This window comes from Macaca mulatta, chromosome 4, assembly GCF_049350105.2.
Source record: "Macaca mulatta isolate MMU2019108-1 chromosome 4, T2T-MMU8v2.0, whole genome shotgun sequence".
Classification (NCBI taxonomy): domain Eukaryota; kingdom Metazoa; phylum Chordata; class Mammalia; order Primates; family Cercopithecidae; genus Macaca; species Macaca mulatta.
Genome location: NC_133409.1, coordinates 96,770,367 through 96,842,455, shown reverse-complemented (window position 1 = coordinate 96,842,455; position 72,089 = coordinate 96,770,367). Strand labels below are relative to the sequence as shown.

Sequence of the window (72,089 nt, the reverse complement as noted above, 5' to 3'; positions counted from 1 at the left end):
AGTACATATGGGTAATTATTTTTTTCTTATCAGTCAAAAAATATCACCCTATGTACAGAAATTTCAGTTGTACAATGTATCAAAATCTTTGATTGGTATATTTGTGGAGCTAGTAAGTTTAAATTATTTTTCTTTATGAACATATTGGCTGAAAAACTTAATGGGTGTATTTAAGCTTAAATAAATGGTCACCAAGCTTAATTCTAGTAATTTGGTTCTTTTTATAGGTATAATAAAAAATGGTGGTGTAAAACCCAATATCATTCCCTCTTATTCTGAATTAATCTATTACTTCCGTGCACCTTCAATGAAAGAACTTCAAGTTTTGACCAAAAAGGCAGAAGATTGCTTCAGAGCTGCAGCTTTGGCTTCAGGGTGCACAGTAAGAACTTTTAAAACTTAATCTAAGTTACAATCAGAGGTATACATGTGGGCTAGTGCTGTTAGATTGAAACCTAACTTGACTCTTATTTGGTGACATGTTGAATATGCAGAATTTGTTGGCTGAATAGTTAATGTGAAAGTCTTTAATTTTTACATGTTTCACTCCTCAGTGCCTGCAACAGGGAAGATGACAGGTCATCTTACTTATATAGTAATTAGAATAATTCTGATACTTCTGTGCTAGAATCCCTGACTTTTTACAAGTTAATATTCTTCCTTGTTGGCAGTTATACTTTTAGAATTGCTCTATGTAGTTTCTATAAAGGAAACTTTGTGGCAAAATCAGCAAAAACTTTTTTTTTTTTTGGAGGGGGAGCAGGGTCTTGCTCTGTTGCCCAGGCTGGAGTGTGGTGGCACGATCTTGGCTCACTACAACCTCTGCCTTCCAGGCTCAAGCGATCCTCTCACCTCTGCCTCCCACCTCAGCCCGCTGAGTAGCTGGGACTACAAGCATGCACCACCACACCTGGCTCATTTTTGGTATCTTTTTGTGGAGACAGGGTCTCACCATGTTGCCCAGGCTGGTCTCAAACTCCTGAGCTCAAGCGATCCACCCACCTCAGCCTTCTAAAGTACTGGGATTATAGGCATGAAACACCTCGCCCAGCCAGTGAAAGCTATTTTTGAAGTTAGGATGTATGTAGTAGTGATATAAATACTATGGCTTGCTGGAATGGAAGATAAAATAGACACGTAAGTTAGTTAAGAGGTTTTATTGATTTGTTTTGTTTGTTTGTTTGTTTTTGAGACAGAGTCTTGCTCTGTTGCCCAGGCTGGAGTGCAATGGTGCAATTTTGGCTCAACGCAACCTCTGCCTCCTGGGTTCAAGCGATTCTCATGCCACAGCCTCCCAAGTAGCTGGGACTATAGGCGCGTGCCACCATACCCAGCTAATTTTTTTTTTTTTTTTTTTTGAGATGGAGTCTCACCCCAGCCCAGGCTAGAGTGCAGTGGCGTGATCTCGGCTCACTGCAACCTCTACCTTGCAGGTTCAAGCAATTCTCCTGCCTCAGCCTCTTGACTAGCTGGGATTACAGGCACGTGCCTCCACACCCAGCTATTTTTTTGTATCTTTAGTAGAGATGAGGTTTCACCATGTTGACCAGGCTGGTCTCGAACTCCTGACCTCATGATCCACCCGCCTCAACCTCCCAAAGTGCTGGGATTACAGGTGTGAGCTACCACGCCAACTGGTTTTGAACCATAAAGTTAGCAGTATTTAAATACCATTCATGTACTGCGTAAAGTGGAGTGAGTTTTAGAATTATACAAGATAAGAATCTTGCCCTGGAGGGAGCCTGTTTAGGTCTAGTTGGAGAAATAGGATCTTGACCCATAACTCTCAGCCTAGCTGATTCTATAACCTTTAGAAATGTTTAGTGTCTTTGGCCCTCCATTTTCTTGCTTGAAAAATGGAGATAATAACAGTCTATCTTAGGGTTCTTGTGAGAATTAAATGAGATAATGTTTCTGAAGGGTTTAGAGCCCAGCCTTCATTTATATTACCTTATTTTTTTCTGTTCTTATTAGTCTAGAGATGTATGATTAATTCATGTAGTAGCAGTATCTCACAGTAGCAGTAATTCTCAGAAAGCATATGTTACGTGTCCTGAAAGTAGTATGGAATGCGTCATGAGGATCAGAGGTGGGAAAGAGTGGTCTGGGGCAGTTAACCTTGGAGCAAGGTTTTGTGGAAGACTGCAGACCTGAATTGAGTTTTGAAGGGTGAATGTACTTTCAGATATGCATGGGAAGGACAGAGACTGACAGTTCTTAGGGAATATAGTCAGCAAAGATAAGAATATAAAAGCTTACGTCGTGTTGTAGTGAATAGATAAACATGTGGACAGATGTAGGAACAAAGATGTATTCTCATTTGCGACTAGAGCAGATGGGTATAGATTTAGTGAATGAAAACTATGAAGTGTCCATAGCCTAGACAGTAAAAACTAAATATTTATTCCCTTATTTATTTATAATTATAAATATTTATTTGTGAAATACGTATGCATGTGAACTATTATCATTAGGCAATATCTCAAGGCATACAGTATTCCCTTATGGTAAGGTTTGTTGTTACTGGATTTGAATCTATATTTAATTTAATTTAATTTTAAAGTTTTTTGTAGAGATAGGATCTCCCTATGTTGCCCAGACTGGTCTCAAAACTCCTGGGTTCAAGTGATCCCCCTGCTTTGGCCTCCCAAAGTTCTGGGATTGCAGGTGTGAGCCACCTTGCCTGGCCTGAATCTATATTTTAAATAATCTTTTAGTAGTTTCTTACATTTGGCTGACTTGTAAGGTCTGATTCAGTTGTCATAGTTTCTACCATAGATGTTGCTAAAAGAAATGTCATCTCTGCCATTTTATGATTGGCTTTTGCTAATATTGGTGTTATCTTTAGTTTGAGGGAATATTGCCAGTTTTCATTTAATCAAAACTGAATCTGTAAATCCACTTAACTGGGCACATAAAAGCTGCTTCCGTATCTTTATATACTGAAATTAATAAATGAGGACTGTTGTCAACCCTTCCTCATTGCAAATCTTCTACGTTTCCCTCAGAGTGCTTTTCTACCTCTCACACCAGGCAGTGATGTCAGTGTCAGTTTGCATATTGAATATTAGGAAAGCTTAATTTCTTTTTTTTGGAGACTGAATCCTAGAGCAGTGTTCCTCCGAGTGTGGTTTTTGGGTCACCTATGTCAGAATGTCTTGGAGGGTGCTGGTTAAAATAAAAATTAGGTTGGTCGCAGTGGCTCACGCCTGTAATCCCAGGACTTTGGGAGGCCGAGGCAGGCAGATCACCTGAAGTCAGGAGTTCGAGACCAGCCTGGCCAACATGGCGAAACCCCATCTCTACTAAAATACATAAACAATTAACTGGGCTTGGCGGCTAGTGCCTGTAATCCCAGCTACTTGGGAGGCTAAGGCAGAAGAATCACTTGAACCTGGGAGGCGGAGATTGCGGTGAACTGAGATCGTACCACTGCACTCCAGCCTGGGCAACAGAGTGAGACTCCATCTCAAAAATAAAATAAATAAAAATTAATAAAAATTTCTGGGCCCTCCTCACACCCTATCTAGGTGACTAAAGTTGACACTCGCTAGCTAGTACAGAGCTTGGTGACATTGTGGGGTTTAGTGTATGTGTAATATAAAAGAGATAGAGGCCTAGGAGCTCTCGTTATAGAAAATACATCTTCTTTTTTTTCTTTTCTTTTTTTCTTTTTTAAGGCAAGAGATTTGAGAGTGTTTATATCTGGAAGGGAAAGTATCTTCTCTTAAAACCTCTTCTTATTAGAGAACAATCACTGGTTTGAAAATTAGATAGTGAATTTGAGTTTTTTATTTCAAAGTTTGTTTTGCAATTTTTTATTAGGTGGAAATTAAAAGTGGAGCACATGATTATTACAATGTCCTTCCCAATAAGAGCCTGTGGAAAGCCTATATGGAAAATGGAAGAAAACTAGGAATAGAATTCATTTCAGAAGATAAAATGTTGAATGGCCCTTCAGGTAATTAAGTTCTTTTTTTAATATATTGAGCTATTTGAGGAAGAGAAATACCGTCTTTGGTTAAATTGGTTTTATTTAATGGTTTGGGAGGTAGGGAGGTACTGCTGACATTTTTAATATTTTCACAAACTTTATGATTAGGAGAAAGAAACTAATGGACTCTTAAGTGAGTGTAGAATGTCAAACGAGCCAATTTGATTTTAGAAATAGTCAACCTACATTTTAGTCTATATTCTAAATATCTTCTAATGTTTAAGTTTCTTTAGTTTTAATTGTTAAGTAAGTGGCTAAGGTGGGATATAGAATTTTAATTCATTCTCAGTCATCACTATAAGCAGGTTACTAAGTACTTAGTTATCTGGGGCATTTTCAGTTTCTGGGGAGCAACAGACAACTAGAATTGAAATAAGCATATTTGGGGTTATGTTAGTTTTTTTTCCTTTTAAAAGCATATTATTACTAACACATTTGCAAGTTAGAGATGTATCTTCTGTTTTAAAAATAGATGTTGATGAAGTAGGCCCGAAAGGACTTGGTGGTGAAATGGGGTGTCATTGTCTTTCATTAAGATAAGGAGTTCAAGAGAAAGAGCAGGTTAGGGTAAGAGGGGGTTGTTATAAACTAGTATGTTAAACTTGAGGTGCTTATAGTATTTCTAAGTAGAGCTGTTCAGTACCTGTTAAATTTAGAACCCAAAAAGATGTCTAGTTTGGAGATTTAGGAGTTGTCCATATACGAAAGGTAATAGAAGATGTCGACGAGGTTGCCCAAATACATAAAGGAAGAAGATTCCCAGAGATCAGACATTGGTAGTCAACAGTCAACAGAGTGAAAGCCAGACAATCAGGAGAGAGGAGAAGGAGAGTCATGGAAGCCAAGGGAGAACAGAACTTACCGAAGAGAAGGAGGTGTAAACATATTAGGTGCTGTAGAGACTAAATAGGATGAGTATGGTCTAGTGTCTGCTGGATTCTAGTAATTAGAAATTCACAAATTGTCTGGAAGAAAATAGTACAAGACCAGTGGTACCAGATGCTGGGTCTCACTTCTCTACCCAGTGCATTGACTGGTGAGATAGTGGAAGTAGCAAAGGAAGACTATTCTTTTTCAAGAGAGTTAGCTTTCAAGAAAAATAGAGTGGATACAAGCCTGAGGGAAATATGGAAAAGAAAATAGTTTTTGTTTTTTGTTTTTTTTTTTTGAGACGGAGTCTCACTTTGTCGCCCAGGCTGGAGTGCAGTGGCGTGATCTCAGCTCACTACAAGCTTTGCCTCCCAGGTTCACGCCATTCTCCTGCCTCAGCCTCCCGAGTAGCTGGGACTACAGGCACCCGAAACCACGCCCGGCTAGTTTTATTTTTTTTATTTTTAGTAGAGACGTGGTTTAACTGTGTTAGCCAGGATGGTCTCGGTCTCCTGACCTCATGATCTGCCCTCCTCGGCCTCCCAAAGTGCTGGGATTATAGGCATGAGCCACCGTGCCTGGCCACGAAAATAGTTTTTAAGGGAAGATACTTGAGAAGTAGATGTACTGTTTAGGAAGACGTTCAGGGAGTTCAGAGACTTTCCCTTTAGGAAGTAGCACACAGTAAGCATTGAGCTGGCAGGGCTGAGGGATTGAGAGAGAATTGCCACTGAGAGGAGTTGGCCAGGGACATCGGAGTTTCATGTTTTCTTTTGTTTCTGGACAGCATGAGCGCTCAGCTCAGCATTGAAGATCATGAATTTGTTGTTAAGGCAGTCTTCATGGTTCTCTTCTTTTACCCTAGCAGGTTTCTGCAGTCTAGCTAAAGAAGGGAAGACACACGGACAGCCCTACCCTGGGTTTGGGTTTTATATAATGGACAAATCAGTAGGATAAAGTGGCTGTGATTTTGGTATGATTTATAGGCTCTAGGGTCTAGCTCCACTAGTAAGATCTTAAAATAGGCAACAGGCTTTTTTTTTGTCCATCCTATTTTGTTTTGTTTCGTTTTCACACTCAGACTGTTTAGACTCTTTAAACACCAGAGAGGCTTTTTCCGTCCTGTTCACTGATGTCCCATCACTGTGCATCCTCAGTGTCTGGAGCCGTTTCTGGCACAGTTAAGTGCTTAGTGAATATTTTCTGAAGCAGTACTTTTATAGAGGCTACTATGCCTCAAAGTCTGGCCTCAGTCTGCATTTGCCACATAACTAGCAGCTGTGAGACTATCAGCATGTTATTTAATACCCATAAGCCTTGGTTTCTTCATATTTAAAATGGAAACTGTTCTAAATGTTAATGAGAATACATACAAAGCACTGAGGATTGTGTTTGGAATGTAGTATTCCAGATAAATGTTAGCTACTCTTTGTTACATATTCCTTTATTCTCTTACCACTCACTGTGTAGTCTAACTTTGCCTGCATGGTGTTTGACATGTAATAAACATTCAGTAAATATCCATTGAGTGAACCTAAGGCTTTGTTTTTACTGTGATTTCTTCAGCAAGAGTCTGTGTGTCAATCCTGTGAGAAGCTAGATGCACAGTCATTTCAAATACTATTTCTTGCTGTATACAGCCTCATAATCTAGTTTCTGAGATAAGCATGAACCAAATCATCCAATACATGGAAAATTAAAAAGTACTGTAAAGGACAGCAATACATCTCTGTGAGAGCCTGTCCTAGAGGAATTTCACTTTATGGGGAGGTGAAGTAAGTAAAGCTTTGCTGAGAAAATGATGCTTAAGTTGGAATTTGAAGGTTAAGTAAGAGTTACAGGGATGATGCAGGGATAGCATGTGATGGTCCTGTGACAGGGAGAGCATAGTGAGTGTCTAGAGTGGCTGGGGCATCGAGGGTAGTGGGAACGTGGTATGAGATCAGGTTGGAAAGGTAAATGAAGATTGAAAAAAAAAATCAGCAAATAGAGTAGATGCTGCTAGACCAATTAGGAAACTTTTAGTTCAGGCAAGAGATAATGATCGCATAGACTGGAGACAGGTGTTGGTGATGCAAAGAGCGTTAGGATTCTGAGATATTTGGCAGATACTGTTGATAGGTGGGGTGGAGGTGGAAGAGGAGAAAGATCATGAGTTTAACTTTAGATATGTTAAGTTTGATCTACCTTGAAGACATCCAAGAGAAGATACCAGGCTGGCAACTGGATGTATGAGCATGGAATTTAGAAGAGACTGGGAAGAGATTTGAGTTGGTGATTATTTGAAGCAATACATACGGACAAAATCTTGAGAAAGAATATACAGTGAGAAGAGAAAGGGGCTGGAATGGAGTCTCCCATAACTAATATTTCATCGTCAGGTAGAGGGGGATGTATCCCCAAGAGAGACAGAAGAAGGGGCCATCAGAGAGGCAGAAGGGAAACCATGCAAGTGCTGTGTCACAGAAGAGAAGAAAGGGAGTAAGTGACAGTGTGGAGTGCTGCCTAAGAGGGCCGGTAAAAGCCTTGAGACCAGGCAAGGACAGGTTTGCAGTGACCTTCATGAGAGATGTGACTGATGCAGGGGAGTGTGTGGCGGACTCAGTGGAAGGTGAGCCCATGAGAACACGAGCATATGGACAACTCTCCAAGAAGCTCACTTCTCTGGGTCTCTTCTAACAGGGACTGTGACTTCATAACTCAAGAATACTTAACCACATATACTTAAATAGACTTTTTTTCCTTTGTGTGTTCCAAGGATCTACAGATTTTGGAAATGTTACTTTTGTGGTTCCTGGAATTCATCCATATTTTCACATTGGATCTAATGCCTTGAATCACACTGAACAGTACACTGAAGCTGCTGGTAAGTGTTGTTGTATGTGACCGTTTTGGCACGCACACTCTTCTGTAGTAGCTGCCTTTCTGTTTAACCTACTGTTTCACTACATAACATCACCTCAGTGAATACTGCACTGTGGGGGGCAGTTGGAGAGCCAGTTGAGATACGGATAGCTAACCTGTGAAATTAAATACAGTTTAAATAAGTAAGAAGGTATTTTATTTTCTTTACCTTTTAGGGTCACAGGAAGCTCAGTTCTACACTTTGCGGACGGCCAAAGCCCTGGCAATGACAGCACTGGATGTTATTTTTAAACCAGAGTTACTGGAAAGAATCAGAGAGGACTTTAAACTGAAACTTCAAGAAGAACAGTTTGTAAATGCAGTAGAATAGAAGGAAGACTTAGGGACCGCTTATAAATCAAGAAGATGTGATGATTTTTTTCTTTTAATCTCTTTTAATGAAGGCATGCTTGTTTTTTAATCTTAAAGGAGGTCAAATTCTTTTTACCTGATAAGTGAAGACAGGGTGTGGAGAAAACATATTACCTCATATCTGAAGTGAAAATTTTTGCAAATCTACTCGATGGGATTATGATATTACAGGAGCTGATATGTGATGCCATTTCTTTTCTTTCCCCCCACAACCACTCACCTTCACAGTAGTGATACCATTTCTTAAACTACCTGGAGGATACATGGCATCATTTTAATAAAATATTTTAATAAATCTTTTTATAAGCCTTACATGTTGTCTGTATTTTTAAAAGCTTAAGAGATTTCAAACCTTGTATTCAGAATTGACACCTATGAGAGTGTTTTGTGGTATAGGGTGGTAAACTTGTTCTCTAATCGTGTATTATTCCTCTACCAGATTGTATATTTGAAGCCAGTATCTTTCTTTTTTTTTTTTAAGACAGAGTCTCGCTCTGTTGCCTAGGCTGAAGTATAGTAACATGATCTCGGCTCACTGCAACCTCTGCCTCCCAGATTCAAGTGATTGTCTTGCCTCAGCCTCCCGAGTAGCTGGGATTACAGGTGTGTGGCGCCATGCCCAGCTAATTTTTGTATTTTCAGTAGAGACAGCATTTCACCATGTTGGCCAGGCTGGTCTCGAACTCCTGACCTCAGGTGATGCACCCGCCTTGGCCTCCTGAAGTGCTGGGATTACAGGCATGAGCCACCACACCCGGCCTGCCAATGTCTTTTTAATACACACGTGTGTTGGTATTTTTAAATTGTTACAGTGTCTAGCATATTGCTTACTCTGAATATTCAGTACTTTTTGATTAAGCAAATATTGCTTCCTTGCTTGGAATCATCAAAGTTTAAAGTAGCTTCGTGGATGGACCATGATCCTAAGATGAGTTTTAATTGTGATTATAGTCATCTCTTGTACAGCCTGGAGAAGAAAAGATATACTTACTACTTTGCTTTGGGTACACATAAGAAAACCTCTTTTTAAAAAAAACTTTTTATTTTTTTACATAATAGAGACAGGGGCTCACTATATCTTCCAGGCTGGTCTCAAACTCCTGGGCTCAAGCAATCCTCCTGTCTTGGCCTCCCAAAGTGTTGGGATTTCAGGTATGAGACACCACACCTGCCCATTTTTGTTTTGTTTTTTAATGGGCAGGTTCTTGCTCTGTTTCCCAGGCTGGAGTGCAGTGGTGTAATCACAGCGCACTGCAGCCTCGAACTCCTGGAGTCAAGCAGTCCTCCTACCTCAGCCTCTTAAAGCACTGGGATTACAGGCTTGAGGCACTGCACCTGGCCCTGACTCATTTTTTAAAAAGGTTAGGCTGACTTAGTGCAAAGTTTAAAATTATACGATTCTTTTTTTTTTTTTTTTTTTTTTTTTTGAGACGGAGTCTCACTCTGTCGCCCAGGCTGGAGTGCAGTGGCCGGATCTCAGCTCACTGCAAGCTCCGCCTCCCAGGTTTACGCCATTCTCCTGCCTCAGCCTCCCGAGTAGCTGGGACTACAGGCGCCCGCCACCTCGCCCAGCTAGTTTTTTTGTATTTTTTTTAGCAGAGGCGGGGTTTCACCGGGAAAATTATACGATTCTTAAAATGCGGAATTAGTTTCTAACCTAAACTAGAGGTATAGGTGGACCTGCTTGAGATATCTTTTGTTTTTATGGAACATTTTTATTACACGCCTTTATAGTTTTTCATTGTTCATGCCCTGTACTGAAACCTTTTTCTCAAATACCAACTCTTGGCTGTGTTGAATTTATAGACTTTAAAAGATATTATCTAAATTAATGGTTTAAATATACAAATTGAGAATATTTTCTTTTTAGTGGTAATTTTAAAAGCGGGCCTTAATATGGGACCTGCTTTTAAAGTAAAATAATTATGTGGTACTATGAATTACTAAATTGCTATATACCATGTAATAGTGAGTATAGCTAATATTTAGTATGCCTTTTAAAAATTTTGGACTGCCTTTCAGTTTTAACAAATTCTCCACATTATGTGAACTACTCAAGAAATTTTCCCTTTTTAATTGTCTCTATAACACTCATAAGAGCTAGGGCATTAGGATAAACTAGAATATTTTATGTTTATGAATACTTGTATATACTTAAAAGTGTTTTGATCTCCCACAATTTCCCAAAGGAATGTTTATTTATTAAGAGTTGTGTTGATATTTTAACTGTTACAATTTCAGCAGTTGAGTTCAGTGAACATTGGTTGAGGAGTGCATATTTCTAAGCACTGGGTGTAAGAAGGAAAGACACTGCAAGAGGAAGAACTAAGATTAACATAATTTCTTTGGTTTTTCTATTGCTTGTTATGTAAAAACTGGGTGGCAGTTCAGAAGGAAGATTGTTGTAACAGAAGAGTGACAACCAAGAATTTTTTGATCATTAAATCAGATTTTGTAAACAGTGGCAGGAACATGGACTTAAAACAAGGCTTGCTTATTTGGTTTTGTCAAAATTTTATGAAAATATGTGATATATATTTATACTAAAACTATATAATCCTTAGATTTAGAAAAGCAATCAGTTAATGTCTTTAGCACACTAAAGCAGTGTTAAACACAGGTACAAATTGGAAATTGTAGAAAACTGAAAGAAAACAAAAGACAAAATGTGTGTGGTAGGGAATTAAAGAGTTTAAGATATTATGTAAAATTACGTGTATTTTCTTCTCTTTTACATAAATCATTTGTGAAAAGTGTGCTCAACTTTTTTACAAGAGTGATATTAATTAGGATTTGTTTTTCAATATAATTTGGAGACCCTTGGTTATCCAAATAAAAATGATGAGTCTCTGTGCCTGTTAAAAAAAAAAAAAAAGAAAAGACACTGTGTGTGCCCCAGAAAGCTTGTGGTGGGTAGTAAGTTCTCACGAGATTTATTCATCTGAGCAACGCTGGGACTGAGGGAACATCTGAAAGCTACCATCTTGAAAATTTTTGAGGAAGTGTTTCTGAAATATTTAAAAATACTTCAGTCACTTTAGTCATTTTGAAAAGCAGAAATTGATGCAAAAAGTTTTTTTTTTTAAGGATGATTGTCTAATTTTGTAATATGTTCTTTTTTAAAAACCTGTCTGATGGTGTTTTATACATTTCTAACTTTTTACCTGAATTACCTCTTTAGTCTTTTGGAAAATATCCTACATAAGACTAACCTTTAAAACTATCAGATTTTTGTTGTAAGATAAATGTTATCTTTGTACTAGATAGCAACCCTTTATAAGGTTGTAAGGTATGATAAACTGCTTCTTTATTACATACTTCATAGCAAGCATTTTGCAGTCCAATTATATAGTTGAGGATGGTGTATTTTGGTATATATGAAAATATTTTCAAGTAAGCAGTCTACTACCATCAGATTATAAGCTTTTTTGTAATATTTTAATAGGTACATAAAATATGTATGAAAAATCTATAATAAACATGTTTATCTGATAGCAATTGTCTTGCTTTTTTAATGACATGAAGATATATATGAAGATAAAGCACAATTACCCAAATCCATTGTGATACACTATACTTTTTCTTATGCATCAGTATCATAGATGTTGACTTGCTTTTCTATTATGTGTCATATATTTTAAAAGAACAATTAAGTTCTTTTGTTGAAAAATGAATGTTTCACTAGTCTCAGAAGCTAAAAAATTGCAGTGCAAATTGTACATGACAGGAGGTAAATACAGAGTTATAGTATTGAGTCCTTTTTTAAAAAAAGTTTCCACCTTCAATACAGAGTAATTCCATGTAATAACACAAATGCAATGGAACAGGTTTTTAGATCCTGGTTAAAGTATAAGTGCCTCATATGAGAAAAGTCACAAATGTCCATGTTTCTTTGTTTAAACTGGTTTTTTATTTTTATTCTTACTTTTGGAGACAGTGTCTCGCTGTCAACCAGGCTGGAGTACAGTCAGTGTTGTGATCACGACCCACTGCAGCCTCACCTTCTAGGCTCAAGCAATCCTCCTGCCTCAGCCTCCTGAGTAGCTGGAACTATAGGCATGTGCCCAGCTAATTTTTAAACTTTTTATACAGATGGGATCTCAAACTCCTGAGCTCAAGCGATCCTCCTGCTTTGGCCTCCCAAAAGACTAGGATTAGGGCATGAGCCACTGAACCCAGCCTTAGACTGGCTTTCAAAATAGAGCCCAAATCTGTTCTTTTTTTAAAGAGATTAATATGTAAGATTAGCTTTTGTTAGTTCAATAGATCAAAGCACCTAACCACCTTATAAAAGAAACCTCAGAAATATAAAATAGAGATTATCAGGTCAGGGTCTTAAGTGGACAATAATCTTGTTGAGGTCAGAGACAGTAGACATTGCCTCCCTTGATGAACAGTCGCATTTGGGAGTTTGAATTTTTTTTCTGTTTGTTGTGTTGTTGGCCACTGACAACATATTTAGCTCAAGAGAATGGAAAAGAGTTAAAAACCTGCATCTTTTCCATTTGCATTTATTTAAGATAAACCAAAGCTTCTAAATTGACTCACTGGTTATTGCCTGAAATGATAAGGATTCAGGATTAACAGTAGCCTCATGGCATGTCATCTGGTCTGACACTTTCCTTGAAGAAAGATCATGTGTTAGAGTACGGAACCTTAAAGAGTTTGATTAGAAGCTGAGTAAAAATCCTTGCGTATAAATAGTTAAGAGTTTGCTCATTGGGCCGGGCACGGTGGCTCACACCTGTAATCAGCACTTTGGGAGGCCAAGGTGGGTGGATCACCTGAGGTCAGGAGTTTGAGACCACCTGGCCAACATGGTGAAACCCCGTTTCTAGTAAAAAAAAATACACAAATTAGCTGGGTGTGGTGGTGGGCACCTGTAATCTCAGCTACTCGGGAGGCTGAGGCAGGAGAATTGCTGGAATCCAGGTGGCAGAGGTTGCAGTGAGCCGAGATCGCGCCATTGCACCCCTGCCCGGGCTGACAACAGCGAGACTCCGTCTCAATGAATGAATGAATGAATGAATGAATGAATGAAAGTTTGCTCATTGCCTGAGAGCACGATAGGATGCCAGGAAGAAGTGAACTCAGATGCAGTTGAAACCTAATGCTTTAAACTAATATCCGAGTCCCGTTATCTCTGAACGTTGTGTGGTGGTAAATGATTGTGGAGCCATGGCGTTCTTCAGATATGGAGCAGTTACTCACAGCAGCTATTTGCTGTGTTTGCCATAGTTTTTGAAGGCTTATAGGTGGGTTGTGTGTTCTTTAAGAAAAGGTCCCTTGTAAAAATATATAAGAATAGTTTATAGTAGAAAATCCGGGCTGGGCGCGGTGGCTCACGCCTGTAATCCCAGAACTTTGGGAGGCCAAGGTGGGCGGATCACCTTTGGTCAGGAGTTTGAGACCAGCTTGGCCAACAGGCTGAAGCCCTGTCTCTACTAAAAATACAAAAATTAGCCAGGCGTAGTGGTGCAGTAGTCCCAGCTACTTAGGAGGCTGAGGCAGGAGAATCTCTTAAACCTGGGAGACAGAGGTTGCAGTGAGCCGAGATTGTGCCACTGCACTCCAGCCTGGGTGACAGAGCAAGACTCCATCTCAAAAAGAAGAAATCCCAGGCAGAAAGAGATTACAACCATGATTAAGCATTTTCTCCAAGCAGATTTGAGTCTGTTTCCCAGCTTCTGATGTTGCCACTACCCCCCCACCTATCCTCTGGTACTTTCCTTTTTTATTATGTTTCTTATTTTTTGTTTGTTTATTTTGAGAAAGGGTCTCACTAGGTCATCTGGGCTGGAGTGCTGTGGCATAAGCAGGGCTCAGTGCAGCTTCAACCTCTTGGGCTCGAGTGATCCTCCCACCTCAGCCTCTGGAGTAGCTGGGGCTCCAGGTGTGCACTACCACACCTGGCTAATTTTTAAACAAATTTTGTAGAGATAGGGATCTTACGATATTGCCCAGGCTGGTCTCGAACTCCTGGGCTCAAGCAGTCCTCCTGCCTCAGCCTCCCAAAGTGCTGGGATTTCAGATGTGAGCCACTGTGCCTGGCCCACTCTGCATTTTCTAAATTCTCCTGGCCTGAAGTTCCACTGATGATGATGAGCCCTGGAATTTGAGGTCAATAATCCTGCAGCTGAATGTCAGAGGAGTCTAATGTTTTAACAGAATAATTTTAATAATATAATTACATCATTTAAATCAAGTAGCTGATAATGTAATCGCCCAATGGGTTCTCCTTGCCCATTGCCCAGATAGAGCTGATTTATCAAGATGGGAGTTGCAATAGAGAAATAGTTTAATTTACACAGAGCTAGGCTAAACAGGTGAACAGAGATTTAATACTCACATTAGCCTCTCTACAAATCTGGAGACTGGGGTTTTTTTAGGCTGATTTGGCAGGCTGGGGGGGTCAGGGAAGTGAGTGCTGATTGGTCAGGTCGGAGATGCTATCACAGTGGGGCCCGAGTGGGTTCTTGCTGAATCCTGTTCCTGGGTGGGATCACAGAGCTGGTTGAGCCAGATTATGGGTCTGGGTGGCTCCGGCTGGTGCATCAGAGTGAGGCTCTGGAGAATACCTCAAGCACTGATCTTAGGTTTTGCTATAGTGATGTTATCCCTAGGAACAATTAGGGAGGTTCAGGATCTTGTGGCCTCTGGTTACAATGACTCCTAAACCATAATTTCTAAACTTGTGGCTAGTTGGTTAGTCTTAACAAAGGCAGCCTGGTCCTCAGGCAAGAAGGGGGTTTGTTTGGGAAAGGGTTGTTATCTTTGTTTCAAAGTTAAACTTTTTTTTTTTTTTTTTTTTTTTTTTGAGACGGAGTCTCGCTCTGTGGCCCAGGCTGGAGTGCAGTGGCCGGATCTCAGCTCACTGCAAGCTCCGCCTCCCGGGTTCCCGCCATTCTCCTGCCTCAGCATCCCAAGTAGATGGGACTACAGGCGCCCGCTACCTCGCCCAGCTAGTTTTTTGTATTTTTTTAGTAGAGACGGGGTTTCACCGTGTTAGCCAGGCTGGTCTCGATCTGCTGACCTCGTGATCCGCCCTCCTTGGCCTCCCAAAGTGCTGGGATTACAGGCTTGAGCCACCGCGCCCGGCCCAAAGTTAAACTTTTAAGTTCCTCCCAAAGTTAGTCCGGCCTACACCCAGGAATGAACAAGGGCAGTTTGGAGGGTAGAAGCAAGATGAAGTCAGTTTGGTCAGATCTCTTTCACTGTCGTAATTTTCTCACTTATAATTCTTGCAAAGATGATTTCAATAACACAATCCAGGGAAGTGGGACTTTGTTTTTTTTTTAGATTCAGGGGGTACATATGCTTGTTACACAGGTATTACAGGTAACATACATACATGTATACATGCGATACATACTACCTACAATGTCCAATGGACATTGTATCCAATAGGTAACTTTTCAACTGTCACCCTCCTCCCTCCCCACCCCACTTTTGGAGTTCCCAGAGTCTATTGTCTCATCTTTATGTCCATGTGTACCTTTTGTTTAGCTCCTACTTGTAAGTGAGAACACAAGATACTTATTTTCTGTTTATGTGTTCTGTTTCTGTGAGGATAATGGCCTCCAGCTCCATCCATGTTGCTGCAGAGGACATGATTTCATTCTTTTTTATGGCTGTGAGAAGTCCAATCTTACGAATAAAGCAATAGTCCAGCAAGAAGTAAAGTAGTGTATTGCTTAGAAAGAGCAGCTGTCTGAAATCTTTCCAGTGAGCCCCAGCTGCACTTCATTTTATTTCCTGCCTGTGAGATTCCCCTGTATTCTATTTCTTTCTTAGGCTAGTTTGGGTGGGTTACTGTTCATAAAATCAAATGTCACTAAGGTATAGTTTGATACCCTTTCCTGATTTTTTTAAGTCTTAAAAAGCTAGGGACCTAGAGTTGTACTACCGTGATATAATAAAGAAAATTGATCTCAAATCAACCTCATTCTATATGCTCATTGTTAATGTGAGGAAATAGTCTGTGATAGGAATATAAGGAGTATTCATCACAAGTTTATTTTTTCTTTCAATACTAGGGAAAAGATTCAATATCCATAGTGTGGAATTATTATAATGGCTGCAAAATGTGGAGAGTTTTTAGTAGAAAAATGATAATGCTATATTTTGGAAAAGAAAAAAATCAATCTTTTCTGCCTTCTAAAACTTGATGAACTTTACAGGTTACCCCACTGCCAAAAAAAAAAGGAAAAAAAAAATAATCAACACTTAAATCCCAGGTAACTCAGATTCATACTCCATCAGAATTTAAAAAAAAAAAAACTAACTGAGCTTTGTGGTACAGGAATATTTTAAAGAAATATTCCTGAACAAACATTCTTCCTATTTTGAAGAGGCAACTGTGTTCTTTAAAGCTGGGCTTCTGCCCGGCACAGTGGCTCACGCCTATAATCCCAGCACTTTGGGAGGCCAAGACAGGGGGGATCATCTGAGGTCAGGAGTTTGAGACCAGCCTGGCCAACATAGTGAAACCCCATCTATACTAAAAAATACAAAAATTAGCTGGGCGTGGTAGCACGCACCTGTAATCTCAGCTACTCAGGGGCCTGAGACAGAAGAATCGCTTGAACCCAGAAGGTGGAGGTTGCAATGAGCCAAGATGGTACCACTGCACTACAACCTGGGTGACAGAACAAGACTCTGTCTCAAGAAAAATTAAAATTAAAAATTAAGAAGAAAAAAACCAGCACTTTGGGAGGCCGAGGCGGGCGGATCATGAGGTCAGGAGATCGAGACCACAGTGAAACCCCGTCTCTACTAAAAATACAAAAAATTAGCCGGGCGTGGTGGCGGGCGCCTGTAGTCCCAGCTACTCGGGAGGCTGAGGCAGGAGAATGGCGTGAACCCGGGAGGCGGAGCTTGCAGTGAGCCAAGATCAAGCCACTATACTCCAGCCTGGGCGACAGAGCGAGACTCCGTCTCAAAAAAAAAAAAAAAAGAAGACAAAAAAAAAAAAGCTTGGCGTTTGAAGGTGCAGACCCTAGGGGGATAGTTTACCAATTTCTTTGAGATCAACAGATAAGCTATAGCTCTTAACACAGTGCTTAGCACATACAATAAATGCTCAGTGGCTGGGCGCGGTGGCTCACGCCTATAATCCTAGCACTTTGGGAGGCCGAGGCAGGTGGATCACGAGGTCAAGAGATTGAGACCATCCTGGCTAACAGGGTGAAACCCCATCTCTACTAAATACAAAAAATCAGCCAGGCGTGGTGGTGGGCACCTGTAGTCCCCGCTACTCGGGAGGCTGAGGCAGGAGAATGTCGTGAACCTGGGAGGCGGAGCTTGCAGTGAGCTGAGATCACACCACTGCACTCCAGCCTGGGCTACAAAGTGAGACTCCGACTCAAAAAACAAAAACAAACAAAAAAATCACTCAGTATGGAATAATTTGTTGAATATACAGATGCAACACTCATCACTTTCTGTGAATGACAAAGGTGTATGGTTATGAGAACCTAGTTTACAGCTTTGCTAACTTGAATGTGTATATGAATTAACTGGGGATCTTGTTAAACTACAGGTTCTAACAGAGTGGGTCTGGGATGGGGCCTGAGAGTCTGATTCCCTGACATGTTCCAAGGTGATGCCAGTGCTGCTCTGGGGATACTATGAGTTACAAGAACCTAATTGTATTTATCTCAATTAAAAATAGATGCATTGAGGCCGGGCGTGGTGGCTCGTGCCTGTAATCCCAGCACTTTGGGAGGCCGAGGCAGGTGGATCACTTGAGGTCAGGAGTTCAAGACCAGCCTGGCCAACATGGTGAAACCCCCATCTCTACTAAAAATAAAAAAATTAGCCAGGCATAATGGCAGGTGCCTATAATCCCAGCTACTTGGGAGGCTGAGGCAGGAGAATCACTTGAACCCAGGAGGCAGAGGATGCAGTAAGCCAAGATAATGCCATTGCACTCCAGCCTGGGTGACAGAGCAAGACTCCATCTCAAAAAAAAAAAAAAAAAATAGGTGCAGTAATTACCCAAAAGTGGAAATCCAACTTGAGGAATGCCATGGTAATTAAATTGTGTTACGGAAAAATATTACAAAATGGGAAAATAGTTCTAATGCTGTACCTTAAGTTTTTAGTTTTTAGGTAAATCTACCCAATATATATGAGTATAATCATACCGTATATCATAACTAAAGACCATTTTGCAAAGACTGTTAACTATTTGGGATGGCAAAGCCAGCAACTTTATAGCTAGGTTCATATTAAGTTGTAATTACAGTGTTTTGGAGACAAGCCAGAACATTAAAATTGATTTTAAAATAAGGATAGTTATGTGCAGAGGCATAACATGAGAAACGGTACCAATTTCGGGTGAAGACTGAGAAATTTTCAAAGATTTTTTCTTCTCTCATCATGCTTGATCTGTTTCTCTGCACATGTCGTTAACTGGGCAATATAAAGTTGATTGCTTTCCAATAGAAAGTCTAAGAGGGCCGGGCACAGTGGCTCACGCCTGTAATCCCAGCACTTTGGGAGGCCAAGGCAGGCAGACCACCTGAGGTCAGGAGTTCGAGACCAGCCTGGCCAACATGGTGAAACCCTGTCTCTACTTTAAAAAACCCAAAAATTGACCGAGTATGATGGCAGGAACCTGTCATCCCAGCTACTCAAGAGGCTGAGGCAGAAGACTCGCTTGAACTCGGGAGTAGGAGGTTTCAGTGAGCCGAGATCGCACCATTGTACTCCAGTCTGAGGGACAAGAGCGAGACTTTGTCTAAAGAGATTTAAAAGGCCTTTGAACAACAGAAATCTTGGCACTGCAGCCAGTAAAAATTCCTAAAGCAACTTCTACCTCTTTAATTCTCAAATAATTCCACTCACCTCTCACCCTGCAACTAATGTCTTTTTCTTTAGAATCTATCATTTTTAGGAACAGTGTTTTGGAATGACATTCATCTAGGTACATTGCAACAAAAAATTAAATTTGAGGTTATGTTTTTTATTTGTTGCTGGACTTTTTTTCTTGCTCCAGTGGATTTTCATCAGTGTTAGTGACCACTTTTAGAAATGCCAATTAAAATTTTAAGCCATGAAAATGGTGGGAATTTGAGAGGATTTACTTTTTGCACCTCTTTATGGCATGTGGTTCCCTGTCTTATGTTTGCTTATTTTTACTAATTGATTGATTGATTGATTTTGAGACAAGGACTTGCTTGTTGCCCAGGCTGGAGTGCAGTGGCGTAATCTCAGGTCACTGCAACCTCCACCTCCTGGGCTCAAGTGATTCTCCCACCAGTGCACCCCACCACACTCAGCTAATTTTTTTTTTAAGTTTTTTTTTTTTTTTTTTTTTTGGTGGAGATGAGGCTCACTATATTGCCCAGGCTGGTCTCAGACTCCCAGGCTCAAGCCATCCTTGCACCTCAGCCTCCCGACATGCTGGGATCACAGATATGAGCCACTGTGCCCGGCTGTCCTGTTTTATTTTTAGTTTTCAAAACAAATTAGATTTTTAAAATGTTTAAAGGACTTTTGTTTATTGGAGAATCACAAAGTTTAGATAGGTACATGAGGGTTCAGTCTACAAAATGCCAAAGCAATTATTCAACTCAGCATACCAGTCAAACTGTCTAACATTGTATAGACTCAAAACATATTGCCTAAATTTTTATCTGTCAGTCAGTGGGATTGTGTTTAACTCCATTTGGACTGAAATGGAAGTTTTTCACTTTTTGTTTTGTCCTGCTAACTAGATTTTAAATTTCCTATTTTAAAAAATTTCCTTAATTACTTTCACAATATTTTATTTATTTTTTTAGAGACAGGGTTTTGCTCTGTCGCCCTGCCTGGAGTGCAGTGATGTGATCACGGCTCAATGCAGCCTTGACCTCCTGGGCTCAAGTAGTCCTCCTGCCTCAGTGTCCAAAGTAGCTGGGACTACAGGCATGTGCCCCCATGCCCGGCTGAAGCTAATTTTTTTATTCTTTGTAGAGACAGGGTCTCACAGTATTGTCCAATCTGGTCTTGAACTCCTGGGCTCAAGTGATCCTCCCACCTCCGCCTCCCAAAGTGCTGGGATTGCAGGTGGGAGCCACTGTGCCCGGCTAAAATTATGCTGTTTTAAACAGAGTATTGAAGCTTGCAAATCAAGAAAAATGAAAAAGCTGAACACTTCCCTATTTTCCACTCCCCATTATAGATATAAGGTATAGTTGTATGGTTGAACACTTCATATAAGTTAACCTCACTTAGCCATGGCTTTGATTCTCAAAAAGATTCCATTATCTTCGTTCAGTTCTCATGGCCAAGGCCTCCCTGCCAGCCAAGTAGCCTACAAATGCCTGCATTTCATCACAATAGGCACCGAGTGTGTACAGAGCTATAAATGCTACTTGAAGAAACCCACTAAACTCACCAATAAGGATCTGTTCATTGTTTTTGAAGTAAACTAGAGGGCTTTCGTAAAATACTCTGGTCTCAAGAAAAGTAAGGATATTTCCTTCTACACAAATACTAATACTTGAAATAATTGAAAGGAAATAGATTGAAATTAAATTTAGAATATGGAATTGAAAACACATCCACTTATTTTAAGAGTTGTGATAATACTGAAGTGAGCTAAATGGTTTTACTTTTAACATTGTTGACGTGTGCATTGGAGAATGTACTTTCTTATTACTGCAGGTACTGAAATTTCCCATACATAGCAAGCCCTGAAATTCAGTTGTAGCAATTTTCTTGATAACGTCAAAATGAAATTGTTCTTTCTCTACATGGATTATTGTGATTGTTATTTTAGCCACACACGGTACTGGGCTCCATGGTTCTGAAGGAGGAAATGCAGGCACAGGACTGGGTTATGTCAGGGACTCTCCATGTTCAAAAAACTCATCATACAAATAGCTGATGGACTGACATTTTAAAAAATAAAACAAGCTGAACCTTCACCACAGATAGTTTGAGAAGCTCTGGTCTAAAATGTTTCCTACAATGTAATAGGTGCTCTGTATTACTTGACGAATATATGAATAAATGAATGAATGAATTAAAATATACCAATGATTAGTTAAAATATTTCCTTATAGCAATGTTTATGTATTGTGTATGACAGTTTGGTTGTCCAGTATTTATTATCTGTAATAAGGTGAATGAACATTGAGTCAAGAGTCTTTCACTTAAGGCTGGGCACGATGACTCACGCCTGTGATCCCAGCACTTTGGGAGGCTGAGGCGGGCATATCACGTGAGGTCAGGAGTTCGAGACCAGTGTGGCCAACATGATGAAACCCCATGTCTACTAAAAATACAAAAAAAAAAAAAAATTAGCCAAGCATGGTGGCAGGCGCCTATAATCGCAGCTACTCGGGAGGCTGAGGCAGGAGAATCGCTTGAACCTGGGAGGCAGAGGTTGCAGTGAGCTGAGATTGCACCACTGCACTCCAGCCTGGGTGACAGAGCAACACTCTGTCTCAAAAAAAAAAAGTGTCTTTCACTTATTAACCATGTTATCTGCATGTTGTTCCATCAGCCTCTATTGGCTTTTAGAATTTCCTCATTCAGGTTCAAATGAAACAGAATGTGAAGTATTTTTTGTAAAACTGGATTTACAAATGTGAGGTTTCATTGTCACTAAAATATAAGCCATTTTTTATTCTAAGATCTAGCATCACCACCCTTCCCTATAAAGTATGAATTATGAAGGCAACTAGAGAAGAGTGAAACTCCAGTTCTCTACTGCCTAACCCCTCTGCACATCTGGATGATGCCCACACTGCATCACAGCGATAAAAATCCTTCAGAATCCTACAGCGCCTTCTGAATACCAGGCAGAGAATACATTAGGTTTGATATGGTTTTAGTCAAATATATTTTAACTCTTCAAAAATTAATTATTCAAGCCAGGCACAGTGGCTCATGCCTGTAATTCCAGCACTTTGGGAGGCCGAGGCAGAGAAAGATTGCTTGAGGTCAGGAATTTTACTTGAGACCAGACTGGGCAATATAGTGAGATTTTGTCTCTTCAAAAAATTTTAAAAATTAAAAAAATATATTCAGTATGGCCACATGGTATCTGCCCATTAACCAGACAATATTATTAACCAAATCTTCCTGTTCATGCCAGTAAAATGTATTAAGTACTATAGATGCTCAGATATATTATATGGTTTTCTCCAAACTTATCCTTCAAAAAAGAGGGAGTTGCTTTATATTTGGGTCCTTACTAAGTCATACTACAGAGCTCTCTGTCATTACATAACTTTGACAGAAAAAGTAATGCCTTAAAAAAACACATTAGCATGGAAATTATTAAATTAATGCTAGTTTTAGATACTCAAAGTGGTCACCGGGAATTGCCAGAAAAGATAGCAAAGACATTTAACATGAATTTAATCACTGATTCCTCACAATCACTGGTGTGACTATCAGTGTAAATAAGTCTTTTAAATCTCACTTTAAAAAACAATGCTGCATGTGATTATGTCGTAAAAATCATCAAGAATAAACATCTAAAAGATGCATTATACTATTAAGCAAATTGACAGTTTCCACTGGCATCTGTTATTGAATGAACTGGGTCTCCCTGTGGCCCCCAAATTCATATATTGAAGCCCTAACTCCCAACATAGCTGTATTTGAAGATAGGCCTTTACAAAGGTTTAATTACAAAGGTTTAACCTTTACAAAGGTTAAATCAGGTCATTAGCATGGGCTCTATTCCAATATGACCACTGTCTTTATAAGAAGAAGAAATTAGGACACACACATATACAGAGGAAAGACCATGTGAAGACACAGTGAGAGAACAGTCATCTACAAGCCAGGGAGAGAGGCTTCCAGGGAAACCAAGCCTGCCGACACCTTGGTCTTGGACTTCAGCCTCCAAAACTATGAGAAAATAAATTTCTGTTGTTTAAGCCACCCAGTCTGTGGTACTTCGCTATGGCAACTTTAGCACACTGATAGAGTATCCCATAGGCTGCTTCAAATGGTGGAGTATCCCGTACAAACAGACGGAAGTTCAGATGGTGTGCCCTCGATACATTCCAGCTGACTCACAGTGGCCCTAGTGATCATGAGGAAGAAGACAGCAGCAAAGATGTCTGTAAAGAGTTTGATTGCAATTGTTCTATAAAATAATCATGGGAAAAAGCAGTGTTTTTAAAATAATATTTTTAAATATCAAAAGTTAACATTTAGGGGTAGGTGCGATGGCTCACGCCTATAATCCCAGCACTTTGGGAAGCTGAGGTGGGAGGACTGATTGAGCTCAGGAGTTTGAGACCAGCCTGAGCGATATAATGAGACCTTGTCTCTACAAAAACTTTAAAAAATTAGCTGAGTGTGGTGGAACACGCCTGTAGCCCAGCTATGCAGGAGGCTGAGGTGGGAGAACCACTTGAGGCTGGGAGGTAGAGGTTGCAGTGAGCTGAGATGGCACCACTGCACTCCAGCCTGGGTGACAGAGTGAGACCCTGTCTCAAAAAAGTAAAATGAGAATACAATATTTAAACAGTTAAAATTTAACTATTTCATCGAAATCCCTTTAAGTTTATTCAAGTTTGCCAAAAAACTTTCTTTTGGCGAGTTTTCATTGGAGATAATGGGAGATTACATTATAATTAGGGTTTAGGCAAATAGGCTTTTTCAAATTAGTATACAGTCCTGCATATGTAGAAATATAATATTTAGTACTGGTGATGAGTCAAATTAACTTTGAAATGAAAATGACATTATTGTGTATATAATTCACTTTATTAAAGTGAGTTTCAAATAAAACAAATGCTGTTTGGGTAAGTTTGGTGGGGGTTGATCTATATAGTAGATATATAATATAAATAACTGTTTTTCAATGATACATCAAATTAGAACCCTCTCCTTTACCCCATGCCCTAACATCAGTTGCCATTGGGCCATCCTTTTGCCTGGTATCTGGGCTGTGTGGTCTAGGTGATGGCAGTTTTCTGGTTCATAGAAAATGCTGGCATTTCGAGTATAAATGCAGATGTCCAGTGACGTCTTCCCATTTATTTTGCTTTCTGATTTTCTTTTTCTCTTAAGAAACCGTGTGAGTATTTCTCATTCTAATGAGTTACAAGTAGTCCCAAATAATGTATTTCCTTGAAATGTTTATGCAGAAGAAATCATTCTCTACCCAAGTTCCTCAGTGAAGACATCATATCACTGAGAAAGGACTTCTCTTTGAACAAGGACATGCTCCAAGAAGAAGATACACGAAGTGGTGATTATATAAAAAGGGACCATTTAAACACAAATTTTCTAGCCTAGTTACCTCTATGACACAACAGACAAAATGCATGTGTGTACTCTTATCTTCAAAGTTTCCCTACCAGGGAAACTTTTACCAAAATCAGAAGCAATTGCACCAATCTAAAGAGTTTTTCTTGTGAAGGAGTAAAACTTGTGAACCACAGCATATAAAGAAAAATAATGTGAATATTATCATTGCCTTTTATTAAAATAAACATGCAGAGGCAGAGTCGCATACAAAATAGGTAATAGGTTATAAACTGAAGCATGAGTTTCTGTCAAAGTGAGGATTTAGGTGCATGTGAATTTCATGCAAATGGCCTTTAGGTGCTTCCAAGTCCACCTAGCCTGAAGAATGTAATGACACTCGAGGAAAATAAATTATTCATGTGAATAGCATCAAGGGTCTAATGGGTGGAACTAAATGTGCCCACAACACTGGTAGTGTGCTTTTCCAGGGGATCTGGGTGACAACTAACATCAATCGCTACAGAGTCATAATCCTGCAGCACCTAATATAATGCTGTATATTCAATAGATGGTTAATAAGTACAAATTAAACCAGTAAGTGTCTTGTCAATGTAGCTTTGCAAAACTGCAGAAGGGATAGTGAAAACATGGGTGGGTCCTGGGACTTTTTTTTAACCATACCCTTAAATTCTTTTTCATTATACAGTTATTTCTGTAGTGCATGCCATGGAAATGTGAAATTTATAGAATTACAAACATCTAGGAGAAAATAGACCAGTATATTAAATTGAATAAAATGTATGCCGCTGGAAAGATGATCCTGGAGTATTTATCAATGGCGTGGGTGTCGATTCTCATGCTCACGTAGCTACTTCTCTGACTTTTCCTCTGTGGGGAGCTCCTCTCTGAGGCCAGGGTCAGCTGCACCATCATCCTGTCAGGCTTCTCTCCATTCTCTGGCATGTAGTTGTCCAGGTCGTTCACCTCCCCGTCACTGTAGTTGCCATCCAGCATCACAGTGCGGGGCGGAGGTAATCCACTGGTGCAGGGAAGCTGCAAACACAGCAAACACACTGGGGTGTGAGCTCAGCATCACCTCTCAGAAGCCCTTCAAAAGGAACTGCATAGTGGAGGGTGTTACCTTTTTCTGGTTTCTGGTATTCCCAGTTTGGGAAGAGGGTAAGTATCTTTTTTTTTTTTTTTTTTTTTTTGAGACTTGAGTTTCGCTCTCATTGCCCAGGCTGGAGTGCAATGGCACAATCAGTCTCAGCTCACTGCAACCTCTGCCTCCGGGGTTCAAGCGATTCTCCTGCCTCCGCCTCCCAAGTAGCTAGGATTACAGACACACACCACCACGCCAGGCGGATTTTTTGTACTTTTAGTAGAGACGGGGTTTCATCATGTTGGCCAGGCTGGTCTCAAACTCCTGCTCTCAGGTGATCCACCCACCTCAGCCTCCCAAAGTGCTGGGATTACAGGCGTGAGTCACTGAGCCCAGCCTGGTATCCATTTTTGCTGATCTAAAATCTGCATACTGACTCTTAGGAAATATCACAATGCCATACCAAAGACCAAGAAGAATGCTCATGATTCATAGATCACCCTGTTCTCCATGAGATCATAAGCTGTTATGAGCCCTTGATGAAAATGTTTACAGATCACATTATTACAAGTGTGTGCATGAACATGTGCATTTGCCATGGGGATGGGGATTGGCATTGTGGGGATAGATTACTGCAATATGGTTAGAGTTTGCTGGGGGAGATAACCCCTGAGCTGCACACTGCAGGAGGAAAGGAGAGTCAGGTGGGAGGGAAGATAACCTGGGGAAAGGTGGAGGATGCATGAGGTTACATATGAAAAAAGATTTCCTAGAATGAGAAAGTTCTTCCCTGGACAATTCTTTTATTACACCTTTATGTTCATAAATAATTTGTTCCACCATGTTAAATTGTCATTTATTTTTCTCCTGGGATTCCCTCACTAAACTATGAACAACACCAAGAAGTTCCCTAACACTTAACTAAGACGTGGTCCAAGTATGTGGTAAGTGGAAAAGAAATGTTTCAATGAATGAAAGATGTCACCCAAAGTACATTTCACAATGACTTGAAATACACCAATTTGTTTGCTCTTCACAACAACCCTGTGAAGTAGGCACAGGAGAGGGTTTCATGACCCTGCTTTACAGGGGAGGTCTGCCCTGCCTGAGGTTCCAGAACTAGATCAGGCTCCATCCTGACCAGACACTATAAGCGCATGGCAAAGTCACCTTCTCCCGCAGCTTCTGTTCCTTCCTCTCCTGCACGGTGGTCAGGTAGTTGACGGCCGCGTACTCCAGCACCGAGAGGAACACGAACACAAAGCTGACCCAGAGGTAGATGTCCACGGCCTTGATGTAGGAGACACGTGGCATGGAGGCGTTCACGCCCGTGATGATGGTGGACATTGTCAGCACCGTCGTGATACCTGCAAGCACAAGAATGAGAAACAAGTGTTTGCTTGCCTTTCAACAAACACGGGATGGTTTCATGCCTCTGCTCATTTGTCCCTGCTGCTCCCTCAACCTAGAATGTCGCCATCCCTGCTCCACTGTCTAGCAAACACCTACACATCTTTCAAGATTTAGCTTTTCATGAAGCTTTTCCTGTTCCTCTCCCCCTGCATCCCTACCCTTTCACCCCTCTGCATACCCTGTGTATTCATCATAGCATCTGTGTCACTACTCTTCTGCAAAGAACCCTAGACATTTTGACATTAAAACATTTGTTTCAATTCAAGTTTTACAAAATAAGAGGTTGCATGTATGAACAGGTATATATGTTTCTTATAACTACTGCTCCATCAAGGGGAAAAAGCCCATAAGGTTTATTTTAATATCATGTCCTGGCTCTTGGTGTGCAGTCCTGTTGTCCCGGGCCTGTGTTGACAGCTGCCAGGGCACCCCCAGCAGCCACTACCATGCTGGCCCTAGCTGCCCATTCAGCATTGTTCACTTGAGGATTCATGGGTCAATTTCACTAAGGATGACAACATTAACTTCATTTATAGGAAACAGATTTTAAAACTAGAGTGTTTATCTATTTAGCACAGTAACTGTTCAAGCTATGGAACAACTGTTAGAGGACAAGGCATCTGTCCATGGAAATTTGCCCAGGATTTCAAATTAAGCTCAGAACATTTGTTTGGCAAACATCAAATCACAGGGGATTGGGGTCATCTTAAGGGCCAGCTCCAATCCAGTTTCACTAAAACCTGGTGGGTCGCATTCTCCCCTGCAGCCCCTGAACTGTCTGAGCAACGGTGGTGTGTATAAATGGGTACAATACTTAAGGTGAGAAAAAGAGCTGATGGCAAATAGCCATAAGTGGAATGCTTATAGAGAAGGGATTCTCAGACTTGAGTGCATAGAATAATTACTGGGAGAGCCTGTAAAAAATGCAGGTTCCTGATCCTCCCTCAGAGATTCTCATTCTATAGATGCAGATGAGACCCAGGACCCTTCGTTTTTAACAATTTCCCACAAAGATTCTATCACAAAGAGCCCTTGAGCTACCATTTGAGAAACACTGTTGTAGGACATGATTCATTTTGCAGGTGAGCAAAGAAGGCACCTAAAGACCAGGCTCACGCACCCTGGAACATGGCTTCGACAAGACTAAAGGGGGTCTGTTTGGATGGGCACCTGCAGAGTCCTGGAAAGCATTTTGCTACATAGATTCCTAATTATGGGATTTTACCTATAAATAAATAACTCTTGAGTTTTTCCAAGTCATAACGCCAAAAGGGGTACAGAATCAATTTGAAAAGAATGGTTTTATCTGGAAGGAATTGTTAATACCTATATTTGCAGATGCTTGGAATATGCACTTGAGATATTCCTTACCTAAGGGGACTCTGGCAGGCACAGCTCTGCGGTCGATCCAGAAGGACACCCAGGACAGCATGACCATTAGGGTGGCGGGGAAATAAGTTTGGAGCAAGAAGAAGAAGATGTGGCGACGCAACGTGAAGTTAATGTACAGACGGTTGTACCAGCCTGGGGGACACAGGAATAAAAGACAGTACACATCATGGCTCCTTCATAAAACACATTTTATTCAGGAAATCGTAAGTGCCTTAGACACTCCAATGGACTCTTGGACCATGTCTTTATAAGGTGAAAGTGAGAGAAATCATGGAACAAAGTGATTATACAGCAGCACATACCACCTAGGTGCATCTGTTTCGAGAAACCTTTGGCCCTTGTCCTATTTACAAAGGGAACCCCTTGAAAAGATCATTTAAATTTTTTTTCTTTTTTTAAGACAGGGTCTTGCTCTGTCACCAGGCTGGAGTGCAGTGGTGCAATCTTGGCTCACAGCAGCCTCGAACTCCTGGGTGCAAGCAATCCTCCCACCTCAGCCTCCCAAGTAGCTGGTACCACTACACCGAATGAATTTTTAAATTTTTCTGGTAGAGACTGGGTCTTGCTATGTTCACCAGGCTGGTCTCGAACTCCCAGCTTCGAGTGATCCACCCACTTCAGCCTCCCAAAATGCTGACATTACAGGTATGAACCACCATCATGCCTGGGTCATTTAAACTCCCGTTACTCCCATTACCTGGTCTAGGGTTCAGCAACCTCACTATCACCTGGGAGCTTGTTATAAATGCAGATACCTGGGCCCCAACCCAAACCTACTTAATTGGACGTCCATTGAACAGTATTCTCAGCTAGGCGCGGTGGCTCATGCCTATAATCCCAGCACTTTGGGAGGCCGAGGTGGGAGGATCACTTGAGCTCAGGAGTTTGAGTTTACAGTGAGCTATGATCGCCCCACTGCACTCCAGCTTGAGCCACAGAGTGAGACCCTGTCTCTATTAGGAAAAAAACAAATATGTATATGTGTATATATATATATATATGTATATGTATATTTATTATTTGTTCATAATTCATATGCACGTCAAAGTTTGAGAAGCACTGATTTAAACAATCTCTTTAGATTCCTTAAGGGGAGAAATGTGCTTTAAGTTAAAAAAGAAAGTTACATACAACGTTGTATTTAGGAACACAGTGAACAATCACAGGTCCAGCTACATTTTAGCTCTTCTTTTGTATCCTTAACAAGGAAAACATATGCATGGAGGAGTTGAAGACAAAGGGAGGATGATGGAAAAAAAAAGGAAAAGGCCTTATATGAGTGAGATGCCTAGGACTGAAAATAAAATGGATGCGGACTTGGTAATATGAACTTGGAAACTTGGCATCCCAGGTCATTATAATGCATGGGACACGCCTCTGGTTACCAGCAAGCTACTGCAGAGGGATTGTCAGAATGCTGAGGGTCAAAAGAACAGGGTTCCCCCAAGGAACCAATACTTTTGGGGTGATGGATACAGGAGATAGTATGTGCTAGGTTGCAGTGCTATGTTGGTTCTCCCTCTTACAGATTAGAAAGACCATGGAGTATTTAATAAGAATGTGCTTCCCTGTGCAGTCAGTTGCGCAAATTTTAGCCATAGAAACTGCATGAAGATTTGAGCAAAATCATCCTGAAAGGTGACTGGTCAAAAAAGAGGCAAGAAGCACAATTCACAGTTACAAAGATATGGAATCAACCTGAGTGTCCATCAACAGATGAATGGATAAAGAGAATACGGTATATACACACCATGGAATACCACTTTCCCATAAAAAAAAAGATGAAATAATGTCTTTTGCAGTAACTTGGATGGAACTGGAGGCCATTATTCTAGGTGAAATAACTCAAGAATTGAAAAGCAGATACCATATGTTTTCACTTATAAGTGGGAGCTAAGCTATGGGAACACAAAGGCATACAGAGTGGTATAGTGGACACTGGAGACTCAGAAGCAGGGAGGGTGGGAGGAGAGTGAGGGATGAAAAACTACCTATTGGGTACAATGTACACCACTCAGGTGACAGATGTACTAAAATCCTAGACTTTGGCCGGGCACAGTGGTTCACACCTGTAATCCCAGTACTTTGGGAGGCCGAGGCGGGCGAATCATTTGAGGTCAAAAGTTCGAGACCAGCCTGGCCAACATGGTGAAACCCCATCCCTATTAAAAATACAAAGATTAGCCAGCCTTGACAGTGGGCGCCTGTAATCCCAGCTACTCGGGAGGCTGAGGCAGGAGAATTGCTTGAATCCGGGAGGCAGAGTTTGCAGTGAGTCCAGACCTGGCCATTGCACTCCAGCCTGGGCAACAGAGTGAGACTCCATCTCAAAACAAAACAAAACAAATCCTAGACTTCACCACTATACAATTCATTGATGTAATCAAAACCCACTAGTATTCCCATTAGTATCCCTAAAACTATTGAATTTTTTTTTTTTTTAAAGGCAAGAAATGGAGCGAGTTAACCTCAGCTATTTAGTGCAGGCAAACTCCCAGGAGAGAGGTCACAGAGCATGCCCTCAGGCAACAGGAGAGGGTGAGCCTGTCCCGACCCTTGGTTCAAAAAGGAACAACTGGGTCCACAGGGGACTGCACTGAGACTTAGAAGGGAGTCACCAGGAGGGGCCGTGCAAGCAGCATAGCAAGAGCAGACTGGTCAAGAGTCGAGTGACCCCATGGGGCTGGCTGGAGCAGGGAGAACGTAAATTGAAAACAACAGACCTGAATTATACTTGTTTCTTGCTGTCAAGGAGGAGGCTCAGATCGGCATATCATGGCTGAGATGCCTACTAAGCTGGCAATGCGATTGTCTCAAATAAACCCGCTCACGCGGCTTATGTTTTCAGTCCTTACTAATTTTTTAGGTTATTACTCTGATGCATTGGTGGTATCAGAAAAATCACTTCCACCCACTGCTTGCTACCCACTAGATTTCACTTAGGATTTCTGTCTTTAGTTTCTTTTCTTTTCTTTTCTTTTGAGACAGGGTCTCACTCTGTCGCCCAGGCTGGAGTGCAGTGGCGTGATCTCGGCTCACTGTAACCTCGAACTCCAGGGCTCAAGGGATCTCCCACCTTAGTCTTCCGGGTAGCTGGGACTACAGGTATGTGCCACCATGCTTGGCTAATTTTTGTATTTTTAGTAGAGACTGAGTTTCGCCATGTTGGCCAGGCTGGTCTTGAACTCCTAAGCTCAAGCGATGCATCCACCTTGGCCTCCCAAAGTGCTGGGACATGAGCCACTGCACCCTGCCTCTGTCTTTAGTTTCAAATATAAGTGACACTGCTCAACTGATGACCAATTCAAACCTTTCCTGTAATAGAGGGCGAACCTCTGAGACCAAGCTGAAGCCGCCCTGACTCTCAGCCCTCACCCCACACTTACCTGTGCTGCTGTAGAAAGCCAGTTTGGTGGTAGTGTGGAATTCTTGAATGAGGAACTGGGAGAGTGAGATCCGTTCATCTGTCTTTAAGGAGTCGTTGCCTTTTTTCCAGTACAGCATGAGGTCATCTTCTGTATAGGCATCTGAAAAGACAGGGGCCAGCGTCAGACACAAGGTGGTGGCAAGACAGGATGGTCTGTGGGGCTACGTGGAAGCTGTGCCCTGACCTCCCACACTGATACTGGGATTGTGATATGATAGTTTGAAAAACAAACCACAGTCTAAATAAAGCAAAACAATATCCAAAAAGACAAATTTAATTATCTCCACTCTTTCAAAAGTCATCAGAGCAAAGTTCTCAAGCCCAAATGCTCATACTTCTGCAAAAGTTTCACCCTAAAATTCTGCCATTTATTAGGTTCAATCAAGTGAAATTGCTATTTTTGTAAGTTAGAAATGGTTAAATATTGGCAAAATTTCACATGGCTCAGCCTTACAAACAGGGAGTAATTTAGCCTTTTCCTTTCTTCTTTCAAAGTGTGGCGACTCATCAATTGATGGCAAGTATCTGTAAACACTATCAGGTAATAAAGGCTGCATTTTAGCAAGAAAAGACCCACAAAGACATGGGAGTGGAACAAGTCCCTCCTCTGTAGGACTCCAGTTACTCCTACTCAGGGTAAAGTCGAAGTGTCTCCATGATCATCACCCTTTCTGGTGCTACCATTTCCCCTTCCCTCACCTGCTTCCGGTGAACTCCGAGTGAACAAACCTACCTCCAGCCTGAGCATAACTGAGGAAAAGCCGCATGGCACTGCCAGTCCAGTCTGCTCATGTGTAAACAATTCCTTCCAGGATTCCCTGGCACTATTTTATTCCTGTTTTCTAACACTTGACCTGTGTGATGGTCAGTTTCATGAGTCAACTCGGCTTGGCTATGGTACCCAATTATGCAATCAAACAGTAATCTGTAACAGTGTTTTGCAGGTGTGACTAACATCTACAACCAGTGGACTTTAAAGGGGATTTTCCTGGATAATCTGGGTGGGCCTGATTCCATCAGGTGAAAGGCCTTAGGGGCAGAGCTGAGGCTTCCTGGAAGAAGAAATCCCACCTGTGGACTGTGGCATCCGCTCCTGCCCCAGAGCGCCCCTCCTGCACTCCCGATGGCCTGCCCCGCAGATGTGGGACTCTTAGCCAGCCCCCACAATCCCGCTAGCCACTTCCGTGCAATAAATCTCTACTCTGTATATCCTACTGGTTCTGTTTATTTGGTGGAGCCATGACCGATACAACCTGAAAAAAGGCTACATTCCAGATGGAGGCAGAAGCTGCCCAGGCATAGTAGGGAAAACTAAGTTCTGGAGACAATGAACTCAGTATTTCAGTCTGGCTCTGCCACCGAGCTCTGTCCCTCCTTTGTAAAATGATGATAACCTGCTCATCAGGCTCTTGTGAGGGTTGCATGACAAGGCAGAGGTAAAGCCATTGTGCAATAAGCAGCCGCTCCCTTGGTCCTGGGTTTTATTACACCCTTTCCCCACATCCAATGCCCTAGGCAGCTGTCCCTTTGGCCCCAGTGGTGTGTGATGTCAACATCCCTGCACTCCTTGGTCCCAGGTGATTGGAGCCAGGGGACAAACACCTGATCCACTGCCACAAGCCCAGGCTGGCTTACAAAGTGCCCTGGACCAGTGAGAACCCTCACTCGGGCTTTGACACTGCCAGGGAGTGCCAGCGTTCAGGGGGAGTGTAGGAGTCACAAGGGTGTCCCCTGTGCTGTCAGAGAAAGTGTTTTGGCAGGGAGGAAAAAGGAGCGGACATGTAGAGGGACAGAGATGCATGTGGATGTGGATCATTTTACACAGCTTCAGCCTGGCTCTTTCTGTGGCCTGGTTTCTGGGAGGGGTGTGTGTGTGTGTGTGTGTTGTGTTAAAATACACAAAACATAAAATTTACCATCTTAACCATTCTTTAGTGTAACTTCAGTGGTATTGCACTACATTCTTAGTGTTGTATTTATGATGCATGATAAATATAATGAAAATTATACTACATGAAAATTACTACATAAATACAACCATTCTTATGGTTGGACATACCATTTGCCAATGTATATTCTCCCATTCGTGGGTTGCATTTACTCTGTTGATAATGTTTTGATGCACAGCATTTTTTTTTTTTTTACATTGAATAGCATATTTACTAGATTATTCCAGGCCTTTAAGGAGGATTCAGTTTTTTTAAATTTATTTATTATTATTATACTTTAAGTTGTAGGGTACATGTGCATAATGTGCAGGTTTGTTACATATGTATACTTGTGCCATGTTGGTGTGCTGCACCCATCAACTTGTCATTTACATCAGGTATAACTCCCAATGCAATCCCTCCCCCCTCCCCCCTCCCCATGATAGGCCCCGGTGTATGATGTTCCCCTTCCTGAGTCCAAGTGATCTCATTGTTCAGTTCCCACCTATGAGTGAGAACATGCGGTGTTTGGTTTTCTGTTCTTGTGATAGTTTACTAAGAATGATGGTTTCCAGCTGCATCCATGTCCCTACAAAGGACACAAACTCATCCTTTTTTATGGCTGCATAGTATTCCATGGTGTACATGTGATGCACAGCATTTTTAAATTTTCATGTAGTATTTATGTTGTACTACATTACCACATAAATACAACCATTATGATGGTCATACCACCATCCATCTCCGGAACTCTTTTCATCTTCCCAAACTGAAGCTCCATACCCATTTAACAATAACCCCTCATCCCTGTTTCCCCTCCCCCCAGCCTCTGGCAACCACCATTCTACTTTCTGTCTCTATAATTTTGACTCTGCAAAGTACCTCTTAAAAGTGAAATCATACAGTATTTGTCTTTTGCGATTGGCGGATTTCACTTAGCACACTGCCCTCAAGTTTCATTCGTGCTGTAGCATGTATCAGAAACGCTTGTGTTTTAAGGCTGAACATTCTTCCACTGTATGCAGATACTACATTCTGTGTATCCATTCATCCAGTGATGGACACTTGGGTTGTTTTCATGTTTTAGCAATTGTGAATAAAACTGCTATAAATACGAGTATACAAGTTCCTTTTCAAGACCCTGCTTTCAATTATTTTGGTTATATACCCAGAAATGGATTTGTTGGATCATATGTTCTTAATTTTTTTTTTTTTTTTTTTTTTGAGACAGGGCTCTTGCTTTCTCACCCAGGCTGGAGTGCAGTGGTACAATCATAGCTCACTGCAGGCTCAGGCTCTTGGGCTCCAGTGATTCTCCTGCTTCAGCCTCCCGAGTAGCTGGGACCACAGGTACCAGCCACCATGCCCGGCACATTTTTGTATTTTTTGTAGAGACAGGGTCTTACTATGTTCCCCGGGCTGGTCTTCAACTTCTGGACTCAAGTGATCCTCTAAACCCGGCCACCCACAGTGCTGGGATTACAGGTGTGAGCAACCGTGCCCAGCCATTGTTTTAATTTTTTGAGGAGCTGTTTTCCCCAGTGGCTGCACCATTATACATTACTACCCACAAAGCATAAGGGTTCTAATTTATTCACATCCTCCCCAGGATTGTTTTCTGTTTTGTTGACAGTATTCATCCCAGTAAATGTAACTCATTGTAGTTTTGGTTTGCATTTTCCTAATGATTAGCGATGTTGAACATCTTTTCATGTGCTTCTTGGCCATTTGTATACCTTCTTTGGAGAAATGTCTATTCAAGTCTTTTGTCCATTTTTTTTAAGCAGATTGTTTTGTTGTTGTTGTTGAGTTTTAGTTGTTCTCTTTATATTCCGGATATCAATCTTAATCAGATAGATGATTTATCAATATATTCTCCCATTTGTGGGTTGTCTTTTTACTCTGTTGATAATGTCGATGCTCAAAATTAACAATTTTCATATAGTCCAATTTGCGTATTTTTTCTTTTGTCACCTGCGCCTATGGTGTCACGGGGCCTGGTTTTTAGCTTTTCCAGGATGTCTGTGTGTGTGCAAGCTTCCTGAAGTCGCTTGTTGTGCTTGAGAATCTCATCCACCACACGAACTCGCAGTGGCAGTTCCCTAGGGCAACTGTTGTCAAACTTGTTTTGGCCAGGAAATCCTTTCTTCAGCAGAAATTACATTCAGAAGAGCAATAAAACATATCAAAAATGAGCTCTCTGGATGAACTCGTGTGTGTGTGTGTGTGTGTGTGTGTGTGTGTGTGTGTGTGTGTGTTGGGCAAAGGGCCTGGAAGGAGACCCACATTCGCGTATCCCTCTCCTTCCCCTCCCCAAGCAGTTACCCTGACTCAATAGAACAAAGTTTGAAACCATTGCCACAGGGCATTAAAAAGGCCAGTTATGGCAATGAAGATTTTAGTTTCAAATTTGTTCCTGATATTTAAAATTACCCTAGACCTAGCTTCAATCTAACACATTACTTTAAAAGTATAGTCATGAAGGCTGGGCGCGGTGGCTCACGCCTGTAATCCCAGCACTTTGGGAGGCCAAGGCAGGTGGATCACAAGGTCAGCCATTCGAGACCAGCCTGGCCAATATAGTGAAACTCCGTCTCTACCAAAAATACAAAAAATTAGCCAGGTGTGGTGGCAGACACCTGTAATCCCAGCTACTTGGGGGGCTGAGGCAGGAGAATCACTTGAACCTGGGAGGCAGAGGTTGCAGTGAGCAGAGAGACCGCACCACTGCATTCCTGCCCAGGGGACAGTGTGAGACTCAGACTGAAAAAAAAAAAAAAAAAAAAAAAAAGTCTACTCATGAATAAGGAACACACACTGTTCCTGCAGCTGAGAGTTAGAGGTGTTGAGAATTATCGGGAGCTGTGTGCTGATGCCTGGGCACAAGTCTACTCACAGCTTTCAATTTCAAGAGAGCACGTTTGTGTGTCCAAGGGAAATCGGCTGAAGTCCATGTTGCACATTGCAGTTACTGTAACCCTAGGGCGAAAAAGACAAAATTGATTTATTCAGAGCCTGCAAAAGACAAGTGCAAAATGATAAAACAAACAGAAAAGCCTCTGCTTCCTTCCAGTATCATAAATGCCTCTTCTCATACTTCATAAGCAACGTGTCAGGGTTTAGATAAGTAGCTTAAGAGAGATACCCTCACTGGAGTACTCTTTGGCATTTATGTTTAACCCAAGGGTCAGTGTGAGGCAAATAGAATGTCTCTGCTAACTCTTACCACATTCAAGCATTTTAAAGAAGCAATGGTCTCAATCAATATAATAATGTGAAATAAAAACTTACATGGTGTGGTTTCTTAAAAGAAGCCCTAGGACCATATATTGTCTCCTGTTTCAGATAAATTCCAGTTCTTTTGTTCTTTTATTGATTTTATTGATATTCAATATCGTATACAATACGGTGTACACTTACCCCAGTTGCCAAGCCTGGCACTTTTTCTTTAACAATGTTGATATTTTTATATTGATAATAGTATAGTGGACATATGTGTTGTTAGTGGATAATTCCTTGGAGATCAAAGTAATGGAAAAACACTGAAAGGTCTTATCGTGTTAACAGGCAAGCACTTGCTGACATTGAGTGATTTTATTTCAGAGTTTACACTGGGAAAGAGGCTTCTGCATCAAAAGCCAAACACATACAGATCATTCTTCACAGGTGAAAAGGCTCCTATCCATTGGGAAATTTCGCAGCAGGACACTATTAACTCTTCTTCGCTGGTGCCGAGTGGACTACTTTTCCTTCGACCACGCAATATTTGCTATGTAAAAGTTGTGGAAATTGGCCGGGCGCGGTGGCTCAAGCCTGTAATCCCAGCACTTTGGGAGGCCGAGACGGGCGGATCACGAGGTCAGGAGATCGAGACCATCCTGGCTAACACGGTGAAACCCCGTCTCTACTAAAAAAAAAAAAATACAAAAAACTAGCCGGGCGAGGTGGCGGGCGCCTGTAGTCCCAGCTACTCGGGAGGCTGAGGCAGGAGAATGGCGTGAACCCAGGAGGCGGAGCTTGCAGTGAGCTGAGATCCGGCCACTGCACTCCAGCCTGGGCGACAGAGCGAGACTCCGTCTCAAAAAAAAAAAAAAAAAAAAAAAAGTTGTGGAAATTATATGAATAATTTCATGGTCAAAAAGAAAAATCACTTTTAATTTAAATGGAAATTTCAAGGAAAAGAGCATTCTTGAAATGGAATTTTTCAAACATTTGCCTCATTTTTTCCCACTGCTTTGAGGATGTATTCTATCTATGAGGCATTTTTGATTGCCAGCAGCTGGGTGGTCTTATATCTCCTGGAAATCCTGATAAACAGGGAATGTTAGAGTGCAGGGGTCGAGGTGGGGGTCAGGCTGGCAGCTGACTCGGATGTGTAATGGATGGGTTTCCATTTCTGTGGGTACATCATCACATAACGATGCCCAATGGCATCATCAACGTGAAATAAGCTAAGAACTAACTTCAGGGACACTTGGAGCTAACTTTAGGGACGTAGAATGCCCAATGAAGGAAATGTTTTGCTACGAACAAGGGGACTGAATACTCCTTCTCTTTCTGTTAGTTGGTACAGGAATAGCTGTTTTCAGATTTACAGACATAATCAGAATGGGTCTTCCCACCCTGAGTTGATGCTTCTCTCCGTATAACCTATACATAAAACAACTATTTGTGATGTAATCAAAGCCCATGTTTATTGTCATTTCCACAAGTCCCTTTAAAGCATTCATTGGAGGGGCTCTTCCCTGCCCTGGATGGAAACTTGGCAGGTCCCGTGGCTCTTCTGTTCACTCTCATGTAATAGTCAAAACCCTCTTAAGTTACAAACAACACCTTAATTCAGAAATTAAGAGTTTTGGTCTGAGGTATTCATTAGCTTCAAAGTTCATTCAAATGAAGACTTCTGCTGTCCCTCCTCAGCTAAGATAAAAAGTTGGCATTTGACGGGTGTAGTGGCGGGTGCCTGTAGTCCCAGCTACTCAGGAGGCTGAGGCAGGAAAATTACTTGAACCTGGGAGGCAGTGGTTGCAGCGAGCCAAGATCGCACCACTGCACTCCAGCCTGGGCGACAGAGCGAGACTCCAGCGAAAAAATTAAAAAAATAAAAAAACAAGTTGGCATTTGAGTGATCAGTTTCTGCCCATCTCTGATCTCCTCCCGCACAGGTGGAAGTGCAAGGAGACAGGGAGGTGGGCGCAGGGTAGTTCTGTGGCTGGGCAGTTTCCTGCTCTCTGGGCCTGCTACCTGGTGGAAGCTGATACTTTTTTCCTGGCTTCCTCACTCCCACGACTGGGTGCCTCCACACTGCAGGCTTCTGTTCTCCAGCTCTTTGTTCACCCACCGTCCTCTCCACGTACACTCACAGATAAGTACAGGCTGATCCCACTGCAGCAAAAACTTCTGGTTCTGCCCCCCAGGGTGGTCAGACAGCTCTTCTCTCCCACCTAACTGCACCGTGTCCCAAACTGCAGGCACACACACACCAACCTTTCTGAGAGGTCCCAGTGAAGGCCCACTCACGGCATGCCCACAGTGCTCTCCCGGGAAAATGTCATAAATCTTTCCTTTCTCCCGCTGTCATTGACTCCTCTTCTTCTTCTTCTTTTTTTTTTTTTTTTTTTTACATCGTCGCTCTGTCTCCCAGGCTGGAGTGCAGTGGTGCGATCTCAGCTCACTGCAACCTCCACCTCCCTGGTTCAAACAATTCTCCAGCCTCAGCCTCTGGAGTAGCTGGGACTACAGACATGTGCCACCATGCCCGGCTAATTTTTGTATTTTTAGTAGAGATGGGATCTTGCCATATTGGCCAGGCTGGTATCAAACTCCTGACTTCAGATGATCCAGCTGTCTCAGCCTTCCAAAGGGCTGGGATTACAGGCCTGAGCCACCACGCCCGGCCTCACTGACTCTTTTATATCTTGAAGTTGACTAGGGATTCAAAAGTCATGGAACTGGTTTTTCAATATTACCTTAGTAATATTTACCAAGCATAACAGAGCATCTTACTTGTGGATTTCGGTTTTTATTGTATGCTGATGCCTAGGAAACTGTTCTCATCATCCTGTTATCTGTGGCTCCCTGCTCCTCCTCCCACTGCACTGCTGCATTCCTCATTTGCGTACTAAGCATTGGGTTCTGTGCCTGTCTCCTCCACTAGCCTACAGTCCCGGGAAGGACAGTGACCTCTATTCCTGTCTTTATGTCCCCAGAGCTTGATCTAGAACCTGGCATGACTTTCATTTGTACAACTCCACAGGCCACCGTGGCACCCAGGAGGCTGTTAATAAGAATCTGGTGGAGTAATCAATGAGTGAATGAGGTGAGGAGATGGTTAATTAGATGTATTTTAGGAGCTGGCCAGTGGCTGACAGAGCTGACATGTTTTCCTTAAAATAAATTTCAAAGTGGTGGTCTTCAGTAACTCAGATCTCTTTTTTTCTTTTCATTTAAATTGAACAAACTCATAACTCTATTTGCAATGAGAAATTAACTCATCTGTTTTCACGCACAGAGAGGGAAAGGAGGTGTTTTCCTGGTGGGTGAGGCTCACTGAGGATTTTTTATTCTGAACATACCAAAGATTTTCTACTCCCTTCTTGCACTCACATCCAGTGGTGCACTGGACTAGACTTCTATAGGCTTTCGGGAGCTGATTGCTAGATTTTTAGGAAGCTTGTGAGCCAGTTGTTAAACACAGTCACTATTAAACATTAAAATTGAATGTCACATTAAAAAACATAAATAATAGCTTCCAGTTCCAAAATCGTGGCATAGAGGCAAGCTGCTTCACTCCCCACCACTGAAAACCAAAAACAAATATATCACGCTAAGATTTTCACCAGCAACAACCCAGAGCTCAAGGATGAGGATGAGACAGTTCCCTGGGCCACAGAGAAGTAGAAAAACTGAGATGACAGTAGGAGAACTGGACTTACACATCCCTGATGCTCCTCTCTCCCATTCTACCTGCCACCAAATGCATGGAAAATCTCCCCCCAACTCATGACTTCTACACTGGAAAAAGTGAAATTGAGGTGATCAGTCAGATTCCCTACCTTCTTGGGTTCCCTGGCAGGAGATTTCTCCTTACCTCAACCAACGAGAAGCATCATCATTGCCTGAAGGGTGAAATAGCCCTGAGAACAGGCAGAGACAAAGGGGAGGCAGGACTACCACCCTCATCCTGGAAATTATGCTGTGTAACCTGACCAAAGGAGATGCCAAATCAGAGTGGCTGTTCAGTAGTACTGTAGGAAGAACATTCTGTAGGTCCCCTAGGCACGAACTCCTAGCCAGCCTTCCCACACTGCTAGGATAATCCCCTCGGGACCTCCCCGATTTGGGACTGGCAGTGCACAGACAGACAGGTTACTGGAGTGAGGCGAACCTGGGCTTAAGGTGCCACCTAGAGCTGAAAAGGAGGCAGCAACCTAGTAACAGATTCACTAAACAGATACAGTCAATAAAAAACAAAACTAACTGGACAGAGAAAACTGGAATAAATAACTAATCCTTCAATGCAAAGACGTAGATGTATACCAACAAGAAACAACAGCAAACAGGGAATTAGGACCTCCCCAAAAGGGGATCCTAACAAGACCATAATTTGTAGTCTCTCTGACCAAGAATCCAAAATAGCAATTTTAAGGAAATGCAGTGATATCTAAAATAACATAAAAAAGCAATTCAGAAATTTATCAGAGAAATTTAGCAAAGAGATTGAAATAACAACAACAAAAATCGAACAGAAATGTGGGAACTGTGAAATACATTTGCTGAACTGATGAACTCTTTAGAGGCTCTCAACAGCAGAATGAACCAAGCAGAGGAAAGAATCTGTGAGCTAGAAGACTGGCTATTTGAAAATATAGTCAGAGGAGAAAAAAAGAAGAAAGAATGAAAAGGAACAAAGGCTGCCTATAAGATATGGAAAATTACCTCAAAGGACCAAATCTAAGAATTATTGGTGTTCAAGACAGAGCTGAGCAAGAGCAAGGGGTGGAAAGTGCATTCAAAGGAATAATAACAGGAAACTTTCCAAAACTCAAGAAAGAGATAAATATACAGGTATAGGAAGGTCTGAGGACACCAAACAGAATCAATGCAAATAAGACTACCTCCAGGCATATAGCAATCCATCTGAAAGGTCAAGAACAAAGAGAAGATCCTAAAAGCAGCAAGATAAATAAGGCAAATAACACATTAAAAAGCTCCAATTTGGGCTAGGCACAGTGGCTTATGCCTGTAATCCTAGCACTTTGGGAGGCTGAGGTGGGCAGGTTGCCTGAGCTCAGGAGTTTAAGACCAGCCTGGGCAACACAGTGAAACCTCGTCTCTACTAAAATACAAAAAAATCAGCCGGGGGTGGTGGTATGCACCTGTAGTCCCAGCTACTTGACAGGCTGAGGCAGGAGAATAACTTAAACCTGAGAGGTGGAGGTTGCAGTGAGCCGAGATTGCACCACTGCACTCTAGCCCAGGTGACAGAGTGAGACTCCATCTCCAAAAAAAAAAAAAAAAAAGCTCCAATTTGTCTGACAACAGACTTCCCAGTGGAAATTATGCCGACCACAAGGAAGTAGAAGAACATTTTCAAAGTGCTCAAAGAAAAAAAACTGTCATCCAAGAATATTATATCCAGCAAAATTATCCTTTGAATGTAAAGGAGAGATAGTCTTTTTCCAGACAAACAAAAGCTGAGAGAATTCACTATTACCAGACTTATCTTGTAAAAACAAAAGTAAAAAATACTCATCACTTCCTAATTATTTAACTACATTTTATTATTATCTATATTCTTGAAACCATTTACACTTATTGCATCTGTATAGTGGAAATACTGCATAATGGTGTGCTGCCATGAATTTCTTCCTAATTCTGCATTTAGTGACATCAGGTTGGGAGCCTGAAATCAGCCAGGATGGGAGTATTTACACTACATAAATCAGCAAACACGACAAATCAGGGCTTGATTTATTGTTTTGTTGATTGTCTAGACTTAAGGCAGATTAAGCCTAAAAGGGTGTTATGCCTATTACCATTACATTGTGAGTAGTACAAAATATTGAGGATATATTTCAATATTTGAAAGCTATCATCCAATTCAGCAAAGAACTTGCTTTTTCTTTGATGAATGAGTAAAGTTCCTACACAGTTCTTCATTGTTTCACTTTTGTCTCACTAATGGAAAAGAAAATATCAACCAACATTCATCAGCTCTACATTCATTTGTTGATGACAGAATTATAAAAAACTTACAGTGGTTTTTCCAAGAACTAGGAAATCATGCTTAAGTTATAAATACATAGAATTTATAATAAAGAGCATTATACATCCTTTATGTCAGTGATGTTTACAATAAACTTATATACACATAGATATGCATACTTTCCCCCCAGGTAACCAATTGTTAAACATTTACTGGCATACCAATGGTCACATATGTTATGGTCTAGAACTCTGTAGCCCTAGTGATGCCATTGAGTTGTGTTGTTGTGTTGGTAGTTTCTGAGCCTTAAGATGCCTTGAAAACCTGTCTCAGTGGGCCAGGTGTGGTGGCTCACACCTGTAATCCCAGTACTTTGGGAGGCCAATGTGAGAGGACAGCTTGAGCTCAGGAGTTCAAGACTAGCCTAAGCCAATATAGGGACATTCTGTCTTTACAAAAATAATTTTAAAAAATTTATCTGGGCATAGTGGCACATGCCTTTGGTCCCAGCCACTTGGGAGACTGAGGTCAGATTATTGCTTGGGTCTGAGAGGTTGAGGCTGCAGTAAGCCATGATCATGCCACTGCACTCCAGCCTGGGCAATAGAGCAAAACTCTGTAAATAAAAGAAGAAAAGAAATAAAGAAAAGAATGAAAAAAAAAAAAAGAAAACCTGCTTCAGAAATGAGGACTTCAGGGAGAACCAGCTCAACATGGGTTGGGGAAGGGGTTGCACATCCTGCATCCGCCTGAGTACTTCTTATGGGAGGAAGCATTTTAAGCCTCAAAGATGAAAACCCCATAATCCCCACTCCGTGTCAGGTACCTAATTACTTAAGTTCCAAGCCAGAATGAGTATGGAGGGATCATCATAAATATTCCTTTGGGGAATGGGGACAGAAAGTCAGCTTCAACATTGCAATCTCTGACTCTATAGATCTATAGGTCTACTGTGCAACTATCCATGAACCTTCTACTTATACACTGATGTGTGGATTCATCTTTACCATTCATCAACATGGAGGCCAAAGCAAAGTCCGTGAAACTGGAATGCACCGTCCACACAGCAAAATAGGAGCAGACCACAGCAAGTGACCACATCCCTTCTCTGTGAAGGCCTGCTGCTCATCTCCACATGCCTAGAGTACCATGAGTTTCTAAAGCTCCTGTGCAGCCTGAAAACCACACTGTGGAGCTGGGTTTAAGGAAAGCTTCCTCAGGCCAGCGTTTAATGAGCAATTAAATGTTTTTAAAGTGTCTGAACTGGTAAGAAGATTTTATTTATTATATTTAAAACGTGATGTTCGGAATGGCACGTCAAGTCATGAAGTTGCCGGGGGTCCCCATAGTTTCTCAAGTAGAACACTATGGAGAGAAAGGAGAAAAAACATGCCTGCGGTGGCCAGATGAAGCAAAAGAACTTTTTTTAAACAAAAGTTCTAAAACGTTCCTGAAAAACGGGAATCAGAGAGATTGTAGGAGGTAAGTCCTTGAGAACACACTGTCTATTTCTCTGACTCCTACTAGAGAAAAAAACTTGTTTATTATTGAAAGATAACATATAGAATAGTATCAGCTTGAGAAATTGCCCCAAATGTATTTTCAAGATTAATTCTTTAAAATTTCTACTCACATATAAAGTTAGATTTCCTTGATGTTGAGAAGCTGGCAGCTACTGAAAAGTTAGAAAGTAGACATTCAGAGCCAAAAACCCAAACTGCTGTTGTGAAACCAATGCTTTTCTTGGTTAATATGAACAATCTGCTTTTCTTCCTACCTGAGACTGTAGAGCACTTTCCCGTCGGGCTGGACCCGCAACATGACGTTGTCTGTGGTGGTGTCATGGATGAAGGAGCGTTTGGAGTGCACGAAAAACATGTCAGGGACCCAGATCTTCTTGACCAGCCTGCCATCAAATGTCATGCTGAGGTTGTTGGTGCTTGGAAAAGACAGCCTCTCGTCCTTCCAGTAGTGCCTCAGGTAGAGTGTCATCGTAAAGTCCTGGGGCAGAGGGGCAGAGAGGGAACCCCAGACACACACAAACCCACTGAGGTGTGGATTCTGTAGCCCCTGTGGAGCCTCATTTAGCTGGGGAATGAAACCGAGCCAAGGGAGGTCTTGCTTCTAGTCCCCGGAGTTTGCTGCAGTAGGAGGAAAAGAATGCTGCAATGGCAGGGAACTCAGTGAGAAGCCTGGAGCAGACAGTGTGAGCGTGCCTGGCCCTGCCTCAAGCCACTGGCATTCGCTCTACACTTGAGGGGCTGCTACTGCCACCATGTGTGACTCAAGCCACAAGTGCCAGAAAGTTAATGTCTGCAAACAGCACTCAACCAGAGAGAAGGCAGTGGATAAATACCCCAGCTCCTGCACCCCTGAGTCAGGATAACCCTGAAGTGTGTTCTTCGCTGACTCCCAGAGTACTCCAGTGGCACTGAGTTCTGTGGTTCTATAACTGAGTTCTACACCAGTTCCAAAGTAACTGGTTTGATAGCACAGCCGTCTTTGCTTCCTTTTACTCCTCTCTTCCCCACTTTGTTCTGGTGTTTCCCAGGATCACCTCCCAAATAAACTGCTTATACTTATGCTTGTGACTGCTTGTCTCAGGTCTGCTTCTTGGGGGACCCAAACTAAGCTAGGTCCCTAAAACGTCCTGTAAGTCAAGGAGTTAGAGAATGTTGCACTTTTTACCTGAACCCACCAAAAAGTGGGGAGAAAAGGACACTCTTTTGCTTCTTTTGCATTTCCACAGCCAGGTACAGAATCCACAGGAATAAGATGTGTTTAACTACTTGGCAGCTGCAAACTTGGGCCCTGCTGCTCACATTTGAGAACATTTGTCCAGAAAATGCATCCCAGTGGCAAGAGCCTGACCACTGGAGTGGGAAAAGCCAAGCTTGTTATCTGGCTCTGTTTCATACCAATTGGGTGGCTTTGGGCAAATCTTCTTGAGCCATCTGTAAAAGGAGTGTGGGGATTCCCACCACCCAGGTCAGTTGTGAGACTAAGTGAATTCAGGTGCATGGAGCTCCTGGCCCTGGACAGGCTTTGTGAATCCCCCTGCCACGGCCCTGGTCAGAGAAGCACTTACCATGTCAACCTCTGAGATGCTATCCAAACTCTCCACCTGCACATCCACACCAACAGGAATGGCAGGGCCTGGGGACAGAGCATGATAAGAGCATTCACTGTTTTTACTTGAAATTTTACTATGGAGGAAATAGGCAAAAGAAGCATTTCCCCTGGAACCTCAACGTCATGTCAGATTTGGAGGTTTGGTCATGCCAACCTGAAGTCAAACCAGAGACAAAAGCATGGAACCATAGGCTGGCTTTCTGAAATATTCCAACAAAAGTTTGAAAGCTCCTTTCTTGGTTATATATGCTCATCTGAAGGTATGATGAAGACCTAGGTCAAAGGCTGGGTCTGATCTAAGAGTAACTGACTTCTTAGCATGAGGTCACCCACATGATTCCCTATATTTACCTTCTAGTTTTGCACCCTCTTTCACTCTGGAAGCCAGTGTCTCTTGTCTGGCCATGAGAAAGGCATTGTTTGGTAATAGGCACTCAGAACCAAAGTCATATTCAGGTCATTAGCCAAACCCACAGATCTGCATCTTTGCAACGTGATGAAGTGGCCTTAAAACATTAGATTTTTTGTTATTTCTGGGCCTTACAGACTCAATATTGATAAAGAGTAAGGAAGATAATGAAGGGAATCAATTCCTGCCCCCTTTCTTCCCTGCTCTCAGGGTGAAGGGCAGGCATGGAGCACACTGAATCATTATAGAGTATTAAAAAGGTGGGTTTGGATTCAACAATGGTGGATTATGGACTGGATAGAGACTCTCTTCTACAGCCTATTTACTCTTTGGATAAACGTGACCGGAAGAAATAAATGGCAAGATAATTATTTCTTTTTTTTTGGAGACAGAGTCTCATTCTGTTGCCCAGGCTGGAGTGCAGTGGTGTGATCTCAGTTCACTGCAACCTCCGCCTCCTGGGGTCAAGCGATTCTCCTGCCTCAGCCTCCTGAATAGCTGGGACTACAGGTGCCCGCCACCACAGCTCTGTATTTTTAGTAGAGACATGGTTTTACCATGTTGCCCAGGCTGGTCTCGAACTCCTGAGTTCAGGCAATCTGCCCGCCTCAGCCAGGGCAGATGAAATCCCAAAGTGTTAGGATTTCAGGTGTGTTCCACCATGCCCGGCTGAGAAAGATTTCTAAAATATTTTTTTTCCAGGAAAATAAACCCATAAGGATGAAAACTTCTTGACATTAAGAAGGCTGAAACCCAGCAGCTGCAGGCTAAGCTTCATAGGGCTTTGCTATTCTTCTGCACTAAATCATTATTCTCTCAAGCTATTTTCATTTAATTAAAATGAGCAGATCACATTCTGCCCTAAGATATGTACCCTGAACTCTATCTGCCAGCTCCCAGATGACAACAAATTTAGTCCAAGGTTGTTATTTCCAGGTATTTTTAGGAGGCTGTATTGGGCTGCAGCTGCCCTGTGTTCCCCTGCCCTTCCTACAGCCAGCTGCTGGCCTCCCTCGTTGTGAGCCATCCTAGAGGGGCAGCAGCCACCCAGCAGCAGATGCCTCCTCAGACTCTGTTCAGCAGAACCCAGGGCGGGGCAAGGCGGATGCTCAGAACGTACTGTGGGCTCAATGTCTTGTCCACCAAGCACAACCGAGGCAGACTGGGTCAGGGGAGAGCAAAGCTGTGCTGTACCTTGGCTGATTTCCTGCCCACAGACAGAGGACCAGAAGAAAGAGCGCACCGCGAGAGCACACATCCCATACCTCCGAAGCCAGGCCTCATGCTGAAATCATGGTCATCTATCCTCAGAAGCTGTTCCGACTTTGTCAGAGGCGATTTGGTGATGTCAGGGCTTCGTCTCAGAATTGGGCTGCCAAGGGGGAAGAAACCAGTGAGATCATATATTCCAACCAAGACAAATAAAAAGTAACTCACATTCTGACTTGATCTTGATAGGTGTGATGGGGTATGCTATTTCTTCTTTTAAGCTATCCCCTCTTCCTTTCTCCATCTTTCTGGATAAATGAACTGACCCAGAAGGTCCAAGACATTGACTTTGACCGTGACTGTGGAGCTTTAAAAATACTGATGCCCAGGCCCCACCTCAGAGATGCTGATTTGGACTGTCTGGAAATAGGGCCTGAAAATTGGTCTTTTTAAAGTTTCCCAGATGATTTTAATGTGTAACCAACACATTAAATCACTGGTTTAGTCTTGTTATTAATCGCTGGTTCTAGTCTTGTTATTAATAGCCCAAATTCCCTTAAAGTGTCTCAGCCTTTTGAGGGGTTTTGAGCTGGAGGGGAGAGCAAGTGAGTATGGTCCGAGCCTGGTCCCCTGATCTCTGTTGGCCCACTGTGGAGGGAGCAGGACCTTGCCCTGGAGGGAAATGCTGACCATCCCGTCTGCATGGAAGGCGGCTACTCCTGCTGCTGCTTCTGAACTGCACCTGGGGTCATTTGTATTTATTTTCTCTTTTTCTCTATTGGTAACATACTTTTAGCATTTGAAAATTTTTTAGAAGAAGAAATGTAGTGAAGACTCAGCCTCCCACTTCTGCCTCCACCCGCCCCAGCCCTCATCCACAGGTGTTTCACTTTTTTTTTTTTTTGAGACAGAGTCTCACTGTGTCACTCAGGCTGGAGTGCAGTGGTATGATCTCAGCTCACTGCAACCTCCACCTCCCAGGTTCAAGTGATTCTCATGCCTCAGTTCCCCAAGTGGCTGGGATTACAGGTGCTTGCCACCATGCGCAGCTAAGTTTTATATTTTTAGTAGAGACAGGGGATTTGCCATGTTGGACATGTTAGTCTTGAATTCCTAGCCTCAAGTGATCCACCCACCTCAGCCTCCCAAAGTGCTGGAATTACAGGCATGAACCACCGCACCTGGCCAGGTGTTTCTCTTACTGGTTTCTTGTCTATCTGAGCAGAGTTTCTTGTATACAAATATATACAGATATATATTCCTAGTTATTCCCTCTTTATTTTATATTTTTATTTACTTATTTATTTTTAGAGACAGGGTCTTGCTCTGTCACCCAAGCTGTAGTGCAGTGATCTATCATGAGCTCACTTCAGCCTCAAACTCCAGGGCTCAAGTGATCCTGGACTCAAGTGATCCTCCCATCTCAACCTCCCAAGTAGCTGGGACTACAGGTACATGCAACTGAGTCCAGTTAATTTTAAAATTTTCTGTAGAGACAGGGGTCCCACTATGCTGCCAGGCTAGCCTCAAAGCCCTGGCCTGCAGGCAATCCTCCCACCTAGACCTCCCAAAGTGCTGGGATTACAGGTGTGAGACACCACACCCAACCTGGAAGTACTTCTCAAACTAGAAAGTGGTACACAAATGGGAGGAGCCATTGCCATTTCTGAACCCACCAGGAAGTGTCCTTCTAAAGTGAGGAATTACCGTGCTGGCAGCAAAGGAGGTGGCCCAGGGAAAGAATTGGAACCAGCGAGCTGCTTACAGATATAAGAGAGGAAGCCGGGTTTGTCAAGAGAAGGAACACCAGCTCCCATTGCCACAGACATCCTCTCTCACCAGCTTGATCCAGGAGCCAGCCCCCCACCCCCTGCTGCCGTCTCCTTTCAGGCTCCCCTTCCTCTGGTCCCCATCCTCCAGTTTCTGATCCTTGGTGAGGGGTCGGGGAGGGGCTCTGCTGAAAATCACTGCGGTTGAGGTTCAGGGAATAAACATCTGCAAAACAGTGTGCATGTGCTTATGGTCATACCTGATTTGCTTGTGGGCATCTTCATGTACTTCTCGTCTTTGTCTTTGAGGCCTACTATGAACAAAAAAAGTAAAGGCATTGTAGAGACAGTCTAGTTACTCAAATCAACCAAGCACCCCTCTCCCTCCAGATTTGCTTCAAATCTAACCAGAATAAAATGTGAAAGAAGGAGAAAAAACTACGAAGCTTCAATGCATTCATTTAGCCTCTTCTTGAGCATTTTCCAAGTACCTACAGAAGAAACTGGAGGATTCATTACTCAGAAGGTCTAATTTGAAGAGGTCCGACCTAAAATAATCTTCCCCACTGGTCTACCCAGGTCTGAAATGGACACCATTCTCTTAGAAGGCTCTTAAGGATGTATACATTTTAACTTTGATCCACCATAAAACCATCATTATGGAGAGTAACACATTTGCTAAGTGAACTGCATCACTTGAGCATCCTCGTTCTTTGGCTCATGATTTCAGCCAAATGGGCACTGACAGAAGATGAGAGAGGAGGAGGAGGAAGAAAGAGGTCAGGGTATTTATTCCTCATTCTCTCCTGGCTTTGATGCCAGGGACTAGCAATGCCTGTGTTACTCTGTGATTGCAGATAATCACAGTATCTTCAATAAACTCCAATAATAATATTTCCCCTTCTAGTCAAGGGGTAGTCCTGGCTTCCTGCTATTCCTAGTCCTTGGGGGCATCAACACGCCTGACTGGATCCCTGAACTCTGCCCACATCTCTTTGAATTGTTCTTTTATTTAATTATCATGAGTTAAGCCCTTTTGAAGGCAATGCTGTTTTCTGCCAGGACTCAACTGATGCACAGGGACACATCAGGACAGATGCACAGGGATTATGTCATCTGTAGAAAATGGAGCAGAGACAGGTGTGCGCTCTGCAGGCGTGGGCAGAGTTAAGACCGGGGAGTGGCATGCACTCCGGGCAATGGGCCATCACAGTTGATGGGCAGCATGAGGCCGAAGGACACCGGGGACAGAGTTCTCTTCGCATTCAGTCCCTTGCACGGTGCTGGACCCCGGTGGACCCTCAATACCTATTAGTTGAATGAAGGAAGGAATCAGCCCCTTAGATGGGCACTTAAGAAGGGAGACAGGAGGGAATGAAAGAGGAGGTTGGAATGGAAAAAAGCTTGGCCCAGCTTTTACTTTGGCTTTGGGCCGGACTGAAATGGAACCAGACACTGACGAAAGGAGTTTTGTCAAATTCTGAGATGCCACTGCCTTTGCCTTCAGGAAGCCTGGATTCTAGCCAAGAGAAGACAGATGAATAGGATATAGTTATGGTCTTTTTCATTATTGTTTAATATTATTAAATAACTTTTTTCCTGTTTACCTGCCCATGTAAAAAAATTTAGAAAATAGATTAATCATAAAGGAGAAGATGAATATAAACTCACAAGTAACCTCTGCCGTTCTGCATCTGTATTTCTTATAATTCTTGGAGAATTACACTGTTTGAAACTTTCTTTTAAACTCAAATTATAATATATCATGGAATATTTTTTGCGTGATTGGCATCTTTTCGCCATCTGAGGGTATGATTATTGATATTGAAATGATGTATTACACAAAACAAGTAATAGGAAAATCTGACACTGCTTGAGCACTTCCTATGTGCGAGTTATATGCTAACTCCTGTTACGTGTGTTAACTCAGGTTATTCCTCAAAACAACCCTAGGAGGTAGGCCTCGTCATTATCCCCATTTTATATGCAGGAAACTGAGACACAAAGACTTTTAATAACTCGTAAAAGTGAAGGAGCCAGAAGTCAGAGCCAGGGGTTCTGGCTCCAGGGTTGGAAGCAAGACTGGTCATAGCATCACGTTGGAAGATTTGCCTCCCACTGCCAGGAAATCGGCTTAGATGTGGAAGGTCTGAGCTTATCGTCTCCTCATACACAAGTTAACATGGACCTTGCACAAAGTTGGTGCACGATAAATATTTATTGAATGAGCCCCAGGAGGTTATGAAGAAAGGATAGGCATGTACCAAGTTAAGATGATACAGGATGACATTCGAGACAGCTTTTTGAACTGAACATACGGTGTACATTTGTTGAACACCCATTTTTATTTTGGATGAAATGACAAATTCCAACCTATGAGACTTCTTGATGTCTGCTTGTTCTAGTTCTTAGTCTGTGCGTGGATGCTTTCCCAAGAGGCGTCAGAACTTTCTCAGGGGTGAGCTGGAGCAGGGATGGGGGTTTGTGATGAGGGAGCTCTGCTGGAAGGCTCATTCAGCTAATGGCCGGGCATCTGATAAGTTACACTTCACCTTGCTGACTATTTCATCTGACAAGATAGAGAACTTAATTTTTACAAAGAAGCAGAAAACGGCTAATGAAAATGATCTTCCTTTCTCAGCATTTGTAACAGCCAAGAAAAGAAGTCCTTGTATGTAGTGCAAAACACCCAGATGTTGTCCTTGGCACACCCCCACCCCGCACACCCCCCCAAGCCCCGCCCATCTCTCAATCCTCCTCCAGAGCCACTGAGAACAACAGGGTACATCCAGTTCTAGCTCCACTTCTTAGATATGTACCTGCTCATAGGGGTCCATTTTTCTGATGTGCATAAAGGCCATGAAAGACCAACTGGGGCCTTGCCCACAGCAGTCAGGTGGCCAGTCCTGGCTGACTTCCTTCTCAACGTCCCCCACCCTGCCCCGGCTGTCTTGCCCTCTCCATCCCCACCCTGCTGCCTTGGGTGTCATTACTTAGCATATGGGAGGCAGCAGGCTTTCCTGCCTCTGGTCTTATCCTTCTCTAATCCAACCATCCCACCAATACCATGGAATGAAAATCACAATTATGTCACTTCCCCTCTTAAAACCCTTCATCCTCAAAGTAAAATCCGTGGAAGTTGGGCATACAAGGCCCATAATAAGGCTCCTACTCACTTTCCCACTCTCAGCTCCCACTCTGCCCCCAACTTCTTGCTGTTGTCAATTACATCTCTATGCTTTGCTCCCGATGTCCCAACTCTCTGGAATGCCCTTCCCATTAGTCTTCACACCCTTTGTTATCCAGACAGCTCCATGCATTCCCAGATAAAATACCACCTCCTCCTGAAAGCATTCTTGAGTTTTTCTCCTTCGCACTGAATTCAGTGCTTCTCTCCTTTACATGCTTTCATCAGAATGTGCACACTGTGCTGTTGTGGTGATAGGCCTTCTGACCATCCCATTCATTTCACCGTGGGATCAATAGATGAGAGACTCTACTTTTTTTCTTTTTTCTTTTTTTTGAAACAAGATCTCTCTCTGCTGCCCAAGGCTGGAGTACAGTGGTGCAATTATAGCTCACTGCAGCCTCAACCTCCTAGGTTAAAGCAATTCTCCTGCCTTAGCCGCCCAAGTAGCTGGGACCACAGGTGTGTGACATCATGCCCAGCTAATTAAAAAAAAAAAATTGTAGTGAAGGGGTCTCACTATGTTGCCCAAGCTGGTCTCCACATCCTAGGTGATTCAAGGGATCCTCCTGCCTCAAACTCACACAGTGCTGGGATTATAGTTGTGAGCCACCATGCCTGGCCTCTATGTTACACATCTCTGTAAACCCTTAGCAGTGTGCAGAACTGACTTTACAAAGACAGGTACAAAATATGGAAGGAGTAGCACAAACTCAAGGGTGTATTCCACAGAATTGAAGGGACCCATAAAAATGAGTCAAGGGAGGCCAGAGTCTAAATGAGACTCAAGAGACATGGTAAAGACAAGCAGAATTCTTTCCAGTTGCATCCTGAGCTAGGAGAGTCAGTAGAAGGAAGTATACCACTTGGAGAAGATGAAGCAAGATTTCATTTTGGTTTTTTTTTTTTGAAGACAGGGTCTCACTCTGTTGCCCAGGCTACCATGCAGTGGCACAAGCTCAGCTCACTGCAGCCTTGACCTCCTGAGCTCAAGCTATCCTCTCACCTCAGCCTCCTGAGTAACTGGGATTACAGGCATTTGCCACCACGCCAAGCTAAGTTTTGTATTTTTTGCGGAGTCGGGGTTTTGCCATGTTGCCCAGGCTGGTCTTGAACCCCCGAGCTCAAGTGATCTGCCCGCCTCAGCCTCCCAAATGCTGGGATTACAAGTGTGAGCCACCGCGCCTGGCAGAGATGAGGCAATGTTAATAAACAATTACAATAAGGCTGAGATTCTGCTAACAGAATCCAATTTTACTTTGCTATTCTCCATCAAAGAGAGTGGTCTTCAAATCGGGAAAAGAGAAAAGAATTATTTGCTACCAGAATAGCGGACATGTAGCACACAACCATCTAAGGCTCAGCCCTGATCACACATTGGAATCACCTGAGGAGCTTAAAAATCCCAGGCCACAGAGCAGACCAATTAAATCAGAACCTCTAAGAGTGGGAGCCAGTCATCAATAGTTTTCAAATCTCATGTGATTCCAATGTTCAACCAAAGTTGTGATTTCTAATTTTAAAAATGGAGCTCTTTTGCACAGCTATCTGAGGCCGTGACCTGGTACAATAGGAGGACAGCAGGCAGTCAGGAAGCCAGCACACTGCCTTGAACCCATTTGGCTTACTGGTGGGAGATGGCAAGTTGCTTCTCTCCGGGTCTGTTTCCTCAGCTGTGAAGTAAGGGTTTAGGCAATGAGATGGCTTCAAAACATTTCAAGTTCATTCCAGAAGGCAGCAGGCTCCCTGAGATGTGAGAGGCGCTTCACTGCTCTAGTCCTGTTGGCTGAAGGCGATGCTAGAAAGGTAGGTCCCCTGCCAGAGCTGCACCAATAGGGGTCTGGGTTCCACGCAGACCCACTAGCACTGGGGGTGTGTGTGTGTTTAACTTTCATTAATTTAATGAGCATGCACTCATCATGTTATTTATATTGCATTTCTTGAATTGTTATAGGGGCTGTGCATTCTTCCACATAATGAGTTGAGCATTTTGTATTTTTCCTTGGCTGTAAATATTAACTAGTTCATTTCCTTTGATTCCTTCCTAAGTGGGTTTTTGGTAACTACTACTCTGCTTTTCAAATCATGTTCTCTAATATGTGTGATGGTTAATTTTATGGGTCAACTTGGTTAGACCATGGTACTGTTCTGGTCAAACATCAGTCTAAATGTTACTGTGACGATATTTTTAAAAGAGGTGATTAACAGTTAGATCAGCGGACTTTAAGTAAAGCAGATTACCCTCCATCATGTGGGGAGCCCCCATCCAGTCAGCTGCGGGCCTTCAGAGAAAAGACTAAGGTTTCTCGAAGAAGAAGGAATTTGCTTCCAGACTGCCTTCCTACTCAAGACAGCAACACGCCAGCTTCTGCCAGAACTTCCAGCCTGCTAGTCTGCCCTGCAGATCTCACACTTGGCAGTCCCCACAAATGTGTGATCCAGACAGAGAAAGGCATAAGGATGTGGATGTGGACAGCCTATTGGTTCTCTTCCTCTGGAGATCCCTGACGGATAGGGTGTGAACACTCCTTGACCTCTGAGGCCTGCACATCTGAGGGAGACCTGAGCTGTTGCCTGCAGCCAAAGGGCCACGAGGGCTGTCTGGGGTGGGGGTACCAACCCAGCTTTAACCTGTCAGCTTCTGTCCGGTCTCAGGGTATTTGATCAAGCTGTCTTGCCACCATTACTGATTTCTGTTCCCACCAACTTGGGCCCCTAACACACAGACAGCCCTGGCCTGCTACTGCCTTGCCACAGAGTAAAAAGAACACATCAAGAATATGTTTGTCTAACTGCTTCTTAGATAAGATCTCAGCCTATAGTCCAAGTTGCGGACTTAAATAAAAAATCTCAGCCTAGATCATCCCTTTTTTCCCCTTGTACATATGTCTGAATTCCTATGCCTGGGAATACCATATGCCTTCTCACTTGAAGATGCCAGGTTACTTTATTTATTTATTTATTTTTAATTTAAAGCTCTGAATTTTGTCCACCTATTTGCTTTATTAGAATTATCAGATTGTATTATTCCCATTTCTTATAGAACGTACTACTTTCTAACTTGTTGATATCTATTTGACCCTAATGCCAACATTTTAGACTCTTGTTAATGCCTTTAGAGTGAAATCCCCATAGCCAATTAAATGTCTCAGTGCTTAAAAACAGAAACAAAACAAACAAAAACGAGTGTTTGTCAAGGGGACAGCCTGCAATGCATTTCAGAATGTGAAACTGTGGATGGAACATCTCTACCTCGCTTCACCTCCCGCCCTCTCGCCTGGGGAGTGGAGCAGAGACCAGGCCTTCAACAGAGGTTAGTCAAGACTCACGAGGTCTTCTCAATGCTATCACCGCAATCCCAAGAGCCACCACTGCTTGTTTGAGGTTAGATTTATTTGATGAGGCAGCTGACGGTATTGGAAGGAGTGCAGACTTGGCATCAGTCAGACTTCAGTGTGAATCCCAGGGGAGCCACAAACTAGCTGTTAACCTTGGGCAGTGATACCTCTGATCTTTCTGTGTCTCAGTTTCCTATAAAATGGGGGGAATAATACTAACTTTACTGGCGTGCTGTAAGAATTAAGCAAGAAAATGTTAATTTGAACCACAGGAAATGGCTGACATTCAACTGTTTGTGATGTACAAAAACATTTTTACTTGGTTCAACCTGAGTTTTATGTCCATCAATATAACTTTCTTTCGTTTTCTGATGGCGGGAGGAGAGCACCAGAGTAGAAATGTGGGGTCTGTGGGGCTCTGCGGGTATGTTATGTGACTATGGCACAAGTTTGTGTACCTTTTTGAGCCTTGCTTTTTTCATCTTTAAAGTGAGGGGGTTTCTAAGGTCCTTGAAGGTCTGACATTCTGCAGAATATTTTTTTTTTTTTTTTTTTTTTTGGAGATAGGTCTTACTCTGTCACCCAGGCTGGAATGCAGTGTCGCAATCTCAGCTCACAGAAGCCTCGACTTCCCAGGTTCAAGTGATCCTCCCACGTCAGCCTCCCGAGTAGCTAGGACCACAGGTGTGTGCCACCACACCTGGGTACTTTTGCTTGTTTTTGTAGAAATGGGGCCTCACTATGTTCCCTAGGCTGGTCTCGAACTCCTGGGATCAAGCAATCCTCCTCACTTGGCCTCCCAAAGTGCTGGGATTACAGGTGTGAGCCATCATGCCCAGCCTTCTGCAAAATTTTTGATTTTTGTATTCACAAAAACGGTCTGACTAAGGTCTGTCTCCCCCACTAGACTGTCAGCACCTCGAGGGGAGGAGCAGGTCTTTTCTGCTTTCCATTGCCTCCCAAGCCATGGGCACAGTGCCTGGAGTATAGTTCCCTCAATACATATTTGTTGAATGAATGAATGAAGTACAGGAAATAGCAAGGGTCAGGATTCACTCATTTATTCATGCCCAACATTTCATGAACATTCACCATTGTTCTTGATTGTGGGGAAACAAGGATAAATGCGCCCTCAAGGGGCTCACAGTCTAGAAGCAGAGACAAATGAGATAAAAAAGGCAATGCTGAGTGATTAGTCCTTAGACAGAAGAGTGGTGGAGAGCTGCAGAAGCTCAGAAGTAAGCCACCTAATTGAGACTTGAGAGGCAGGGGGTGAGGGAGGGCCACGGAAGGCTTCTCAGAGGAGGTGACACCTCTGCTAAATATTGGAGGGAGAAAAAACGGGTCAGAGAAATAAGAAAGAGAATGGCGTTGTGAGCATGGGAGCAGAAGGTGCAGAGGCCTTAGGAGACTGCAAGGAGGAGGGGCAGGTCGTAATCAGCAGGGAGACAAGGACCAGGCAGCACAAAGTGGGGACTCAAAAGTTCAAGCAAACTTTCTGGGGAGCAGAGGGACAAGACTAAGAGAATGCTACTAGCTTCAGAGAAAATCAAATTTTAAGGCGTTTAGGGCAATCAGTCGCTAATCCCACAGCTTTCTCTTTGTCACGCATGACAGGGATTTGACAGCAACACCTCATGCCACATTGTTGCCACCCCTGGCCTGTCTTCATCCTTTGAAACCTCCAAAGTCCCTCCTACCCTAAAGCTCTCCTGTCTTCCTCTTTCACCTTCATCCCGTCTCAGTCTTTCAGTTCACACCAAGTTTCTTGTAAATACTGTCTATATTCACTCCATTTTCTCTTCTCCTCTCCTCAACCCACTGACATCTGTCTCTTTGTGGGATGACCATTAATGACATGTAGCTACCATATCTAGGGCTCACTTCTCAGTCCTCTAACTAGTTGATTTTGACCTTGCAGTGATCTGACCACTCCCTCCTTCTTAAAACCCTTGACACCTCGCCAGAACCCCTTCCTAGTCAGAAAGCCTCTGATGGCACAGTCTGCATCTCATTGAGTGATTGGTGAAGAGCTCACTGCCCAATGTAGTGCCTGCCCTGTAATAAGCACTTGATAACTGTGGAAAAAATGTGCCTCTTAACATCTGCAACACCTCTGTGTTCCAGTTCTATACCCATTTCTCTGGTCACTCATTTCCAGTTTCCGTCATTGAGTCCCCTTCCTTTATCTTCTCCTCAAATGCTGCTCTTCCCCAAGGTCTGTCCTTGATCCGGTCCTTATTTCATGCCACATGCTATCTCTGGCCACCTCATCCATTGCCACCTATGGGGACTCCCTTTAAATCTAATTCTCCAAGCCCAGTTTCCTTCTTGAGCTGCAGACTTATATCCCTTCCTGCTGACTGGACAGCTTTCTCTTGGTATCTTGCAAGCACATCTAGGTCCATATGTTCATACCAAACTCACCACCTTCATCCCCAAACCTACTCCTCCGCCTGCTCTCCTTCCTAGCACCACCATCTACTCAGTCGTACAATCCAAACACCTGCTGAACATTCACCCTAAACTTCTCTCTTACCCTGAAGCCAATCAGATTCTGACCATTCTAGCTCCTTGAAATCTCTCATATTCATTCCTCCCCCATCCCCATCCTGTTCATTGCACTATGAATGAGCTTTGCACCAGCTCTTACCTGGCCTCAGACTCTGGTCATAGACTCTGGATTACTTTCTCTGTTTCCCCTCTAGCCCCCTTCCTGGTGTTCCATCATGCTGCTGAGCAAGGAAGCATCGTCTCTCCGAAATGGAAATCTGCTGAGACCACTCAGCTCCTCTTTACCTTCAGAATAAATGTGAATTCTTTAGCACGACAAAGAATGCATGATAATGTACTTCCAGCTTCTGGTAGGATCAGTTTGCCCTCCCACAGCCTGAGCTGGCATTGTCCAGGGGCCTGTAGTGTAGGCAGCTTATGTTTCCATTCTTCCAGGGAAGAGAGGAAGAGAGGACAGACAGTAAGTTTTGGGTTTTGTTTTGTTTTGTTTTGTTTCTGAGACAGAGTCAGATGGGCCCAGGCTGGAGTGCAGTAGCATGATCACGGCTCACTGCAGCCTTGACATCCCAGTCTCAAGCCATTCTCCCACTTCAGCTTCTTGAGTAGCTGGGACTACAGGCACATCTCACCATGCCCAGCTACTTTTTTTGTACTTTTTATAGAAACTGGGTCTCACTTTGTTCCCCAGGCTGGTCTTGAACTTCTGGGCTCAAGTTATCCTCATGTCTCAGTCTTCCAAAGTGCTGGGATTACAGGCATGAGCCACCATGCCCGGCCTGAGACAGTAAGTTTTGATTTATTCTAGAAACATCGCCCAGTGCCCTGGCATTCTGATCTTGATTCTGCATGATTGGTGAAGATGGGTCCTGTCTGGATGTGCCTCCCATGGAGATTCTGGGAAAACATGAATTATTTGCTGGGGTGGAGACTATAGTGAGGTAGGTAAGGCGCATAGGGAATAAAATGTTAAGAGCCAGTCACTCTCTGGGGCATATAAGCACCTCCTTCAGTTTTGCACCCTAGGCACCTCACTAGACTCACCTTCTGGTGTGCCCATGTTTACCTAAGCTATTTTATTAGCATGACCATGTGAAGAAGCCTGGATACAAATTACCAGCAGCTTATGGATTTAGAGTCTGGATGAAATTCAGTAAGCCCTTTAAAAGTTTAGGCTACATAAAAATGAAGTTTAACCTGACTGGTGGGGTATAAGTTGGGTCCACCTAATATTCTGGAAAGAAATTTGCCCACATGTATCTGGAGCTTTCAATGTTTTTGTTCCATTTGATCCATACCACTTCAAGGAGTCTATCCTAATTAAATAATTATGTATGTGAACAACTCTTCTTATATACAAAGACGTACAAACAGATTATTTGTAATAACAAAGAGGAAGCAACCAAATGTCTGTAAATAGAGACAAACACTTAAATGGTAGCACACTGTGTATTAATTTACATATTTGCATTATTATGCAGCCAATCAAATGATAATTCTATTGACTTTTAAAATAAGTAAACATGCAGACAATATTATATTAAATACAATAAGGTTATAAAACTATATGTATAGCATAATTCCAAACTACTTAGTATTCAGTATATGCTTACCAAAAAAGACAAGAAAAAAATACACAAAAATGTTAACAAGGTTACTTCTGGGTTTGGAGATTACGGGCAATTCTTGGATGTTTTAAATTTTTTTTTCTCCTTTTTTTGGTAAATTTAAATAATAGTTATATGTGTCTTTCATAACTAAAGAAATGAAAGTTTTTAAAAGTAAAATTACAAAGAAATTTTATTTCACTCTCTAAGATCAGTAACAAGACTCACTCTCACCACTTCTATTCAACCATAGTACCAGAAGTCCTTGCCAAAGCAGTTAGACAAGAGAAAGAAAGAAAAGGCATAGAAATAGGAAAGAAAGAAGTGAAATTGTTGCTGTCTGCTGATGACATGATCTTATACATAGAAAACCCTAAAGACTTCACCAAGAAAACTGTCAGAACTAATGAACAAATACAAGAAAGTTGCAGATTCAATTCAACATGCAAAAATCAGAAGTGTTTCTATACACTAGCAACAAACTATCTAAAAAAAGAAATTTAAAAAATCCAATATACAGTGGTTACAAAAAAAAAGACTAATAAACTTAACTGAGGAAGTGAAAAATTTGTACAATGAAAACTGTAAAACACCAGTGAAAGAAATTAAAGGAGACACAAATAAATGGAAAAGTATGTTCATGGGTTGAAAGAATTGATATTGTTAAAATGTCCATACTCCCAAAGTGATCTGCAGATTCAATGCAATCCCTGTCAAAACTCCAAGTCATTTTTCATAAACATAAAAAAAACCCTGAAATTCATATGGTACCACAAAAGATCCCAAATAGCCAAAATGATCTTGAGCAAAAAAAACAAAGCTAGAGGCATCACACTACCTGATTTCAAGCTCTATTACAAAGCTATAGTAATTAAAACATCATGGAACTGGAATATAGACGAACACATTAACCAGTGAAACAGAAGAGAGAGCCTAATAATAAACCCATACATTTACAATCAATTGATTTTCAACAAAGGTCCTAAAAACACACAATGGAAAAAAAAAGTCTCTCCAATAAATATGTTGAGAAAACTGGATAACCGCACGCAGAAGAATGAAATCGGACCTTCTATCTCACACCATATACAAGAATCAACTCAAAATGGATTAAAGACTTAAGTGTAAGACCTGAAACTGTAAAACTGATAGAGGAAAACATAGGAGAAAAGTTACACAATATTGGTCTAGGGAGTGACTTTTTTGCATTTGACTCCAAAAGCTTGGGCAACAAAAGCAAATAGACAAATGAGATTACATCAAACTAAAAAGTTTCTGCACAGCAGAATAAATAACTAATGCGGTGAAGAGACAATCTGTAGATTGGAAGAAAATATTTGTAAGGCATACACATCTGATAAGGGGTTCATATCTAAAATATAGAAGAAAAACAACTCAGTAGCAAGAAAACGAGTAACCTGATTAAAAATGGGCAAAGGACTTGAATAGACATTTTTCAAAACAAGGCATACAAGTGGCCAACAGATATATGAAAAAATGCTCAACATCATTAGTCATTAGGGAAATGCAAATCTGAACCACAATAAGATATCATCGCACACCAGTCAGAATAGCTATTATCAAAAAGATGGCCAGGCATGGTGGCTCATGCCTGTAATCCTGGCACTTTTGGAGGCCAAGGTGGGAGAATCACTTGAAGCCAGGAGCTTGAGACCAGCCTGGGCAACATAGTGAGAACCTGTCTATAGAAAAAAATTTTTTAAATTAGCCAGGTATTCATAAATTAATGAAACCATTATAATCCAGCCTAGGTAACAGGGCAAGACCCTGTCTCTAAAACAAACAAAAAACAAAACAAACTTAAAAATATGAACAATAACGAGAATTGGCGAAGATGTGGAGAAAAGAAAACCCTTGTAACACCGTTGGTGGAAATGTAAATTAGCACAGCCTTTATGGAAAACTAGACGGAGGTTCCTCTAAAAACTAAAAACAGAATTACCATATGATCCAGCAATCCCATGTCCAGGTACATATCCAAAGCACTTAAAATCAGTTTGTTGAAGAGATATCTGCACTCTCATTTTCATTTCAACATTATTCACAATAGCCAAGTTATAGAAACAACCTAAGTGTCCATCAATGGATGAATGGATAAAGAGAATGTGGTATACAATGCAATACTATTCAACCTTAGAAAAAGAAATTCTGTCATTTGCAACAGCATGGATAAACCTGGAGGACATTAGGCTTAATGAAATAAGCCAAGCATCAAAGACAAATACCGTATAATCTCATTTGTATGTGAAATCTAAAACAATAGAAATCATATTAACAGAGAGCAGAATGATGGTTACCAGAGGCTGGGAGATTGAGGGTATGAGATGTTGGCCAAGAGGTAGTTTCAGTTAGGCAGGAGGAATAGTTTTTTGAGACATATTGCACAGCAGGGTGACCATAGTTAAAAATAGTGTATTGTATATTGCAGAAGTGCTGAGTAAATTTCAAATGTTCTCACCACAAAAAAATAGTAAGTATTTGTGGTAATGGATACATTAATTAAACTTAATCATTCCACATTGCATGTATATATCCTTACATCATTTTGTATGTACCCCATTAATATATACAATCATAATTTGTCAATTAAAATATAAATGTTTAAAATAAATTATTTAAAAGAAAGTCTATTTCACTCTCTTAGACTTCTTAATCACCGATATTTGTGAATAGGTTGCCACTCTAACTCTGACTTGGGGAAAGTTTTTGATGAAGACCAACAGAGTTTGTTGTTGTTGTGGCTTTTAATCCCTATAAGCACATTTGGATCAAATAATCTCTATGGCTGTACCACTCCACAAGTTCCAGTGTTTGCCCAAGCACCTTCTGACTCTGATGGTAATAGGGCACAGTGGCCTCCCTTAGTATCCCAGGGCTCACCATGACCACTGGATATTTCAGCTCCTAGTTTTGCAATGTTGTTAAGAACAGTTTGAAACAATGCTGTGAGCTACAGCTGGCTGTCTGGGAGCCCATGTGAGGAGGGCTCCCTCCAGCCCCAGAGGGAAGACACTGAGGCGCTAGACACACAGCCCTCCTCCTAACCCCAAACTCCCAAAAGCTAGATTTCTTTTCATATTCACTGATCTCTCAGACTCTATTTATATTTACACTCAAAGAAAGGTGAAGTTCAATTTGAAGTTAAGGCTAATAAAGGACCAAGAATCAACAATGCCCTACTGTCTCCACTTCCTCATCAGTACAAAGACAGCACTGGATTAGGTTGTCTCCAAGTCTCCTGTATTATTGACTGATGCAGGGCAAGCAGGTGTGCATCCCAGATTAGACATTGCCAGTGCTGCCATCAGAATGGCCCAGGCGAGGCTGAGTGCTAAGGGGCTGGTGGGGAACCTGGTTTCCTGTCTTAAGTTCCCTCTGCAAGTGCTGGCAGACAGGGCAGCATGCACTTTTGGTGTTGACCACAGGCAAGCATTTGCCTGCAGGCACCTCCGTCCATGGCCCTCCCAGTTTACAGGTAGTGGACCATCTAATAATGATCCTTCTAGTCATACAGCTTGGAGAAAGCTGCTTTCTTTTAAAATATTAAAAAGTGATTCACAAATCTAACAGAAATAATTACAGCAGAATCATTCTCATGAAATATAGGTCCCATTGGTAATTTGAAAATTCACAGATTTGTTCTAACCCTAGGACACAGACAGCAAATAATTGCCCTTGATTTTTTTTTTTAATGTGCATATATTCTATTTTCCAGAACCTACCTTTCACCTAGGACAATTCATAAGGAATTTTAAAATATGCACTGATAAAATAATCTAATCTAGCATCATTTAAAAAGAAAACGTAATTCTAACCTTCTAAAAGCAGGGCAGCAGGAGAACAAAGGGAAAGGGAAGAAAAAGGCATCTACACAAAACACCATATGCTGGAAATGATGCTCAGTTTCTAGAACAATACTGTAAGCTCACTTTGCGCACCCTCTTTTCCTAAATCCTCTATCCGTAAATGTCCACTCACCTGCCTTTCTTAGACATCTCGTGGACTTCTCTTCCAGGCCAGTGCACTCTGCTTTCAGTGGCCAAAACCCATCCCCACCACAAAAGAAAGATGCCAAATTTCATATTTGGGACAGTCAACATGGGTTTCCAAATTCAAACAGCTCTCTCCAGAAACAGCAAAAAGGAAAATGTTGTTCTTTTTCTCTCTTTAAGACATTATTGGTCTGTTCATTATTAGAAGGATGTTTACTCATGCAAAAAAAATCAACCCACAGGATGCAATCTGCAGAGCAGGAGAAAGCAATTTCCACTAAACCTATAAATCCTCCTACGTCAGATGTCAGGGATTTTCTGAACTGAGGTTGAATTCCTGTGTCCCAGTGGAACAATTATTTTGGCCAGTCTAAATTAGTTCATCATCAAATGTGGTAAAAATGTTGGTGAAAGTCTTACTTTCTGGTGCATTGAATAAAAGGAAAGTAAAAATGGACCAAAGCAGTTTCCAAAAGGAATAAGGCCAGAGGTGCAGAACTGCTTTCTATGTTCACATTAATGAGCTCCTCCCTGGATCTATTTTAAGCTTACAGCCATTATTATTTGCTTTAGCTGAGGGCTGGATTTGAACAGCTCCCTACCCCCACTTCCTGTGGCTGAATCCCTGAAACCCCAGGGCCTGGTACCTGCGTGGGCTGTCTATATGGCTGAGATTGAGAGGGCAACTGGGGAAGAGGCTTTTTTGTCTTTGTTTGGCACAGAAATAAGTAAATTTCCTTGTCAGTTGCATTATTCTTATCATGAACCTCACTGCACTTTCCACATTTCAAAAATACCAGTAATAAATTAATTTTAGCCTCAAGTCTGTGTTATTTATAGATAGTTTTTCTTTTGCTTTGATGCTTACTTCAAGACTCTGCTATAATCTACAGGCCAGAGTTTGTGTCTTCATCAAAAGACAGTCTCAGAGCCTCGTGAAAGAGACTGTTCTAGGTACTCCAAACTATTATCTCTTCAAAGCTGAGCTGATATGGTTTTGATAACTTTCAGACTGTACCGGTAAACTGAGTCAGGATTCCCAGAACTCTATAGCTGAAAAGCAGTTTCACACAACTGCTAACCCAAGATACAACAGAATGAGAATTAATTACACAGGACTGAACGAATTGATGAGAGAAATTTTGTTGGGGTTATTTGAAATGTAGTTGTTTTAAGGTTCTGTTTCCAGATCGTAAGAAGCTTTGTCTTTCTCTTCTTATGCTATCTGTAATTCACAATAAGTTTTTAAATTCTGCTTTTATAAACCAAAATGAAGTATTCTTGAATGATATATGATTCTCACTGACACGATTCTCCTTGTTTGAATTCAGAAACTTACCCAGTCTCTTAACATTTCTTGGCAATATAGTTGTTTGCATAGGTTTAGTAAGAATCTGTTCTCTCTTTTGCCAAAATACAACTGGAAGCGAGAGGTGACAACGTGCTAGCAGCCCTTGCTCTCGATGCCTCCTCGGCCTCAGCATCCACTCTGGGGGCGCTTGAGGAGCCCTTCAGCCTGCCACAGCACTGTGGGAGCCCCTCTCTGGGCTGGCTGAGGCTGGAGTCACCTCCCTCTGCTTGCGGGGAGGTGTGGAGGGAGAGGCGTGGGCAGGAACCCGGGCTGTGCCAGATGCTGGCGGGCGAGCGCGAGTTCCAGAGGGCGCGGTTGCGGGCTTGGCTGGCGCCGCTGGCCCAGGGCAGTAAGGGACTTAGCACCCAGGCCAGCAGCTGCAGAGGGTGCCGGTGGGCCACTACTGCACTAGAGTTCTCGCCAGGCCTCAGCTGCCTCCCTGCAGGGCAGGGCTGGGGACCTGCAGCCCCCCATGTCCAAGTACCCCCCTCCCTGTGGTGGACTTCTGCACGGCCCAAGGCTCCCAGATGGGCGCTGCCCCCTGCTCCATGGCGCCCAGTCCCATCGACCACCCATGGGCTGAGGAGTGCAGGCAGGGCTCGGGACTGGCGGGCAGCCCTGCCTGCAGCCCCGGTGTGAGATTCACTAGGTGAAGCCAGCTGGGCTCCTGAGTCTAGTGGGGACTTGGAGAACTTTTATGTCTAGCTAAGGGATCGTAAACACACCAATCAGCACTCTGTGCCTAGCTCAGGGTTTGTAAATACACCAATCTGTACTCTGTGTCTAGCTCAAGGTTTGTAAATACACCAATTGGTACTCCCTATCTAGCTAACCTGGTGGGGACTTGGAGAACTTCTCCATCTAGCGCTCTGCGTCTAGCTCAAGGATTGTAAACGCACCAATCAGCACTCTGTCAAAATGGACCAATCAGCTCTCTGTAAAATGGACCAATCAGCTCTCTGTAAAATGGACCAATCAGCAGGATGTGGGTAGGGTCAGATAAGGGAATAAAAGCAGGTTGCCCCAGCTGTAAGTGGCAACCCGCTGGGGTCCCGTTCCACGCTGGTGGAAGGTATGTTCTTTCACTCTTTGCAATAAATCTTGCTGCTGCTCACTCTTTGGGTCCACGCTGCCTTTAAGAGCTGTTAACACTCACCGTGAAGGTCTGCAGTTTCTCTCCTGTCAGCGAGACCACAAACCAACCAGAAGGAAGAAGCTCCAGACACAGCTAAATGTCTGAAGGAACAAACTCCGGACACACCATCTTTAAGAACTGTTAACACTCACCGTGAGGGTCCATGGCTTCATTCTTGAAGTCAGCGAGACCAAGAACCCACCCATTCCAGATACATTTTGGCGACCACAAAGGGACTATTGCCTATCCCCAAGTGCTGACACTTTCGCCTATTGTGGTGAGACTTTCACCTATCACCAAGCAGTGGAACATTGACTATCACCGAGTGGTGAGCACCAACGGACCCCTTTCGCTTGCTATTCTGGCCTATTTTTCCTTAGAATTTGTGGGCTAAATACCGGGTACTTGTTGGCCAGTTAAAAGCGACTAGCGCGGCCACCAGACTTAAGACAAGGGTGTCAGGCTTTTTGGGAAAGGGCTCTCTAACAACCCCCAACCCTTTGGAGTTGGGAGTGTTGGTTTGCCCAGAACCAGATTCCGCTTTTGCTGTACTTCTGGGCTGAGCCGAGGGTCGACTGAGAGGAAAGTCATGCAGCTCCAGGGTCCTGACAAGTTGGTTGACCCTGCGGCCATGAGCAGAACTCTCAAAGGCATGTCACCCAAGTGAGACTCGCCCATCTATTCTATCTACTCTGACCCTTGCCCCTGGGTCCTAATGCCTGCCAGACAAACTTCCTCTTGCCTCTCTTCTCTGAGGTTAGTCCCGCTTCTAAAAATCGCTCCCTGTCTCTGGTGGTTTTCTAGTTTCTCCTGTAAGAATGACTTCTAATATGAACTCCCAAGACTCTGATACCTTTTTTAGGCACCCAGACTCACCAATCAGAAAGACAGTTTTTGCCCAAAGCCCTGTCATAGCAGGGACTACCTGGAATTTCAGGATCCCTGCTCAGACTACCAGGCCTAACAAAAGCTATTCCTGAAAGCTAGGATATGGGGAGCCTCAGCAATTGTATCCTTCCTGTTCATGTAAGTGAGGACAAAAGGTGTCACTATTCCAACCCTGGAGATCCCTTCTCTCCCTCAGGGTATGGCCCTCCACTTCAGTTTTGGGGTATAACATCTTTATAGGACAGGGGTAAAGTCCTAATGCTAACAGGAGAATGCTTAGGACTCTAACAGCTTTTCAAGAATGCATCAGTAAGGGCCACTAAATTCGATTTTTCTCAATCCGGTTCTCCATGTGGTCTGGGTGGACAGGCAAGGGTACAGGGTTTCGAGAATGCATTGGTAAAGGCCACTAAATCTGACCTTCCTTGGTCCTCCATGTGGTCTGGGGGAAAAAACTAGTGTTTCTGCTGCTGTGTTGGTGAGTGCAACTATTCTGATCAGCAGAGTCCAGGGACCATTGCAGGTTCTTGAGCAGGGGTTGTTTCTGCTGCTGCATCAGTGAGCGCAACTATTCTGATCAGCAGGGTCCTGGGACCATTGCAGATTCTTGGGAAGGGGGAGAAACAAAACAAACTGAAATCACAGGCGGTTTTGTCTTTCAGATGGGAAACACTCAGGCATCAACAGGCTCACCCTTGAAATGCATCCTAAGCCATTGGGACCAATTTGACCCACAAACCCTGAAAAAGAGGTGGCTCATTTTTTCTGCCCTATGGCTTGGCTGCAATATTCTCTCTCTGATGGGGAAAAATGGCCACCTGAGGGAAGTACAAATTATAATACTATCCTGAGGCTTGACCTTTTTTGTAAGTGGGAAGGCGAATGGAGTGAAATACCTTATGTCCAAGCTTTCTTTTCACTGAGGGAGAATACACAACTATGCAAAGCTTACAATTTACATCCCACAGGAGGACCTCTCAGCTTACCCCCATATCCTAGCCTCTCTATAACTCCCCTTCCTGTTAGTGATAATTCTCTTCTACTCTCCCCTGACCAGAAGGAAATAAGCAAAGAAATCTCCAAAGGACCACAAAAACCCCCAGGCTATTGGTTATGTCCTCTTCAAACTGTAGGGGGAGGGGAATTTGGCCCAACCTGGCTACATGTCGCCTTCTCCCTCTCTGATTTAAAGCAGATCAAGGCGGACCTGGGGAAGTTTTCAGATGATCCTGATAGGTGTGTAGATGTCCTACAGGGTCTAGGGCAAACCTTGAACCTCACTTGGAGAGATGTCATGCTACTGTTAGATCAAACCCTGGCCTTTAATGAAAAGAATGCAGCTTTGGCTGCAGCCCGAGAGTTTGGAGATACCTGGTATCTCAGTCAAGTAAATGATAGAATGACAGCCGAAGAAAGGGATAAATTCCCTACCGGTCAGCAAGCCATCCCTAGTATAGATCCCCACTGGGACCTCGACTCAGATCATGGAGACTGGAGTCATAAACATCTGTTGACCTGTGTTCTAGAAGGACTAAGGAGAATTAGGAAGAAGCCCATGAATTATTCAGTGATGTCCACCATAACCCAGGGAAAGGAAGAAAATCCTTCTGCCTTCCTCAAGCGGCTACGGGAGGCCTTAAGAAAATATACTCCCCTGACACCTGAATCACTTGAGGGTCAATTGATTCTAAAAGATAAGTTTTATTACCCAGTCAGCCGCAGATATCAGGAGAAAGCTCCAAAAGCAAGCGCTGGGCCCTGAACAAAATTTGGGGGCATTATTAAACCTGGCAACCTCGGTGTTCTATAATAGGGACCAAGAGAAACAGGCCCAAAAGGAAAAGCGAGATCAGAGAAAGGCCACAGCCTTAGTCATGGCCCTCAGACAAACAAACCTTGGTGGTTCAGAGAGGATAGAAAATGGAGCAGGCCAATCACCCAGTAAGCTTTGTTATCAGTGTGGTTTACTAGGACACTTTAAAAAAGACTATCCAATGAGAAACAAACTGCCCCTCATCCATGTCCACTATGCTGAGGCAATCACTGGAAGGTGCACTGCCCCAGACGACAAAGGTTCTCTGGGTCAGAAACCCCCAACCAGATGATCCAACAACAGGACTGAGGGTGCCTGGGGCAAGCGCCAGCTCGTGTCATCACCCTCACTGAGCCCCGGGTATGCTTAACCATTGAGGGCAAGGAAATTGTCTTTCTCCTGGACACTGGTGCAGCCTTCTTAATGTTAATCTCCTGTCCTGGACGACTGTCCTCAAGGTCCGTTACCATCCGAGGAATCCTGGGACAGCCTGTAACCAGGTATTTCTCCCACCTCCTCAGTTGTAATTGGGAGACTTTGCTCTTTTCACATGCCCTTGTTATGCCTGAGAGTCCCACACCCTTATTGGGGAGGGATATATTAGCCAAGGCTGGAGCTATTATCTACATGAATATGGGGAACAAGTTACCCATTTGTTGTCCCCTACTTGAGGAGGGAATCAACCCTGAAGTCTAGGCATTGGAAGGATAATTTGGAAGGGCAAAAAGTGCCCACCCAGTCCAAATCAGTTTAAAAGAACCCACCACTTTTCCTTATCAAAGGCAATATCCCTTAAGGCCTGAAGCTCATAAAGGATTACAGGATATTGTTAAACATTTAAAAGCTCAAAGTTTAGTAAGGAAATGCAGCAGTCCCTGCAACACCCCAATTCTAGGAGTACAAAAACTGAACGGTCAGTGGACTAGTGCAAGATCTTAGACTCATCGATGAGGCAGTAATTCCTCTATATCCAGTTGTACCCAACACCTATACCTTGCTCTCTCAAATACCAGAGGAAGCAGAATGGTTCACTGTTCTGGACCTCAAGGATGTCTTTTTCTTCCCCTGCCCTCTGACTCTCAGTTTCTTTTTGCCTTTGAGGATCCCACAGACCACACGTCCCAACTTACATGGATGGTCTTGCCCCAAGGGTTTAGGGATAGTCCTCATCTGTTTGGTCATTCACCGGCCCAAGATCTAGGCCACTTCTCAATTCCAGGCACTCTGGTCCTTCAGTATGTGGATGATTTACTTTTGGCTACCAGTTCGGAAGCCTCATGCCAGCAGACTACTCTAGATTTCTTGAACTTTCTAGCTAATCAAGGATACAAGGTGTCTAGGTTGAAGGCCCAGCTTTGCCTACAGCAGGTCAAATATCCAGGCCTAATCTTAGCCAGGGGGACCAGGGCCCTCAGCAAAGAACGAATACAGCCTATACTGACTTATCTTTGCCCTAAGACATTAAAATAGTTGTGAGGGTTCCTTGGAATTACCAGCTTTTGCCGACTATGGATCCCCGGATACAGCAATATAGCCAGGCCCCTCTATACTCTAATCAAGGAAACACAGAAGGCAAATACTCATCTAGTAGAATGGGAACCAGAGGCAGAAACAGCCTTCAAAACTTTAAAGCAAGCCCTAGTACAAGCTCCAGCTTTAAGCCTTCCCACAGGACAAAACTTTTCTCTGTATGTCAGAGAGAGAGCAGGTATAGCTCTTGGAGTCCTTACTTAGACTCGTGGGACAACCCCACAACCAGTGGCATACCTAAGTAAGGAAATTGATGTAGCAGCAAAAGGCTGGCCTCACTGTTTACGGGTAGTTGTGGCAGTGGCTATCTTAGTGTCAGAGGCTATCAAGATAATACAAGGAAAGGATCTCACTGTCTGGACTACTCATGATGTAAATGGCACACTAGGTGCCAAAGGAAGTTTATGGCTATCAGACAACCACCTGCTTAGATACCAGGTGCTACTGCTTGAGGGACCAGTGCTTCAAATACATATGTGCGTGGCCCTCAACCCTGCCACTTTTCTCCCAGAGGATGGGGAACCAATCGAGCATGACTGCCACCAAATTATAGTCCAGACTTGTGCCACCCGCGATGATCTCTTAGAAGTCCCCTTAGCTAATCCTGACCTTAACCTATATACCGATGGAAGTTCATTTGTGAAGAATGGGATATGAAGGGCATGTTATGCCATAGTTAGTGATATAACTGTACTTGAAAGTAAGCCTCTTCCCCCAGGGACCAGTGCGAAGTTAGCAGAACTAGTGGCACTTACCCGAGCCTTAGAACTGGGAAAGGGAAAAAGAATAAATGTGTATACAGATAGCAAGTATGCTTATCTAATGCTACATGCCCATGCTACAATATGGAAAGAAAGGGAGTTCCTAACCTCTGGGGGAAGCCCCATTAAATACCACAAGGAAATTACAGAGTTATTGCACACAGTGCAAAAACCCAAGGAGGTGGCAGTCTTACACTGCCAAAGCCATCAAAATGGGAAGGAGAGGGGAGAACAGCGGCATAAGCAGCTGGCAGAGGCAGGGAAAGACCAGCAAGAAGGAAAGAGAGGAAGAGACAAAGAGGGAGTCAGAGAGAAAGAGAGACAAAGGAGAAGTCAAAGAGAAAGAAAGAGAGATGGAAGTAGTAAAGAAAAAACAGTGTACCCTATTCCTTTAAAAGCCCCCGAGGTGGCCAGGCGCGGTGGCTCAAGCCTGTAATCCCAGCACTTTGGGAGGCCGAGACGGGTGGATCACGAGGTCAGGAGATCGAGACCATCCTGGCGAACACCGTGAAACCCCGTCTCTACTAAAAAATACAAAAAACTAGCCGGGCGAGGTGGCGGGCGCCTGTAGTCCCAGCTACTCGGGAGGCTGAGGCAGGAGAATGGCGTAAACCTGG

The 72,089-nt window shown here is 42.7% G+C and overlaps 2 protein-coding genes across 2 annotated transcripts in view; one reads left to right on the top strand and one right to left on the bottom strand.

Moving 5' to 3' along the window:
* PM20D2 (peptidase M20 domain containing 2) overlaps positions 1–8,452 on the top strand; it is a 17,907-nt gene extending 9,455 nt beyond the window's left edge. The window contains exons 4-7 of the mRNA XM_001095121.5: positions 228–382; positions 3,826–3,961; positions 7,623–7,730; positions 7,945–8,452. Of these exons, the coding sequence (XP_001095121.1) occupies positions 228–382; positions 3,826–3,961; positions 7,623–7,730; positions 7,945–8,099 (554 nt within the window). The 3' untranslated portion in view covers positions 8,100–8,452. The remainder of the gene's footprint in view (positions 1–227; positions 383–3,825; positions 3,962–7,622; positions 7,731–7,944) is intronic.
* Positions 8,453–24,566: 16,114 nt separating this feature from the next.
* GABRR1 (gamma-aminobutyric acid type A receptor subunit rho1) lies at positions 24,567–64,102 on the bottom strand. The gene is made up of 10 exons (XM_077999677.1): positions 63,981–64,102; positions 49,599–49,649; positions 47,626–47,732; positions 45,908–45,975; positions 44,597–44,820; positions 36,508–36,590; positions 31,643–31,783; positions 28,236–28,388; positions 26,622–26,818; positions 24,567–25,402 (listed from the first exon to the last, which is right to left on the bottom strand). Exons 1-10 carry the CDS (start codon positions 64,100–64,102, stop codon positions 25,109–25,111), a joined length of 1,440 nt encoding a protein of 479 aa, XP_077855803.1. The 3' UTR covers positions 24,567–25,108.
* Between the last annotated feature and the right edge of the window lie 7,987 nt (positions 64,103–72,089).

Bases quoted from the DNA above. Each gene is read 5' to 3' on its own strand.
- GABRR1 (XM_077999677.1), bottom strand. From the start codon at position 64,102: ATGTTGACTGTCCCAAATATGAAATTTGGCATCTTTCTTTTGTGGTGG. The intron at 44,821-45,907 runs GTAAGTGCTTCT...CCTCTGCCCCAG, and splicing joins GCATCTCAGAGGTTGACATG to GACTTTACGATGACACTCTA. The intron at 31,784-36,507 runs GTGAGTAGACTT...CTGTCTTTTCAG, and splicing joins CTCTCTTGAAATTGAAAGCT to ATGCCTATACAGAAGATGAC.